Below are 70,671 nucleotides of genomic sequence, written 5' to 3' on the forward strand. Positions count from 1 at the left end.
GGTGTGTCCCCAGACTATGGGATGGAGAGTGGCATCAGTGTAGTGTAGTGTATGGTATTGTGTGTGTCACTGTAGATGCATCGGAATGGAGGAGACTGGGAAACTGAAGTTCTCCATCTCTCTGAAACGATGGTGATTTCTTATGGTGAATAAGATACTGTTTGGCAAGTGGTATTGGTCACCAGAGGTAACCAGGTTGAGGAAAATCGGGAAAAAGACCTAAGGGGGGGGAGATGAGAATGTTTTATTTGAGACAGCGAGTTGTTGTGATCTGGGATGCACTGCCTGAAAGGGCAGGGGGGAGCAGATTCAACAGGAACATTCAAAAGGAGGGGAATTGGAGAGATTTGCAGCGCTGGGGCAGGGAAGTGGACGAATTGGGAAGATCTTTCACAAAGGCAGTACAGGCACAGTGGGAGGAATAACCCTCCACCTTCTGTGTGGTTCTATATGATTTGATTATTTTTGAGAACAAGACATTTTTATACATGTACAACTCTGAACCAGGCCATTTGCTCCATTGGGTTGGTACTAGTGTCTATAGACTCCTTCACTGCAGTTATCTGCTTCCAGCTGATCATCTTGTTTCCTTGTTGGAACAATTGAACTGTTTACCTCTTCCACTTGCTCTGAGAATGGATTCCATGATGTAATGACTCCCTGCCTCTCCCAGCCCTGATGGGGGCATTTGGGAACTTGCTGAGATTTTGGAAGTGAGTACTTTCCGCCTCTAATCCCACCTGCTGGTTGTTAAATCCCAGAAACAGTCAGAATGCTGGTGAAATTCGGCAGGTCTGGCAGCATCAAGAGAGAGAAATAGTTAACATTTTGAGTCCAGCTTTAGGGCTGAACCTATTGAAAAATAGTAGGTTTGTGCTACTATCAGAGGGGTGGAGGAGGATTGAGGGGAACAGATAGAGAGGTGCCCAGAGAGAAAAGATAAAAGGGATTGTTAACTGTAATAGAGGAGTGCCATAGATGAAGAGTAGGTGTTAATAGCAGAAAATAGGTCAGCCCAACTGAGAGCAAACAAGAGACTGGGTTGGGGAGTGTGGAGTCAGAATGAAGGACAGTGATCATGTTGAACTCCGTGTTGAGTCCTGAAGGCTGTAAAGTGTCAAAATGAAAAATGAAGTGGTGTTTGCTCAGCTTGCATTCAGCCTCACTGAAACATAACAGCAAGCCCCAGGGTGGAAACATTTCCATGCAGGAGATGGTGTGCATAAATAACAAGCTACTGGAAGATTTAGGTCATTTCTAAGCACACGGAGGTGTGCTGCAAAGCAGTCACCCAGTCTGAGTTTGGCTTACCCAGTGTATAGGAGTCTGCTTTGTGAGTAATGAATACAGCTGACCAGATTGAAAGAAGTACAACTGAAATGCTGCCTCAGCTGGAAGATGTGTTTGGGGCCTTGGACGGTGAGGGGGTGTAAGTGAACGATCAAGTGTAACACCTTCTGTTATTGGATGGGAAGGTGCCTTTCAATAAGTTCTGAATCCAATTAGCCTCAGAACTTATTGAGAGGCAGTAATCCCTGTGACTTTGAAAGGTATCTTGCTGAACTTGAGTGGAATAATACACTTTGGAGCATTACTGTCATCTGACCCATCCTCTGGCTCACCACGAGCAATGCCATGGAAGATCAATGAGCCTAGGGAAATCAGGACATTGATGGTGAGAGTAGATGTTTCTAATGATTCAAAAGCAGAGGATAGGAGATGTTACAAGCTGTGCGGACAGTGTTAATGGCTATCTCTGAGCTTGTCTGTACTGGTTGGGGGGGGGGGTGATAATGAGGAGTCTGAGTATCTCAGTTGGGAAATGGGCAGAGGCAGGAGACCCATTCTGTCACTGTGTTACAGATTCCCTCGGGGTCTAATTATCTGCTATTTTTATATTTTTCAGATAATTTGCTTTCTTCTTCCTCTCAGCATATCTCTGTAACTGAAGGCAAGTTTAACCCTCTCTACCTTTACTCTCATTTCCCTATAACAGTGTTTATAGGTTTGTAAATTATAAAAATAGAATCTTCAATGTCAGTTTAGCCAGCTTATCACTGAGCCCAGGGCCTAGATTACCATCTGGAGTCAATCGTGAGGTATCTGCCCACTTTTGCCCCACCCTCTCTCCAACCTGTTTCCAGTTGAGGAGGGGGTGGTTAACCCTTGGATTGTGACTCTTGGGGGAGGTGGAGAGATTGACCGTGGAGATCTGGCCTGGAGTTAAGGCCCAGCCATTGAATGCCCTGGGCGAACATGGAGGGATTGACCCCAACGGGTAATGCTGGCCTTTCTTTGGCCTTCCGCATGGGTAACAGCAGCGTGTCTCCTCATTCTGCTTCGTGACAATCCATTTTAGGATCATTTTATTTAATCTTTCTGTTAAAAATGGCCACATTTTCTCTTGAACACTGGATTATTAATTAACCAGGTACCAGCACATCAAACCCAAAAGAGCGAGGTGAGTGGAAAGGCAAATGGGCATGAACACAAGCTGATCATTATCAGTCTATGTTGGTAGACTGCAGCAGTTCAAGAAGGCAGCTCACAACCACCTTCTCAAGAGACATCTAGGGACGGGCAATAAAACTGACCCAGCCAGTGATACCCACATCCCACAAATAAATTTTTTAAAAGTTTCTAAATGCAATCTTTTAATCATACTTTAATGAATCTGCAAATTTATATTGAGACTGTGGCAGTGATTGGGAGTCGGTCCTGAATTGTTATGGTGCAGTGAGACCATTCAGCCCCTCATGTCTGCATCAGCTATCTCAGTATTTTAATTTGATGCCAGTCTCCTCTGTTTTCCTGGTAACCCTGCACATTGCTTCTGTTTAAATAATTGTCTAGCACCCTCTTGAATGGCTTGTCTGAACCAGCTATACTTCCAGGCCCTGACCCAACCACTGTGTCTGAGAAAACGTTCTCTCTTTTCAATTTGCTGCTTTTGCAAATCACTTCCAACCTTATTGTGAAGTGATCAGGATTCAGAAGACAAGGGGGAGCAGTTTATCTCTCTATAGTTTCTGACCAAATTCCTTGTTGTTTTTTGAAAACTTCATCTAGTCTCCTCTTAGTTTTTCTTGCAGAGGAGAAGACAGTCTCCGTTTATCTCCAATCCATCCTCATCATTGAAGTGTCTCATCCCTGAAACCATTCTCCAATCTTTTCTGCTGTCTCTCCAGTGTATTTAGATTCTTCCTATAATGTGGTCCACAGAACCATAAATTCTATCTGAATTCTAACCAGTGTCCTATATAAGTTCACTATAACCTCCCTCAGATCAAATTAAACACTGATCGCGAACCTACGCATGAAAATAATTGTCATTGAGTTTGAGGAGTCAGTTCCTAGACTCCGAATTGCTTGGCTTTATTTTTTTTTGTCTATTGCGATAATTAATAGGGCCCTTTCGAGGGGAATTGTCTTTATCCTGGTGTCTCAATGTAATGTTCTAGCATCTCTGGTTGAGGTGTGGGATTGTGGGAGGGAGTGGGGTTCAGAAGGTGAAGTTAAATGTATTTATTCAGTAGTGACAATGCTCTTTCTAAAGGCAGAAGATTATCCAATAAGACCTATCCTTTTCTCTTTGAGTTGTAGTCTTTATGCCTATTACTGGCTGCAGATGTTGTCATATGTTTATGTTGAGTTTTCTGTTCCCTCTTTGTTTGCCATTTTTCTTCCTAACCACTCCATCTCGTAAGGAGGGGGTTGGTGAGGAGTGCATTTTGCTTGGTGCTGCATTGCTGTTGCTGATTATTTGTGAGGCAAGTCTCCTTCCATGCATGGCTGCTGAGATCGTTTCTGTTACCCTTGCATCCACATAGCATTGCATGCTGTGAGACTGGTTTGTCTGGTTTTTATGGTTTTCTGAATTTCTCTTGCTGTCTGCTCACAGAGAGATTGCAACTCCAAACGCTCCTCTCTGGTCACAGTCTGTCTGCACAACAGCCGAGCTGTGTGAGCGTTTCTGAGTCGATGGGGTCTTTCCAACCTTCTGCCCTTGGCTCTGTTGTGACATCTGACATGCTGTCAGGTCAAGGTGGATCTTCTGCCTTGATCCCTTCGTTGAAGAAGACTGCTCTGTCAGATACTGAGAAGGAATGTTTTGGATCTGCAGTCACTCAGGGAATGAGCAACCTCTATGGGAATGATTCTGTAAATGACACAACCTTCAGGGGCTCTCAGCCTGGAGGAAGTGTCTTCAATAACTACAGTTGGATGAGCCAACCCGAGCTGGTGTTTGGGAAGCAGGAGTCTCAACGAGTATCGGAAGCAGTGGAGGTTTGTCAAATTGAAAGAGTTCACCATGGGACTGGGGCAGTGCATGCTCCAGAGGAGCCAGCAAAAAGTGATCCTTCTTCAATTGATTCTTCACAAGAAGAAGATTCATTGGAAAGAATTAGTCCTGACTCTCCTTTCGAGGTCCTTGCTGAAATGCAAGAGAAGGGACCTTGTGCTGAAGAGACACCAAAGTCATCGTTCATTGTGGATGAGCGCAGAGTGAATCTGAACCTGCCTCAGAAGCCTCTCCCAAACACAGGAGGGATTAAGACTGATCCATTGAGTGAAGCAGTGTCCAAAAACAAAGCCGAAACAGTTGCTGCCATTGAACCAAAGTCTGATTTGAAGACAGGAGACCTTCCACAGGCTTTGCACTGCCCTCGAGTGGGTGACCAGCAGGAGATTCCTGATGGACAAAGCAACATTGCAGAAGGTGTCTTCAGGCCAAATGCCACCACAGGAGGTGGGATGTCCACAGACATAGCTTCCAAAAGCTTTCACCCTTCTGTATGTGGATCAATGAGTAGACCACAGGATTTGATTTCTGGAGACCCAGTGTCTCGGCCGTTTGATAAAAGAAAGGTAGTCTGCGGTCTTGAAATGGACCTGGATCTTTCTGAGAGGATATTTCAGCCAGCACGTGGCCCTGGAACTGATGGACTCTCTCCTTATTCGTTGATCAAGATTACCCCAGATGAGGCTGTGAACCCTTCAGTGCAAATACCTACATCCACCAGTGCAGGCATCAAGATTCTGCCTGATGTTGGACATAGGTGTCCGATTGACCCTGTAAGTAGGAGCAGTGAGCCCTTAGCAGAGGTACCATCCAGAGACCCAATGAATGAGCCACAGCCTTTGAAGAAAGAAGCAAAGGAGATTTTCCCCAGTAAAGAAACTTGCCAACTCCCTGAAGATCCAACTTTAAGCTGGGGCAGCTCGCAATGTCCAACACTTGAAGGAACCACTGCCCTTGACCATGTTCTGTCTGCGAGATTGGAGACTGCAGAGGCAGATAGTTCCGGAGAATCGGATGACACTGTTATTGAAGATGTCAAATCCGGTCCAGTGGGGACCCTACTGTATAGGAAGGAGAAATCGGGTGATATAGGCACCACTGAGAAACTGGTTTGTGCTCCAGTATTAAATGTTAGGGAAAGCAGAGAGCAGGTGCTGAGTGACAGACAGAGAGAGTCTGTGAATCTTCAATCCACAGGCCCTGGAGGAGATAGAACACAGTCTGCAGAAACCAAAGACCATCCAGCAGAAAGTCCAATACTGCCTGGAGCTTCACCTGGGCTTGGTCACAGTGGAGACATTGTGCTGGAGCAAATACCAATAACTTCACAAGAAGTGGTACCTTCAGATACTGGTGTTTCGCCTTTCCCATCTGCAGCTGCCAGTCACCAATTAGATATGCATATGTCTACAGAGGAAGGAACTAGCAAATGTGAGCCAAGATCCAGTTCTCCGATCTTGTCAACCTTATCTCATGTGGACCAATCACACTGGCACCCACCTGGCCTGTCTCCAACTGATCCTGCCACCACTCAGCTGTCAGCAGACTCTCCTGTCTCCGTTGACGGTGCTGATACTGAAGAGCTTTCTATGGTGGAAGGACCTTCTCCTTTACAAGAGATGATCTGGAGATCAGCAATATCGCAAAGGGGCCACGTTCTCGGAGGAATGCAGCCTGCCCCAGTGGCAACAGCTCCACCCCAATCAATCATTGTCAAATCCACACCCATAGTCATTGAAACCCCTTCACTCATTGTCAAATCAACCTCTGGACCAGGAGGGGCCCTGGAGGGAGCGACCGAGGGAACAGAGAGGACCCTGGAGGGAGCGACCGAGGGACCAGCAAAGGCGCCAGAGGGAGTTGCCACAGGAGCAGTGAGGGCCCAGGAGGGAGCAGGTGAGGGAGCAGCCAAGGCTTCAGATTCCATGTCACCATCTTCAGTGGAATTGACTGGAGTCCAACAACCAGCCATGAGGCAGGAAGTCACCAAACCCAGCCCTTCAGGAAGGAGGGACACACAGAATGATCTAAGAGCCAAAGATGGACAGAGCTTATTAGGGTCTGGTGACAGAGCCCAGCCCCAGTTAACCACAACTCCCCAGGCACTGAGCAAACTAACCCCCCAGCAAAACCCTGCCATCAAGAAAACGGGAATAGTCAAAGGCACAGCCCTTTGTCTGGCCCAGCCCCTCGTGGACATGGCCCCTCCCAGTGATTCCAAAGTGAGACCAGAGCTGAAACCACAAACTGTCTTGGAGCCTGTGCAGATGGAAAGGCCTGTTGGTGGGGCAGCTTCTGATAGGCTGAGTAAAATGGCAGGTAAAAGCTTTGCTCTCTGTACCTTCCTCATTTGATTAACTGCACCCATTGTCTTTTAACCCATTTGTCATCACCTTCATAAATCTGACCTACGTGCACTGAGCTGTCTGTCTGCTGAAGTCTGTCTGTGTGAATCCCCATCAACAGCCTCAAGGTGTGTGAGATCCTGTTAGTTTATTTGTTTAGATTCTCACCCCATGTTCAAATCCCTCTGCGGCCCTGACCCTCCCTATCTCTCTCACTTACTACAATACCCCACACTCCTCCCTATCTCTATGACCTCCGCCAGCCCCTATATATTCTCCCTATCTCTGTGTCCTCCTCCAGCCCCTACAACCCCTTCCGATCTCTGTCACTACCTCCGGTTCTTGCCTCTCCAGCATCCCCCAGTTCCCATTGCTCCACCATTGGAGGTTGTGTCTTCAGGCACCTGGAGCCCAAACTTGGGAATTCCCTCCCTAAACCTCTCTGCATCTCTCCCTCCCCCTCCTGGTCTCCTGGAGATTAGAAGGCTGAGAGGTTCTCGTTCTCCCTACTCCCAGTCCTCGCTTTTGATGATGGCATAACTCGTGGTGAGTTGGTGGTGGGAAGGTCATTTGGTTGTGGGTGGTAACACTCCTAGATATTAAAAACAAGAATGAGAGGTGATCTCATTAAAAGGTAAAAGAGGCTGGAGGGTTTGGACAGGCTGAATATCTAGAGGATAGGCTGGAACTGATAGGAGGGGTGATGGGCTGGAGGAGGTTACAGAGATAGGGAGGAGTGTGGAGGCCAGAGGAAGTTTGAGGGAAAGGACACTCTCATTGAGGACAGATGTGGACAAATGTCCTGTGTCAGAGGGTGATTAGTGTTCTGCAGGAGGTAGTGGTGACTGGGTCATTGGATTTATCTGGAGTTGAGTTAGATTTTGGATGGGAAATGTTTGTAAACCGGTTGACCATTCCTGTTCTGAGTGACTGATGGAGCAGAATACACTTTGGTTCTGCTATTGGCCAGTTCTAGTTTCGTTGATTTTACCTCCCTCATTCAGTGCCCTCTGCACCATTTATTTAATTCAATCTCCAACATCCGCAATGGCAGGATTCAAACCCAAGTCTCTGGGATATTGCCCGACACTCTGGGTTAATAGCTTAGTTATAAAACCACCTAGGTCATTGCTTCCCCTTATTGTTTATGTTGCTGCAAAGTAGAGGCTCACTAGATGGGTGCATCTCTGGCTAGGCCAGCATTTAATGCCCATCCCTAATTGTCCAGTGGGTAATTATGTCACCCACGTTGTTGTGGATCTGGAGTCACATATAGGCCAGACCAGGTAAGAATGGCAGATTCCTTTCACTGAAGGATATTAGTGACCCAGATGGTTATTCTGACAATCAACAATAGTTTCCGTGGTCATCAGTAGACTCTTAATTCTCGATTCTTTATTCAGTTCAAATCCCAGCATCTGCCATAATGGGATTTGAATCCAGGTTCCAAATGCATTAACTGAGTTTCTGGATTAATGATATCACTAAACCATTGCCTCCGAAGTAGTGCACAGCAAGATCCCAGACACAGCATACGAGACTGGTCAGATCATCAATTTGAGTGATGTTGAGTGAGGATTAAATATTAACTCCAACCAGAACTGTCCTGCTCTTCTGTCAATAACACTTTGGACTCTGAATGGCAGTGTCTCTGTAGCCAGCGTAGCACTGCCACAGCACTGCGCTGGGAGTGTTAGCCTGGAAGATGCAGTCAAGTTTTTTGGTGAGACTGGGATCGACCTGCTCCCATGTCAGGTGAGAGGATCTTTTGCAAGTTGTGGGGAAAGGAGAGGTGTTGAAGGGGTTATGTTCCCCCGTTCCTCAAACAAGATCCTCAAAATATGTTTCTTCTACAGTAGAACTGAAGAAGAGTCAGACCAGAATCGAAATCTGAACTATTTCTCTCTCCATTGATGAAGTCAGACCTGCCGAGTTTCTCCAACATTCTGTTTGTTTCTGCTACCGCCCACACTCCTCTGCACTTTGCAGTCACCCCTATTGCTTCACCCCGGCCCTCAAATTTGTTATAGAATGGGGGCAAGGGGCTAATTTTTAAAATGTTCTTTAGTAAGTTTTCTGCATGTTGTTCACAGACATTCCATGAATAGAAGAGCTCTTTATTCCTTGTCTGCGATGCCTGAGACTTACTCAACTTTGCTGCCTGCTGGCTATAGACTTCCGCTACCCCGTGACAGGGAATGGTTTACATGCTTCTATTTTGAATGTTTATATTGGCAGATCGAATGCTTAAACATTCAGAAAGTGTTACTGAGGATTATGACAGTGGGACATGCAGAATAATCAGTGTCCCATGTGGTGAGTTGTTGAGGCCAAATTTAAACACAATCCTTGTCATCATAGAATCTCTGCAGCGTGGAAACAGGCCCTTTGGCCCAACAAGTCCACACTGAGCCTCTGAAGAGAAACCCACTCAGACCCATTCCCCTACCCTATATTTACCCCTGACTAATGCACCTAACCTACACATCTATGAACACTTAGGGAAATTTAGCATGGTCAATTCACCTAACCTGCACGTCTTTGGATTGTGGGAAGAAATTGGAGCACCCGGAGGAAACACGCAGACACCGGGAGAATGTGCAAACTCCACACAGAGTCGCTTGAGGCTGGAATCAAACCGGGTCCATGGCACTGTGTGGCAGCAGTGCTAACCAGTGTGCTGCCCACACTGAGTTGCAATGAGAGAGTGGAGGAAAACTGGACCAGGAACTGGGGATGTTATTAACTCCAGACTTGATCCTGAGTTTTAAACGAGTAGGTTCAATGTTCACATTAGTAGCAGAAACGTCCTCCTGTAAACATGTTATGTTGTAATTACATCTCCTCCCTTATTGGTTGTTCAATGGTTGTTCTCCCACCCCACTCCCAAACTGGAATACAAAAAATAAAGACCAGGAGTAGGCCATTCTGCCCCTTAGGCCTGTTCTATCATTCAACCAGATCATGAATAACCTTCCACCTCAACACCATATTTCTGTCCTACCCCATTTGCTTTGGTGTCTTTGTCATTTAGAAATCTGTGAATTCGTGAACCTGCCCAGTGATAGAGTATCCAAAGCCTCTGGGGTATAGAAATCCACAAAGATTCACCATCCTCTGAGTGAAGGGATTCCTCCTTATCTCTGTCCTGAATGGTCTGCCCTTTCCCTGAAATCGTCCCAGCTTCTAGCTGCTGCTCCCTCCTCCCAGGCTGGGGAAAACAGATGTTTGGAGGGTAGACTCAATGAGCCGCATGGCCTTTTTCTGTACTGTAGGGATTCCAAGGTCCTGTCTACTTCCAATTTGTTGAGCCCTTTAAGAGTTGTGCATGTTACAATGAGATTACCTCTCGTTCTTCGAAACTCTGGAGAATCCAGACCTAGTCTCCTCGTGGGATAGTCTCGTCAGGTAGGGATTGAGTCATTACAGTGTGTCTGTTGACAGTTGTTATAAATGAACAGGCAGGAATTTATAATGGAGGTGGGGTGTATTGTATATGTGCAGTATACTGTAAAACTAACTGCTTGATGAAAGATGAGGTCATGAGGGTGTCTCTGTTCTTTGTGACTGTATCATGCTATGGGTTTAGTGGTTAATTTCAGAGTGGAATTTTCATGCAGTGATTTATCCTAGTGAATCAAGATGAATGAAGAATGTTTACTCAGTGGAATTTAGAAGAATGGAGAGTGGGGTGTTGGAAATCTTATAGAAACATATAAAATTATGAAGGGAATAGATAAGCAGGGAGGTTGTTCCCACTGGTGGGTGAAACTAGAACTAGGGGGCATAGCCTCAAAATACAGGGGAACAGATTTCTGACTGAGTTGAGGAGGAACCTCTTCACCCAAAGTGTTGTGAATCTATGGAATTCCCTGCCCAGTGAAGCAGTTGAGGCTACCTCATTTAAATGTTTTTAAAGCAAAGTTAGATTTTTGAACAGTAAAGGAATGAAGAGTTATGGTAAGAGGGCAGGTAAGTGGAGCTGAGTCCACAAAGAAATCAGCCATGATCTTATTGAATGGCGGAGCAGGCTCGACGGGCCATATCGCCTACTCCTGCTCCGAGTTCTTGTGTTGTCCTTACCCTAGCTTATTCCCAAGCCTGGACTTTGCATATGCATTGTGGATTCCTCTGGGGCATTCTCCCCTGTGCACCCCCATAAATATCCCATAATTGCTGTCGTTAATCTGACGACCCCACCCACCCCCTTCTCACACCCCACACACACACAGTACTATCACTGCTGGGGGAAAGTGACTGAATGGTGCTAAAGACTGAGAAATCCACCCCCCCCCCCCCCCCAGACCTGTTTGGATGCAGCCCAGCATATTAAAGAATACTAAAACCTTTTTATTCTAAAAGATGAAAGAGACAGCCGAAGTAACTTGCTCATTACCTTAACTTCTGTCATTGGGAAAACATTAGACTGTATTCTAAAGGAGGTAATAGTGCACAGTGTTCCTACAAACTTTATTTTCTTTTGTGACAATCTCTGAGATCTGACTCAGATACCAATGCTGCGAATGGTGTCAACACAACAAGGTAAAAACAATGACTGCAGATGCTGGAAACCAGATTCTGGATTAGAGTGGTGCTGGAAGAGCACAGCAGTTCAGGCAGCATCCGAGGAGCAGTAAAACCGATATTTCAGGCAAAAGCCCTTCATCAGGAAAAGCCCTTCTTCAACACAACAATCCCTGGGCATGGAAGGTCAGAGTCAGGGTCTAGAAAGAATGTTCACAGCAGAGCATTTGGAAATGGGTAATGTGATAGAGCAAAGACAGCATGACTTCATGAGGGGGAAACCATGTCTGACAAGTTTGCTATCTGTTCAAAGAACTGTAATAATCAGGATAGATAAAGGGGAAGCAGTAAATGAAATATGTTGGACTTCCAAAAGGCATCTGATAAGGATTTAGTTTTAATTCATTCATGGGATGTGGATGTCACTGGCAGACCAGCGTTTATTGTCCATCCCTAATTGCCCAGAGGGCAGTTAAGAGTTAAACACATTGCTGTGTGTTTGGAGTGACATGTAGACCAGATCGGGTAAGGATGGCAGTTTCCTTCCCTAAATGACATTAGTGAACCAGATGGGGTTTTTTCAATACTGGATCCATGGCCACCTTTAGATCCTAATTCCAGATATTTTTATTGAATTCAAATTCCACCATCTGCCTTGGCAGGATTCAAACCCGGGTCTCCAGTACATGACCTGGGTCTCTGGATTAACAGTCCAGCGATAATGCCATTAGTCCATCACCTCCCCCTGAGGTACTGCACATACAGCGATCTAATAAGACAAGAGCCCATGAGGGTAGTGTTTAGCATGGATAGAGGATTAGCTAATGAAGACTAAGTGTTGGAATGTGGCATCCATTTTCAGGATTTCAACCTGTAACTAGTAGAGCTGAGGCCGTAATTATTGACAATATCTGTTGATGACTTTGAAGAAACGGAATATGCTGTAATTGAGCTTGTGGATGACAAAAATAGATGGGAAGTCAAGTGCTGAGGATGACACCAAGTCTGCAGAGGGATACAGACTGGTTGAGTGAGTGGTAAAACTTGACAGATGGAATATAATGTGGGAAGCTGTGAGGTTCTGCACTTTGGCAGGAAGAATACAAAAGCTGAGTATTATTTAAATGGAAAAAAACTGCAGCAAGCAGCAGAACAGAGGGATGTGGGGAGTCTTCATTCATGAATCACAAAAAGTGAGTATCCAAGTTCATTGGGTAATAGAGAAGGCAAATGTTGGCATTTATTTCAAATGGAACGTAAAATTAGGGAGTTTTTGCTTAAACTATACAAGGCACTAGTCAGGTCTCAGCTGGAATATTGTGAACAGTTTTCATCCCCTTATAATAAGAAAGATACGCTAGTATTGGAGACAGTCCACAGAAGGTTCACTTGGCTGATCCCGGGTGTGGAAGGAGACTGAATGGTTTGTGTGTACTCACTGAAGTTATAAGAATTAAAGATATTCAGGATTCTTAGAAGACTTGATAATGTAGCTGCAAAGAGGTTGTTTCCCCTTTTGGATGGGTTTACAATCTGAGTAAGAGGTCACCCTTTTAAGACCAAGCTTCTTTGAGGCTAGCAATCTGTGGAATTGTTCACTGCAGAGGGCTGCCGTGTAAGTATATCAGGGTTGAGAGAGACAGATTTTTAATTAGTAAGGGAATGAAGGGTTATGGGGAAAAGGCAGGAAAGTGGCATTGAGGATTATCAGATCACATTCAGTGGGGGAGCGGACTTGATGGGCTGAATGGTCTACAGTTTGCCCTTGAGGCATGGTTTCTTATTTTCACTGGCTCTGATTTGAAGAAGGTTATGTTGGGGACTGATTTGGATTGTGTCAGTAATCTTGTTTGTACAATCTGTGTGAATGAGTTGTTTGTGTACAAAGAGTAGATTAGGTCATTGCTCTGTAATCCAGTCAGCTGCTTCACTCTCTCAGCTCTGAATCAGTAACAGCTTTGATGCATTCTGACGACTCTCCTTATTTTCCCTCTGTCTCCTGCTCCTCTATTCCCCAGGTGTGACTGTGGCAGTATGGGATATGATGTTAATGCCTTCAATAAATAAGTATTCATTTTTACAGGGATTACCAGAGAGGGGAAGGATGGATGATATTGGCTGCGTGGCTGAACAGCTCATGGGGACTCCCTAGGCTGCTGGTCATTTGTATGTGTGTGTGTCTCTCGCTCTTTTTTTTCTCATCCTCTATTTCTCAACCTCTCTTTCTGTTTGCCCCGCTCTCTCTCACCCCACACCTTCGCCCTCTCCTTCCGCCCCCCTTGCCCTCTCCTTTTTCCCCCCCCCCTCCTTTTTTTTTCTCTTTCTCTTGCTCTCACTTGTGCCCTCCCTCTAGCCACTGAAAGTGTTTGATTGTCCCAATACCTGTATTGTGGCTGCCAGGTCTCTGACACACAACAAGGGATGAACTCGGATTTCACCAGTTTCCTCATTTCCCCTCCCCCCACCCTGTCTCAGTCAAATCCATCAAATTCAGCACCGCCTTCCTAACCTGCAATCTTCTTCCTGACCTCTCCGCCCCCACCCCAGTCTGACCTATCACCCTCACCTTGACCTCGCTCCACCTATCGCAATTCCAACGCCCCTCCCCGAAGTCCCTCCTCCCTACCTTTTATCTTAGCCTGCTGGACAAACTTTCCTCATTCCTGAAGAAGGGCTTATGCCCGAAACGTCGATTCTCCTGTTCCCTGGATGCTGCCTGACCTGCTGCGCTTTTCTAGCAACACATTTCCAGCTCTGACACACAACTCATTGTGTTTATTGCCTATCTGTCCACGTGCTGGTGATGACAGTACTGCTGCTTGCAGCCTCACTTAGTGTTCACACCGAATGTAGCTCCCACATGTTATCTATGGCCCCTGGAGACTCACTGTTCTACCTGCACCAGCATATTCCCATTGAGAGAGGTCACCTCATCCCAATGATCACTGGGGTGGGGACAGGGCCGTCACTTGAGTACCTGGCTTCAGCGTCAGGTTGGTTCAGTCCTTTATCAGGGGGTGTCCCAAGCTTAATGGTGTGTGGATGGATGAGACTGTGGGGTGTCTCCCACTTTGATTTGGGCGAGTAAATGCTTCATAGGGAGGTGCGTAGGGCTAGGCAGGGTGTGAGTGGGGCAAGAGACTGAGTGCTTTTAGATTAATTGACACATCCAAGGTTGTTCATTTCACACCCATGCACCACCTTCCACTCCTTCCACAGCAGCTCTAGGTGTGCCTTGGGGAGAGACCAAGGGTGCACTAGGAATGTACCTGCCATGGTTCCTGATGAATATAGTTTTTCTCTCTCTCCCTCTACAGTGAAGGATTTGATCTACTGGCGTGATCCTAAGAAGACAGGGGTTGTGTTTGGATCCATTCTGACCTTGTTGGTCTCGCTGGCAGTGTTTAGTGTGGTCAGTGTGTTGGCCTATCTTGTGCTGGCTTTGTTGTCCGTCACCATCAGTTTCCGCATCTACAAGTCCGTGGTACAGGCTGTGCAGAAAACCAACGATGGAAATCCCTTCAAGTAAGATTGCTGAAATGGTTTTTGGAGCGTGAATGTCTATTTGATCATTTCCACTGCCTATCCCCCTCCAGTTCCTCCCCTGAGGTTGGGGTTGCGGTTGAGGGTGGGGTGGGGAATAGCATGTGTGGAAGATTCACAAATATTTCATAGTCTTTGGGCAGTGTGTGGTTCCATCCAGAGACATCGTCTTGCAGATTGTATGGAGGACTCAGAGAGGCATCCCTGTCTTGTTTGATGGTTCAGGGTGCTGGAGCCGGATTACATTGATTTTCTTCCCCCCCCCCCACCGTGCCCCCGCAACTGGCCTGCTCTTCAGAACAGCCAGTGATTAAACGGAACTGTCTGAATTGGATGGGGAACAGCAGGTCGAATTTGTCTTGAAACTGAGGCTGTGCCAGTGACAGGATCTGTCTTCATTCTGTTCAGGCCTTATCTGGAACAGGATATCACCTTGTCTTCGGAAACATTCCATAAATACTGCACCATTGGCTTCACCCACTTGAACAGAGTGCTGAAATATCTGCTGCAGCTCTTCCTGGTCCAGGATCTAGTGGATTCACTGAAGGTTGGTGACTGAACTGTAATGTTTGGGCTCTGATTTTAATTACAGGCCATGATGAATTTGCAATAAAACCTGGCTTCTCCCTCTTTCTCTTCCCCTCTCCCTCCAACCTGCTCCCTTTTCTCCCCCCCCCCCCCCCCCCCCCACTTTATTCTCTCTGCCCCTTCTCTCTCTCTCTCTCTCTCCCCTCTCTCGCTCTGTCTCCCCTGTCAATCCCTCTTGCCCCTTCCCTGGTGTGGGTGCAGGTTTTCTGGGGTTGGGACTGAGCTGGGTCTAGGAAGCTTGCACTCCATCATCTTATGCCTGACATTTGCCTGTTCTGTCCGCAGCTTGCAGTTCTCATGTGGCTGATGACCTACGTTGGAGCTGTCTTCAATGGGTTGACTCTCCTGATTCTGGGTATGTTATAGCCTCAGGCTGTTTGATTGTTGTGAATCTGAACAAAGTCATTTCCTGTGGAAGAGAAACCCGGGGCTGGAGAATTGTTGTGGAGGAGGGGTGAGACCGTGTGCAGGGATTGGGGGTGATTTGGGGTGGGCCATGTTCTGGATATGGGTGGGGTGGAACATTGGGTAGGTGAGGTTTGGGTAAGGGGGTGCATATTCAGGATGTGGATTGGGAGAGAGCCAGTTTGGGTGGGTAGGGGAGGGAGATCTCATGGTGGCAGGAGGAGCTTAGACCCTTTGTGTGGGTGGGGGAAGACTTGGTGTTTGCCTGGGGCTGGGTGGGATCTGGTATGGGATGAGATGGGAGAGACTGGAACTGGTGCATTGCGTCGGATAGCTGTCAGCATTGTGTGTATTTGTAGCTTGTTCTAACTGTGGTTATTTCTCTCCTTTGCTCTGTCTAGCTGTACTGTTGACCTTCAGCGTCCCGATCATCTATCAAGCTTACCAGGTAGGTTCTTGATGGGCGGAGGCGGGGTGCTGCTGTAGGCAGTGTGTGCGCCCTGGGGTTATTCCCTCGCACACTGTTGTGTGTGTCCTGTTGAATAGCGGGACAGGTGGGGAATCAGTTAGCTCTGTTGGCTGGATGGCTGGCAATACAGGGAAATGCCAAAAGCTTGGGTTCAATTCCTGCCCCCACCAGCTCAAATGACCATTAAGGAACAACCACCTGAAACCCACTCACCATCTCTGTCTGATGAAAGAGCAGCCTTGTGGTGTAGTAGCACTATGGCAATTTTACCTGTAATGGGACAAGGTGGGCTGAATCTTTCAGGGTCTCAATCAGGATCTCAAGGTGCATGTGACTTGGGGGCTGAGTGAGTGCGAGGATTCTGTTGTGTTTGGGTTGCTGGCTTCAGACTGTGGGGCTCACTAGGATCTGTCTGTGGTCACTGCCCCTGAGATCAGCAGAGATGTGATTTGGAAAGTTATTTCAGGAGGAACTGTAACTCCTTTGTTTTTTTTTAATACAGACACAGATTGATCATTACATTGAACTAGTTCAGAAGCAGGCAACCTGTGCTTTTGGGAAGTAAGTATTTTTTAAATTCTCTGAAATGCTTCTTATGGGGGGACTTGTTCAAGCTGGGGATATAGGAAAGTACCAGCAGTGGGTGGAGATGAATGATTACTCCTCCACTCCGTCCCTAGAATCTGACTTATGGGGAGGACTGAGGGGACAAAGCCAAATGTGTTCCTAGTCAAGCCTGACTCTCTGGTATCTGGTTCTGTTCAATATGTGGGATCACTGTGCGTGGCTGTATTAGAGTGAAGTCCAGGCAAAGAATCTGAATCCCTTCTCTAACAACTACAGCTCTCTTCCCTTGAAGAGATGTCACTGTCTCAGTTTTGAGGCTGTGGTCTCTGCCTTCACCCCAACTCTTGGCACAGAATATTCAGCATTTCTCTTTTTTTTAAATTGAAAGCCCTCACCCAATCTGTCGCTATATCTCAGTGGCACAGCGGTTGGCACTGAGAGATCCGGGTTTGATTCCACCCTCGGGTGACTATCTCTGTGGAGTTTGCATATTCTCTCTTGTGAATGTATGGGTTTCTACCAGATGCTCCGGGTTCCTCCCACAGTCCAAAGTTTTGCAGGTTAGATTGGATTTGCCAGCTAAATTGTCCATAGTGTGGGTTAGCTATGGGAAATGCAGGGTTACAGGGATAGCGTAAGGGGGTGGGTCTGAGTGGGATGCTATTTGGAGGTTCGGTGTGAACTCGCTGGGCCAAATGGCCTGCTTCCACACTGTAGGGATTCTGTGATATGCACATTATTCCAAAGAACAAATCTGTTCTTGCAAAATCAGCCCTCCGCTTTGTATGTTGTTCATTCAGATAATTTTGTGTTTTCAGTCCCCAGATAGTGCATTTGTGCTTTTGGTTCTGACGAATTTTCCAGATAATGCTAACCTGTGAATGTGTGTGTCTCTCTCTTTCTCTATACTCAGGATCCAAGAGAAGCTTCCAGGCGCAAAACGAAAGAGCGAGTAACAGCAGGGGAGACCCTGCTCAGCACCCTCCATTGCCACTCCTCCCTTTGTCCTCGCTACTAAACTAAAACTCTGTATTGGAACTAAATGCTTGCTGTCTGTCTGCTTGGGCCTGTGTGCCACCATTCCTGCTGTTGTGGACTGCTTCCAGGAATTTGCTACTTGTTCTTGCCTCCCCCACACCCTCACCCTCTACCCCCAGGTCGATCTCAGCCAGCAAGGGGGTCACTAGTATGTTGTGTGTGTCTGTTGATCACTGGCTTAAGACACATTCCTTTCTGCTGCTTCTGTTTCAATGAGATTATAAATATATATATTTTCTGTTTTGCCCTTCTCTGAAAGACACTGTCTGTAAACTGCTGTAGAAATTACTGAGCAACAACAGGGTGGAGATCAAGAGAGAATCAATCTCCTTCCCCCAATTGTGTATATAATTGAGGGTGCATGTGAAAATATTTGTCATTGTAACTGAACAGTCTTTGAGAAACTGGGGGAGGAGTAGGAAATAGGCAAGTGACGGATGAATTTCTGAATTGTAAGTGATGTATGTCTGTAGTTAGTGTGTGTGTGTATATACGCCAATCTGCCCCATTCCCCCTACCAGGTTTCAGTACTGGCTTTGCAAAAGTAACTGTCCTTCCCCCTCCCACCCCCTGACCTTGAGTCCTGTTTGAAAAGGACACTACGCTCTGTGGTGCTGTTCTCATTTCAATCCCCCACTTGCCTGCTTGGTCCATTGTGTGAGATAACCACAGATTGACATTCATTAAGAGATATTCCTGCAGCAAACTTCATCAAGGGATGGCATGGCAATCTCAACAAAATGGTTAACCTCAAGGTACACTAGCTATTGATCAGAAGGACGGGTGGGTGTTTAGGGGAGGAGCTATGATCTTTGGAATATGCCCCATTAGGAGGGCAGGGCAGATAACAGCAGGACTAAGCCCATGTCCTCCTCTTTCTGACTCTGTGTACTCGCACAGTTGTAACTCTGTATAGAACACTGGAGGGCGAAGTGGTGTGGGACTGCATGGTGTGCGATTGTCCTCTCCCTACCTAATAAAGGCCTGCCCTATATTGGGGGCTTGCGTGGACATAGTAGAACCTGCAACCTTTTTAAAAAAAAACAGAATTCCTATTGCTTTGATTGTACTTAAACAAGCTCCTAGACATTGAACTGGTTGTTTTTAATTTTAATTGCTTAACTTTGTAGTTTATGATTCACTTCCCTCCCTTACTGTGCTGCACCAAGAGCGCACATCACAAAGGCATAACACCTTCATTGTTGGCCCAAAACTCTGAATTAATCCACTTCCATGTCAGGATTCAGCTTTTGACCAAGTGAAAAGTTGAAATTGGCTTCTGAGGTATGTAAATCATGAGTCGAGGGGTTTGGCCACTGTGTTGGCAAACCTATAGCCCATTATTGAGAGCTATAGCACTCTTCACTGAGCTTAGGTTTATCCATACAAATACTTAAGGGTGAGGTTAGCCACCCCATCTGTTGGCTAAAGCCCTTCATGAATTCATGTCAGGACATTGCTGTAGCTACACACAGCCTGAGATAACATTATAACTGCAGTTATACCTTCCCTCTGTCTTTCCATTCTCTAACTTCCCACCCACCGCAGGACTGTTTGGGCAGTTGAAACCTGATGTTTTAATGTTTGTCTAGTGTTACCATAAGGTCGGGTTTTTTAGAGCCAATTGTGTTTTTGAGGGAGCGAATTGAACAGGGGAAGTATAACTGAGTGCTCGGAAATCTGTGTATGTTAGGATTAGATGGAACTGTTGAGAATCAGACAATTCCTGCAAAAATGTTATTGTGAAGTTGATAATTAAATTACATCCTTATTGTTTACATGGTCTCCTGTCTATGTGTAAAAGATTTCTTTTGAATTTTACTTAGTGATTTCTGACAAATCGAGGTATATTCCTCTAAGTGCAAATGCTGCAGTCTCTCAGCCGGGGGTGGCGCAGATAGTTCCAGCAGGGGTTTCTGAATTGTCTTGGCAAGTCATATTGTAAGTAGTAACCAAACTAACTGGATGTTAAGTAGACGCTGGACCAATCCCACTCTGTATAACTCCACTCCAGTTTGCTTATGCACCTTCTGCTGCTCCTTATTTATATGCTGTTCCTACCATGTTCACCCCTTAATTCTAATCCGGAACCATTGTGGCCAAACCAGCCCCCACACACCATCACTATCATTCAATCTGCACCTTCCAAATCCGCAACCACTACCATCTAGTGAGCTGCCTTCTTGAAATGCTGTGGTTCATTTAGAGGTAGATCCACAAAGCTCTGAGGGAGTTCTAGCATTTTGACCCATTGACACTGAGAAAATGCTAATGTATTTCCACATAAGGATGGTATGGGGCTCTAAGAGAAACTTGCAGGGGTGGTGTTCCTCTGCTGCCTTTGTCCTTCAAGAAAGTAGCACTCCTGGGTTTGGAAAGTGCTGTCTCAGGAGCCTCTTTGGTGCGCCTTGTGGGTAGGACACACTGCCATTACCGGAGATTTGGATGGAGTGAACATTGAAAGTGGTAGATTGGGTGCCAAAATGGGGATTGCTTTGATCTGGATGGTATTAAGCTTTTTGAGTGTTGTCAATGCTGTACCCATCTAGGCACATGGAGCGTATTTCATCACCATTCCTGACTTGTGCCCTGTAGATGGTAGACAGTTCAGTCTCAGGTCAATGGTAAGCCCCAAGATGTTGGCAGTGGGGAATTCGGTGATCATGTCATTGAATGTAAAGGGATGATGTTTAGATTATCCTATTGCAGTTAGTCATTGTCTGGTAGTAGTGTGGTGCAAATGTAACTTGCCACTTGTCAACTCAAACATGGATATTGTCCAGGTCTTGTTGCATTTAGATATGGACTCCTCAATATCTGAGGAGTTGTAAATGGTGCTGAATGTTGTGCAATCATAGGGAAATATCCAACTTCTGACCTGATGATGGAGGGAAGGTCATTGATGAAGCATCTGAAGTTGGTTGAGCAGAGGGCACTACCCTGAGATGGCTGAATTCCACCAACCACAATCGCCTTCCTTTTGTGTCAGGTATGGTTCTAACAAATGGAGAACCTTTCCCCAGATTCCCCTTTAACTCCAGTGTTGTTAGGTCTCCTTGATGCCATACTTGTTCAAGTGTGGCATTACTGTAAAGGGCTGACATTCTCATCTCACCTCAAGAATTCAGTTCTTTTATCCATTTTTGAACCAAAGCTGTAATGAAATCAGGAACTAACTGACCCTGGTGGAACCCAAACTGGGCATCACTAAGCAGGTTATTATTGAGCAAGTGCTGCTTGATCGCACTGTTGATGACACCTTCCAACACTGATGATCAAGAGTAGACTGGTCGAGTTGGATTTGTCTTGCTTTGTGTGTACAGGATATACTTAGGCAATTTTCCATGTGGGATAAATGCTAGCGTTGTACCTGTACAGGAACAGCTTGGCCAAAAGTGCATTGCAAAACCTTTTATAGCAAGTGAAACATGGAAGCCACAGGAAAAATCCTGCCCAACAAAAGAATTCCCACAAACTCCAATTCAACTTCTGAGGTTTGCCTTAATGGCAATGAAACTCTGATTGAACTGTCCATCATTGTTTCCTGTTCAAATTGGCTCTCATTATGTCAATAGTTAGGCTTTATGGTCAGGGAGAGTGATCCTGTCAGTTCATGAATTCCGTTCAATCCTGCACTGTCCTTGTCATGGGGACTTGTCTGGAGGGAGCTTTGATCCGTATCTAACTCCAAATTGTCCTGGCCCTAGGAGTTTTTGATGGGGACGCTGTAGAGGGAGCTTTACTTTCAGTTTAAAAGATCTTTTGGTTTTAAGTACAGAGCTTTACTCTGTACTTAACCCTGTGTTATCCCTGTCCTGGGAATATTTGATAGGGTCAGTGTCTAGAAAGCCTTACTTTGTTTACTTTTAGATCAATAGAGACACCACTGCCCCTATCCTGAGAACGTTTGGGGACAGTATGGAAGTAGCTTGACTTTAAGTTTAAAGGAGTAGAGAGAGCTTTACTCTGTTTCTAACCCTGTGCTGTACTTGTTCTGTGTGTATTTGATGGAGGTGAAGGGCTTATGCCAGAAACATCGATTCTCCTGCTCCTTGGATGCTGCCTGACCTGCTGCGCTTTTCCAGCAACACATTTTTCAGCTCTGATCTCCAGCATCTGCAGTCCTCACTTTCTCCTCCATATTTGATGGGGACAGTGTAGGAATCATAATGTTGTGATGAACAAGAAGGATGTTTTAACATTTTAATTTTGAGATTTGTTTGAATAATAAATTTACAGTATAGAGAGAGGCCACTGGTCAATTGACTCTACAGCTGAAATTCGAGCTACCCAGGGTAATCCCACTTCCCAACATTTGGTCCGTAGAGCTGCAGGGAATATTTAATGTTCAGGTCCTCATACTTTCTCAATAAGTCAATGGTTTCTGTCTTTACTCTCCCTTCCAGACTGGGTATTCCAGACCCTTACTGCCATCTGGGTGGAAAAAAATCTTTCCTTGTCTCCACTCCACTCCTTCAACACATTGCTTTAAATATGGGTCACTGCCGCTTCACTTTCGATGTATACAAGTCATAAAGGAGTGGAAATGTATGGTTCACTGCAGTCAGGCAGAATCCTAAGTCACAGGCAGGAACGTTCAGACCCCATTGGGTGTTCTGAAGGGCTGATTGCCTTCTTGTTGGGTGAGAGTCAACCGAGGGTCCATTTCTGTTGGGTGTGTGATCTCCTTGGGTTGGGGATCATGACATAAGACCACATCTCCGCTCTGTACTGCACCCACAGCAACAAAGTGAGCTATTCAACTGACGTGAGATTCACAGGTGTGCTGTATCCTAGCCAAGCCCAAGAACTTTGCAGCAAAATGTTGCAGGGTTTGGTTGGGGAATAGGTGTTGGTAGTATGAGGACAAGACTGGATCCAGATGTGACTGCTAGTGTTTAACCATTTCCTACCCCATTCTAGAGTCTTAAAAATAAAATTGAGAGGCATGGATAGTGAGGAGAATTTTTTTCTCAAGGCAGCAATGTCAATTACTAGGAAGATAGGTTTAAGGTAAAAGGGGTTAACTTTAAAGGGGATGGGAAAGGCAAGTTTTATTTTTACACATATGGTGGTAACTACCTGGAAAGTGCTGCCACAGCAGGAGGTGAAGGCGTGTACAACAGCAATGTTTAAGTGGTATCTTGACAGATATATGAATAGGCAGGGAATAGAGGGATATGGATAGCATAGAGACAAAAGTTAGTTTAAAAGGTCATCAAGGGTTGGCATAGTCTTGGTGGGCTGAAGGGTCCGTTCCTTTTAGAGTCATGGAGTCATAGAGATGTACAGCATGGAAACAGACTTTTCGGTCCAACCCATCCAAGCCAACCGGATAGCTAATCCAATCTAGTCCCACCTGCAAGCACCCGCCCCATATCCCTCCAAACCCTTCCTTTTCTTATACCCATCAAATGCCTCTTAAATGTTGCAATTGTACCAGCCTCCACCACTTCCTCTGGCAGCTTATTCTATACCTGTACCACCCTCTGTGTGGAAAAGTTGCCCCTTAGGTCTCTTATATTTTGTTGTACTTTTCTCTGAATTAGCTCCATGCTGACTCGACTGAGTAACATCATCCACGCCAGAGACTCAAAAGTAGTTGCACACCAACTTGTTTTACTCTTCAATCCAAGGGTGGCACCATGAAGTGATATACATATTTGCTCCTGGTTATTTTTTTGGCCCTTTGACCCATGTCCCAGTCACTCCCTGAGAAATCAGTTTCTCAAATCTTTTGACTCTCTGCCGTCCGTTAAGGGAAGGGGGTGTCGCAGCCCAGACAGTCCCAGCTCCCTGCCCCAATCCCTCCCACAGCTCACCTTAGTCTACCTGCAGCAGGTGGGCAGGAGTGGCTGAAACTTTCTCCTTGGAGCACAGAGGCTACCTTCAGCCACTCTTGACCTCAGAATTGGTGCAAAATAGGGTGGTCCTGGGGTGTTTCCTGATGGATACCTCCTGCCCCACTCCTGCTAGTTGTGGGTGTGAGCATTTAACTGAAAACAGCTTTTGGGAGGGGTGATACTGTCAGGCATTAAAGCCAATGTTAACTGCCTCCTCCCCCAGTCCTGTATTTGCACAGACCCTACAGGATGTGTGCATGGGTGTCAAAAATTAATGCTGGGCACAGATCATTCCTCCTGGTTTCCTGGGAGGACTCCTGTTCCTACTGGTGGACAGTTGCCAGAAGTCCATCTTAGCAACAGTGGCGATTTTCTTGTTCCACTCATCCACAACCATCACCTTCTCGGCCAGTGTGTAATCCATGGTGTCCTGGTGTTTCTGTAGAATGTGCCTCTTGATGGTACTGAGCTTGAGGGTGGCCAGGGCACTGCCACACACCATGCAGACCAGGCCATGTCGCCACTGGTCATAGTCCATCAGGTACTCGAGTCGCCAGCGCTCCTGATAGTTCCTCCAATGGTCCCTCCCTCGGCCTCGGCCCCGGCCCCTGACTGTCTGTGCCGGTAAGCTCAGATCTGGCTCCTCCACGCACACTTCAATTTCCACAGGGCTCGTTTCCCCACCCCAACCTGGGGACACGTCCTTTGCAAACTCCACGACTGGATTTTCCTCTACAATGCAAAAACAGGACAGTAACAATTTGCATTTTAATACCACCTACAGCACACTAAAACATCCATAAGACGTAGGAGCAGAAATTAGACCATTCAACCTATCGAGTCTGCTCTGCCATTCATTCATGGCTGATAAGGTTCTCAACCCCATTCCCCTGCTTTTTCCCCATAACCCTTGATCCCCTTGACACGCAAGAGCCTATCTATTGCAGTCTTAAATATAATGAAAGATCTGGCCTCCATGCCTTCTGTGGCAATGAATTACATAGATTCACCAATCTCTGGCTGAAGAAGTTTCTCCTTCTATCCGTTCTGAAAGGTCTTCCCTTTACTCTAAGGCTGTATGCTTGGGTCCTAATCTCTCTTGCCAATGGAAACATTTTCCCAATATCTACTCTGTCCAGGACATTCAGTATTCTATAAGTTTCAATTAGATGGTGTGCGTTGCCAGATAACCCCGAGAAATGTTCGGATAACCGGCACTCAGAAATTACTGTTTGTCTATGATCAGGTTGTTTATCGGAATGATCAATTATCTGAAAAAAATGGTCCCCGTCCATCTCGTTGGGATAGTCAAGGTTTTACTGTACTCCAAATGTGGTCTGACCAGAGCCTCAAGTACATCCCTGCTTTTATCTTCAAGTCCTCCCAAAATAAATGTCATAATTGCATTTGCCGCCTTAACTACTGACTCAACCTACAAGTTTACCTTGAGAGACTCCAAGACTAGAACTCCCAAGTCTCATTGCACTTCAGACTTCTGAATTTCTGCCCATTTAGAAAATAGTCCATGCCTCTATTCTTCCTACCAAAGTGCATGACCTCACACTTTCCCACACTGTACCCATCTGCCACTTGCCCAGTCTTCCAACCTGTCCAAATCCTTCTGCAGCCTTCCTGCCTCCTCAATGCTCCCTGTCCCTCTACCTATCTTTGTATCATCTGCAAACGTAACCAGAATGCTCTCAGTGCCTTCATCTAGATCGTTAATGTATAAAGTGAAAAGTTGTAGTCCCAACACTGACCCTTGTGGAACACCACTTGTCACCAGCTGCCATTCTGAGAAGGACCCTTTTATTCCCACTCTGCTCTCTGCCAGAGAGCCAAGCTTCTATCCATGCTAGCGCCTTGCCTCTAACACCATGGATCCTTATCTTACTCAGTAGCCTCCTGTGTGTACCTTGTCAAAGGTCTTTAAGTCCTGGTAGATAATATCCATCAACGTGGATCTAACATCCATCCATCACAGAACACTTCACAGAAGTGTTATTCAGGTTGCATTTGAAGAGTAGCCATGTAAGAAAGAAACAGGGACTTGCAACGAAATGAGGTCAGAGCAATCTGTTTTAAGGAGCGTTTCACAGGATGAAGACATCAGTTATAGAGTGGATTCCAGAGCTTAGGACCACAGACATCCAATGACACACTGCCAGGGATGGAGCAATGGGATTTGCGGTAAACTCAAAAGATCAGAATTGGAGGATGTTAGACAGGAAGAGTTGTAGGCACTGGAGGTGACAGCTGGGGGAGGGGTGTGAAGGTCACAAAGGGATTGAAATCAATGAAGAGAGTTTAGAAGTGGAACCATTGATGGATCAGGTTCTGAGAACACAGAATAATGGGTAAACTAGGATTTCCCCATGATTGCCATCTGTGATGTGTCATCAAATCACACACACCAACATTCACTCATGGCTCTGATACTGCTCTGGATATACTTGGAAACCTGAACCCAGAACATTAATGCATGTCAATCAGGCTCTGGGTCATGTCTTGCCCTGTACTCGCTCCCCTCTAATGCACCTCTCCTTTGAGACTCAACATCCAATTGAGCTCAGTGCTGACTCTCAACACCAGCCCCTTCTTGGTATAATTTACCAAGTTGTTACAGTAGGTAACCGACGATTTCTCTATCAGGCCCAAGCCTGTTCTTGCGCTATTCTGGATATGAGACATGTTGGATCAGCCATGAGTCTATTGAATGGCGGAGCAGGCTTGAGGGGCCGAACAGCCTGCTCCTGTTCCAAGTTCTTATAGTTTTATGGAAGTTGCATGATGATGGGTCTACACAGCTACAAGATGTAGGAAGCTGTAATGACAGCGTGACATTTTGATATGGTCAGTTTTCCTTGGAGAAACTTCTTGTGGATAACTGCCTCAGAATTATAGATTGGAGGTGTGTGAACTCTTTTGATAGTCAAGAGATCTGATAGCAATGACTTTACCTGTAACTGCAGACTGTATCCTAAGGGCTGACAATTCCTCTTCCCGCGATTCGATCACTGCACTCTCCTGCAGAGATATAGTTTTCTTCCAGACATCCAGAACGTTCTTCCTCTCGGCCTGGTTGAAGTTAAGGGAGTGCGGGTGGTTCTGAAGGATGTGCCGTTTGATGGTGCAGAGGGCTACAGTAGCCAACGATTTTCCACACACCATGCAGACGAGGGTGTGCCACCACTGGTCATAGTCCATCAGGTACTCGAACCGCCAGTGCTCTTGGTAGTGACAGCGTGGCTTCTTACCGGCTGACCAGTTAGAACCTGTCCCGGGCATCACCAGTTGCACCGCTGTGCAGTCGCGCTGCAAAGCCCTCTCATTCCAGGCTTCCAGAATGTTCTCCTTCTCGGCCTGGTTGAAGTGCAGCGAGTGCGGATGGTTTTGGAGGATGTGTCGTTTGATGGTGCTGAGGGTGAGAGTAGCCAGGGATTTGCCACACACCATGCAGACTAGGCCATGCCGCCACCAGTCATAGTCCATCAGGTGTTCAAACCTCCAGCGTTCCTGGTAGTAACGACGGATACCTTTACTGGGCAACGGAGCCAGGGGGTTGTGCTGTGGCACCACCCGGTTATTATCAACAGGGAGTTGTGATTGATCCAGCAACACAGGAAAACCCACCACCTCGACAACTGAGCCAACATGAAGAGGATCCAAACGGACTTCGGTCCCTTCAGGAACAAGGGAAAACGTAACAAATTCACCAGCAGATAGTGACACACTCGCTCCTCCTCACCCACACGTTGGCTCCGCAGCCCCCACCAATGCATTACCCATGTGGCTGGGAGAGGGGAAAAGGAGTTGGCCTCAGGACCAGGCGGTTGGGTGCACGCGGAGGGAGTTGGCCTCAGGACCAGGCGGTTGGGTGCGCGCGGAGGGAGTTGGCCTCAGGACCAGGCGGAGGGAGTTGGCCTCAGGACCAGGCGGTTGGGTGCGCGCGGAGGGAGTTGGCCTCAGGACCTGGCGGTTGGGTGCGCGCGGAGGGAGTTGGCCTCAGGACCTGGCGGTTGGGTGCGCGCGGAGGGAGTTGGCCTCAGGACCAGGCGGTTGGGTGAGACCGGAGGGAGTTGGCCTCAGGACCAGGCGGAGGGAGTTGGCCTCAGGACCAGGCGGTTGGGTGCGCGCGGAGGGAGTTGGCCTCAGGACCAGGCGGAGGGAGTTGGCCTCAGGACCAGGCAGTTGGGTGCGCGCGGAGGGAGTTGGCCTCAGGACCTGGCGGTTGGGTGCGCGCGGAGGGAGTTGGCCTCAGGACCTGGCGGTTGGGTGCGCGCGGAGGGAGTTGGCCTCAGGACCAGGCGGTTGGGTGCGCGCGGAGGGAGTTGGCCTCAGGACCTGGCGGTTGGGTGCGCGCGGAGGGAGTTGGCCTCAGGACCAGGCGGTTGGGTGAGACCGGAGGCAGTTGGCCTCAGGACCAGGCGGTTGGGTGCGCGCGGAGGGAGTTGGCCTCAGGACCTGGCAGTTGGGTGCGCGAGGAGGGAGTTGGCCTCAGGACCTGGCGGTTGGGTGCGCGCGGAGGGAGTTGGCCTCAGGACCTGGCGGTTGGGTGCGCGCGGAGGGAGTTGGCCTCAGGACCAGGCGGTTGGGTGAGACCGGAGGGAGTTGGCCTCAGGACCAGGCGGAGGGAGTTGGCCTCAGGACCAGGCGGTTGGGTGCGCGCGGAGGGAGTTGGCCTCAGGACCAGGCGGAGGGAGTTGGCCTCAGGACCAGGCAGTTGGGTGCGCGCGGAGGGAGTTGGCCTCAGGACCTGGCGGTTGGGTGCGCGCGGAGGGAGTTGGCCTCAGGACCTGGCGGTTGGGTGCGCGCGGAGGGAGTTGGCCTCAGGACCAGGCGGTTGGGTGCGCGCGGAGGGAGTTGGCCTCAGGACCTGGCGGTTGGGTGCGCGCGGAGGGAGTTGGCCTCAGGACCAGGCGGTTGGGTGAGACCGGAGGCAGTTGGCCTCAGGACCAGGCGGTTGGGTGCGCGCGGAGGGAGTTGGCCTCAGGACCTGGCAGTTGGGTGCGCGAGGAGGGAGTTGGCCTCAGGACCTGGCGGTTGGGTGCGCGCGGAGGGAGTTGGCCTCAGGACCTGGCGGTTGGGTGCGCGCGGAGGGAGTTGGCCTCAGGACCAGGCGGTTGGGTGCGCGCGGAGGGAGTTGGCCTCAGGACCTGGCGGTTGGGTGCGCGCGGAGGGAGTTGGCCTCAGGACCTGGCGGTTGGGTGCGCGCGGAGGGAGTTGGCCTCAGGACCTGGCGGTTGGGTGCGCGCGGAGGGAGTTGGCCTCAGGACCTGGCGGTTGGGTGCCCGCGGAGGGAGTTGGCCTCAGGACCTGGCGGTTGGGTGCGCGCGGTGGGAGTTGGCCTCAGGACCAGGCGGTTGGGTGCGCGCAGAGGGAGTTGGCCTCAGGACCAGGTGGTTGGGTGCGCGCGGAGGGAGTTGGCCTCAGGACCAGGCGGTTGGGTGCGCGCGGAGGGAGTTGGCCTCAGGACCTGGCGGTTGGGTACGCGCGGAGGTGGTTAGCCTCAGGACCTGGCGGTTGGGTGCGCGCGGAGGTGGTTGGCCTCAGGACCTGGCGGTTGGGTGCGCGCGGAGGGAGTTGGCCTCAGGACCTGGCGGTTGGGTGCGCGCGGAGGGAGTTGGCCTCAGGACCTGGCGGTTGGGTGCGCGCGAAGGGAGTTGGCCTCAGGACCAGGCGGTTGGGTGCGCGCGAAGGGAGTTGGCCTCAGGACCTGGCGGTTGGGTGCGCGCGGAGGGAGTTGGCCTCAGGACCAGGCGGTTGGGTGCGCGCGGATGGAGTTGGCCTCAGGACCAGGCCGTTGGGTGCGCGCGGAGGGAGTTGGCCTCAGGACCAGGCGGTTGGGTGAGCGCGGAGGGAGTTGGCCTCAGGACCAGGCGGAGGGAGTTGGCCTCAGGACCAGGCGGTTGGGTGCGCGCGGAGGGAGTTGGCCTCAGGACCAGGCGGTTGGGTGCGCGCGGAGGGAGTTGGCCTCAGGACCAGGCGGTTGGGTGCGCGCGGATGGAGTTGGCCTCAGGACCTGGCGGAGGGAGTTGGCCTCAGGACCAGGCGGTTGGGTGCGCGCGGAGGGAGTTGGCCTCAGGACCTGGCGGAGGGAGTTGGCCTCAGGACCAGGTGGTTGGGTGCGCGCGGAGGGAGTTGGCCTCAGGACCTGGCGGTTTGGTGCGCGCGGAGGGAGTTGGCCTCAGGACCTGGCGGTTGGGTGCGCGCGGAGGTGGTTGGCCTCAGGACCTGGCGGTTGGGTGCGCGCGGAGGGAGTTGGCCTCAGGACCAGGCGGTTGGGTGCGCGCGGAGGGAGTTGGCCTCAGGACTTGGTTGAGCTGCTCTGTACCTGTCAGTGTCTCTGGCTCCACCCCTGGCTGCCGGTCACTGGTCTCTGATTGGTGACGCTCGTGCCGCCCCTCCCCTATACAGCAGTCCGAATGGAATCGATGTGACACATTTCCTGGCACCTGTCGCACTTGGTCGACGCTCGATTGGTCAACGACGCTGTCCATCATAGAGGTTGGCCTCCCTGGAACTGATTGGTCTTGCAGCATAGTACCCTCCCCTGGCACCTGCGGTAACTGACCGTCGCCGTGGGATAGAGCGGGAAACCGGGTCCCGTGCAATTCGAGGCCCGATTGGTGGGAAACGGCGGGAGCCGTGTTATCGACCGCTGATTGGTCTGTGTGAGGGAGGAGGCGGTGCCTTAGGTGTCCCGCTTCTGTTAAGGGGGGCTGTGTTTGGTGCAGGAGCCGATCCATCCAAGTGGCCATTACGACGCGTCGCTGACGGGCAGTCAGACTGAGTGAGGCCTGGTGCCTTTGGAGGATGTGCCGCTTTATGGTGCTCAGCTTGAGAGTGGCCAGGCCGCTGCCGCACACCATACACACCAGGCCATGTCGCACGCCATCGTAATCCATCAGGTACTCCGTCCGCCAGCGCTCCTGGTAGTACCGCCTCACAGGCCGCCGGCTCAGCGCCCCCTTTGCCGGGTCCGGCCTTGGCGGAGACATCCTACCCGGAGCGGCCTCAGCCGACCTTTGATCCGCGGCCGGAGGTATCCCTGTGGGAGGGGAAAAAAATGGCACATCCGTTGGACGTCTCTTGATTTTTTTTCCCCAAAATTCAATCTGGCTCCACCCCCATAGGAAGCCATTCTGCCCCTCGAGCCTGTTATCCCATTCCTCATGTCCACTTTCCTTGATTCCCTGACTGATCAGAATCTATTTATTGAAACCTTACAAGGACTTTGCCCCCACAGCGCTCTGTGGCAAAGGGTTTCAAAGATTCACAACACTCTTGAGAGAAAATAAATTCCTCATTTACCTCAGTTTTCAGTTGGTGCTCATTTATTCCTTGACTCTTCCATGAGGGGAAACATCTGCTCAGCATTTACTCTGTCGAGATCCTTAGGAATCCCAGATGTCTCTATAAGATCACCTTTCATTCTTCTCAACTCCAGTGAGTAGAGTCGTAAAGATCTCAGCATGAAAACAGGCCCTTCGGTCCATGTGGACTAGGTATCCTAAATTAATCCAGTCACATTTGCCAGCATTTGGCCCATTTATATACCCATGGGTATATAAATAGGCCCTTCCTATTTACATACCCATCCAGATGCCTTTTAAATGTTGCAATTGTACCAGCTTCCATCATTTCCTCTGGCAGCTCATTCCATACACGCATCACCTTCTACATGAAAACATTGCCCCTTAGGTTTAGACTCTCCTAAGCTGGGGAAAAAGACTTTGGCTATTCACTCCATCCATACCCTTCATGATTTTATAAACCTCAACCTCCAATGCTCCAGGTTAAATGGTAGAGTCCCAACAGGTTAGCCTTTGTTCATAACACAATTCCTCCATATTGGGGATCAGTCTAGCGAACCTTCTCTGTACAGCCTCCAATGAAATTATATGTTTCCTTAAATAAGAAAATAAATACTGCTGTCAGTACTCCAGATGTGGTCTCACCAGCACCTTGGACAGTTGTGGTGAGACTTCCTACTCTTACACTCCAATCTCCTTGAAATAACATTAGCCTTCCTGATTACCTCAAGATTACTGTATCGGCGCTGCCTCGTGCTCCCACGAGGAGTTTGAACAGTTCATCCACTTTACCAACACCTTCCGCCCCGACCTCAAATTCACCTGGACCATCTCAGACTCCTCCCTCCCCTTCCTAGACCTTTCCATTTCTATCTCGGGTGACCGAATCGACACAGACATCTACTATAAACCGACCGACTCCCACAGCTATCTAGACTACACCTCCTCCCACCCTGCCCCCTGTAAAAACACCATCCCATATTCCCAATTCCTTCGTCTCCGCCGCATCTGCTCCCAGGAGGACCAGTTCCAAAACCGTACAACCCAGATGGACTCCTTCAAGGACCGCAATTTCCCACCAGACGTAGTCGACGATACCCTCCTCTGCATCTCTTCCACTTCCCGCTCCTCTGCCCTTGAGCCCCGCCCCTCCAACCGTCACCAGGACAGAACCCCACTGGTCCTCACCTACCACCCCACCGACCTCCATGTACAACGCATCATCCGCCGTCATTTCCGCCACCTCCAAACGGACCCCACCACCAAGGATATATTTCCCTCCCCTCCCCTATCAACGTTCCGAAAAGACCACTCCCTCCGTGACTCCCTCGTCAGGTCCACACCCCCCACCAACCCAACCTCCACTCCCGGCACCTTCCCCTGCCACCGCAAGAAATGCAAAACTTGCGCCCACACCTCCCCCCTTACTTCCCTCCAAGGCCCCAAGGGACACTTCCGTATCCGCCACAAATTCACTTGCACCTCCACACACATCATCTATTGCATCCGCTGCACCCGATGTGGCCGCCTCTATATTGGGGAGACAGGCCGCCTACTTGCGGAACGTTTCCGAGAACACCTCTGGGACACCTGGACCAACCACCCCGTAGCCCAACACTTTAACTCCCCCTCCCACTCCACCAAGGACATGCAGGTCCTTGGACTTCTCTATTGCCAGACCATGGCAACACGACGGTTGGAGGAAGAGCGCCTCATCTTCTGCCTGGGAACCCTCCAACCACAAGGGATGAACTTAGATTTCTCCAGTTTCCTCATTTCCCCTCCCCCCACCTTGTCTCAGTCAAATCCCTCGAACTCAGCACCGCCTTCCTAACCTGCAATCTTCTTCCTGACCTCTCCGCCCCCACCCCAGTCTGACCTATCACCCTCACCTTGACCTCGCTCCACCTATCGCAATTCCAACGCCCCTCCCCCAAGTCCCTCCTCCCTACCTTTTATCTTAGCCTGCTGGACACACTTTCCTCATGCCTGAAGAAGGGCTTATGCCCGAAACATCGATTCTCCTGTTCCCTGGATGCTGTCTGACCTGCTGCGCTTTTCCAGCAACACATTTTCAGCTCTGATTACCTCAAGATCCTATATGCTGCAGTTTCTCTCCATTTAAATAATAATGTTCTTTTGTTCTCCCATTTCAAAAGAAACAACAACACATCTTTGCACACATCCTATACTCCAGTTGCCAACTTTGTGTCCAATATATAGTAAACATTTGCAATCCCAGCACTGATCCCTGTGGAACCCCACTGGTTACAGATTGCAAATCTTAAAAAGAACCTCTTTTCCTCACTCACTGTTTCTTGTCCACTTGTGTTGCTAGTGGTTTAAAACTCTCGAGGGCAATAAATTCTCGTTTGCTCTGTGATCAAAGTAGTAATGTGCTGCAATGCTGAACAGCCACACTCAAATGGGAAACCGATTACTTTCAAAGCCAGAGGAAAGATAGAAAGATCCCACAAGGAACAAATGCAGGGAAATGACCAGGTGATCTTGTTTTTATTCATTTCTGTCTATTGCAGCTAGGTCAGAATTATCTGCCTATCTCTGTGCCATTCAGAAGATGGTGCGCTGCCTTCCTGAACTGCCCTCATTTCCCCCATGTGTTATAGGGACATCTCATACAGTGCTGTATTTAAAAGGTTGGTCTGCCTTGTAGATAGAGTTAATGGTAGTTGTCTTTTCCCTAGGATGGGCGATTTCAAGAATAGGAGGCACATTTTTAAGATGGGAGGAGAGAGATTTAAAAAAGACATGAAGGGCAATTGTTCCAAACAGGGTGCTTCATGTGTGGAATAAACGTCCTGAGGAAGTGGTGATGTGGTTACAATTACAACATTTAAAAGATACTTGGGTAAGTATACGAATAGGAAAGGTTTGGAGGGATATGGGCCAGGTGCAGGTAGGTGGGACTAGTTTAGTTTGGTATTATAGTTGGCATGTACTGGTTGGACCAAAGGGTCTGTTTCCGTGTTGTATGACTCTATGATTAGCCAATTCTTTATCCACAATAATATACTATGTCCAACACCAATGGCTTTTATTTTATGACTTGACCTTTTGAGGTACTTTGAATTTTTTCCAGAAGTTCAAAAACAACACATCTGGTTCTCCACTCTGAGACTTCCTTGAAAATAAATTAATCATGTGATTTTCGTTTCATGAGGCAACAGCTCGTAACCTTCACGTAAAGCTTGGAAAGAGACCCTTCAGCCCATTATGTCTCACTGGCGTCCGAAATGAGCATTGTTTGTTTTTTACAGAATCTGTTACGACGCAGGAGGAAGTTATTGGCCCAGCCTGAAATACAGTTTATCATACACAACAGAGAAATGCCCAATACTCTCAACATCAACCATGGGATGAATGTATGGATACTCAAGTCCCACTATTCCACTAATTATACATTAGTATAAAAACGTGTAGTATCAATTAACAAAATGTCCAATTGTTTCTCTTTAGTACAACTAAAGAAAATGAAAGAAACAAACATGAGACTTCTTTAATAACTTTAAATCATCTGTTCATTATGAACAAACCTTATTAAAACCAGAACTGGCTTGAAGGTAGAAGACAGAGGGTGGTGAAGAGTTGCCTTTCAGACTGGAAGCCTGTGACCAGTGGAGTGCCTCAAGGATTGGTGCTGGGTCTATTATATTTCGTCATTTATATAAATTATTTGGATGTTAACATAGTTGGTATAGTTAGTACGTTTGCAGATGACACCAAAATTGGAGGTGTAGTGGATAGCAAAGAAGGTTACCTCAGAGTACAACAGGATCTTGATCAGACAGGTCAATGGGCTGAGGAGTAGCAGATGGAGTTTAATTTAGATAAATGTGAGGTGCTGCATTTTGGAAAAGCAAATCTTAGCCAGACTTATGCACTTAATGGTAAGTTCCTAGGGAGTGTTGCTGAACAAAGAGAGCTTAGAGTGCAGGTTCATAGTTCCATGAAACTGGTCACAGGTAGTTAAGATTATGAATAAGGCACTTGGTATGCTCTTCTTTATTGGTCAGAGTATTGAGTATAGGTGTTAGGAGGTCATGTTGCAGCTGTACGGGACACTGGTTGGGCCACTTTTGGACTGTAGCATGCAATTCTGGCTCCCTTCTATTGGGAGGATGTTATGAAACTTGAAAGGATTCAGAAAAGATTTACAAGGATGTTGCCAGGATTGTAGGATTTGAGCTATAGGGAGAGGCTGAATAGGCTGGGGCTATTTTCACTGGACCGTCAGAGGCTGAGGAGTGATCTTATATAGGTTTATGAAATCATGAGGGCCATGAATATGATAAACAGACAAAGTATTTTCCCTGGGGTGGAGGAGTGCAGACTAGAGGGCATAGGATTAGGGTGAGAGGAGAAAGATATAAAAGGGACCTAAGGAGCAACTTTTTCTCTCAGAGGATGGTGCGTATATGGAATGAGCTGCCAGAGCAAGTGGTGGAGGCTGGTATAATGACAACATTTAAAAGGCATTTAATCTGGATGAGTATATGAATAGGAAAGGTTAGAGGGATATGGGCCAAATGTTGGCAAACAGGACTAGATTAGGAAAGGATATCTGGTTCGCATGTTCGACTTGGACCGAGAGGTCTGTTTCCATGCTGTACATCTATGACTCTCAGTGGGAAAAACAAATTAACATCTAAGCTACAATCTGAATTAAAGCTGTGGATCCTCAATGCCACATACAGATATACACAACAGAAAAAGACAAGTCTCTTCAGAGGTAATGGTTTTAAAAAGAAACAGAAGGGGATAGACCATGCCAGGGGAGTACAGTCTGGAAGGAAAAGAGTAAAATATAATGATTTTTTACATCCACTAAATTTCTTATCAATGAAGCTGAATTATTAACAGCTGTAAATTGATGGTAGATTCACAGTTCTACAAACATAAAAACTTCAAAATCAGTATCAGAAGTAGGTTGTTCCATTCTTCCAGCCTGCCCAGTCATTTAATAAGATCATGGCTGATCTGTTGGTATTTTGAACTCTGTTTCGAGTTAACTTGGACTCAAGTTGCAAGAAAATGATCAGGGACCACTCGTTCGGGTTTTACCAGGTATACAAAAGTACTGATATTTGCATACTACCAACAGGTTCCTAGAAACATCTCCTCCCCTCTCCTCTCTTGTCTGCCTTCTGCAGGGACTGTTCCCTGTTCACTCCCAGCAACCACAGCCCCACGGCACCTACCCCTGCAACTGCCAAAAGGTGTAACACCTGCCCATTTACCTTTTCCCTCCTCAGTATTCAAGGGCCCAAACATACCTTCCAGGTGAAGCAGCACTTTACCCGCATTTCTCACAATCTAGTCTATTGCATTCGCTGTTCACAATGTGGTTTCCTCTACACTGGGGAAACGAAGCATAGACTGGGTGACTGCTTCACAGAATATCTACGTTCTTTCTGCAAAAAAGACCCTGAGCTCCTAGTTGCTTGCCTCTTTACCACATGACCCTTCTCCCTGGCTAACATCTGTCTCAGGCTTGTTGTAGTGCTCCAGCAAAGCTTAGTGCAGGCTGGAAGAACAACAGCTTATCTTCCACTTGGGAACCCTGCAGCCCTCCAGACTCAATTTGGAGTTCAATAATTTTAGGGCCTGAACTTCCCCATGTCCTAGCCCCCTACCACATATACCAGCCCTTGTCTGCCATTACATCCTACCTATTGTTAGCCACGAACAGTCTCCATTAACAGCTATTTACCGTACCAGTCAGATCATTATCAATTATTTTGTCTGTCCAACTGTTCTCCTCTCTCTTTGGGCTATATCCCTATCATTTACTCTTTATGTGCTCCCCCCACCCTATCGTCTGCATATAAACCAATCATATTTTCCTAGATACCATCAGTTCTGAGGAAAGGTCACCGTTCCTGAAACATTAACTTTGATTTCTCTTCACAGATGCCGAAAGACCTAAGCTCTTTCAGCAACTTCTGTTTTTATTTCTGATTTACAGCATTTGCAGTTCTTCCGGTTTTTTTCCCAGAAACTTTTACTGAAAATAGGATTTCAGGAGAGAGTTGGACAGCTTCAGTGGTGTCTTCTTTACATTGATTCAGTGACTTGCAGAGCAGAACCTGAAGACCAGCATAGGTTGTTCGGTAACTCTTAGCATATAGGTCCCCAATTCTCTCAAAGCAAGTTTTTTTTTTAAGTAATGAAAGCAGTAACTCCCCATCTCTTATCTGCTTGGAAGCTTTGCTCAGCTGTTTCTCCAAAGTCATTTTATGGTAAAAAGTAGGCAGCTTTTGGAAACAAACTGGAAAAGTTGAAGTTTGGGCTGCTTGCCGCAGAGAATGAACTGGGTTTTTAAACATACAGGTGTCCCCCCTGTATCTGTGGATGATACGTTCCAAGACCTACCACAGATGCCTGAAACCACAAATGGTAGCAAACCCTATCATTTAAATGGGAAACCTACTTCCCCAGAAGCCCCCTGGAATTTTTTCTGGAATGTGCCATGTAATATTTTCAGGCCACGGTGTACTGCGGATAACTGAAACCCAGAAACCAAATCTGCAGATACGGGGGTTCTACTGTATAACTCAAAGGAAAGTTGAACAATGTAATCACTTATTGACTGACTGTTAGGTGACAGATCCCCCCCCACTTCCTCGTTTTCTTTTCCCTCCTGAATCACTGAACTATTTACCTTTTTTTTTTAAATTGCCTTTTCTCTTATACAGAAGTGACCTGCACAAGAGGGTTGGGTTATACATGAACTGGAGAGGGACCAATATCCTGATGGGGAGATTTGCTTGTGCTATTTGGGAGGCTTTAAACTAATATAGAAAGAGAGTGGGGTATTCTAAATGTCTTTAAATATATTATCCAGACATCCAATAAAAATGATAAAGATACCAAAGTCCACCTCTGATTAGAGAGAACTGACTGGTGGTGGTTTATCCGGAGGGTCACTGCACCTTGGGCGAGGAGAGAGGCTAAGGTAGTCTTTGTGGTAACCTCAGCAGGTGTAGGAATTGAACCCTCACTATTGGCATCATTCTGTATCATAAGCCAGCAGTCCAGCCATCCACCACTCTCAGAACTCATAAATGAAACAAGCTTCTTCCACCATAGCCTACACTAATATAGAAATACAAACCGAACAAAGCTATACATGAATTTTTTAAAAACATAAAAGTAGAAACTCAACAGGTCTGGCAACATCTATAGAAAGAGTTAACATTTCAAGTACAGTATGATATTGAATTTGAATGGTTAACTCTGTTTCTATATCTACAGAGCCTGTCAGATCTCATGAGTTTCGCTAGCACTTTGTTTTTATTTCAGATTTCAGGCATCCACAGAACTTTACTTTTAATACGGCTATACATGGCTGTGTCCATTTGAGAATCCAAAATTCCAAATAACAATGATAAAATATTTTGAACCTTCATCATAGATGTAGAATCCCTCCAGAAAGAGGGGGCCATTTGTCCCATCTAGTCTACACTGACCTTTCAAAGGGTTCAAAGCTCTTCAAAGGCTATTCTCTGAATAGAAACCTCCATAGCTGATACACCTGCCCTGCAACTCCCTTGGATACTTTGGGGCAATTTATCATGGTCAATCCACCAACTTAAAAAGGGGGGAGAATGTATAAGGAGTTGGTTGCAGCTTCACATAACTGGGACAGCAATGGTTAGCACTGCTGCCTCACAGCACCAATGACCCAGGATCAATCCCAGCTTTAGGTGGGATGCTGTTTGGAGAGTGGTGCAGATGAGATGGACTAAATGGTCTCATTCCACAGAGTAGGGATTCCATGAAGTGTTATGTTGTAAGCAGCAGCCATTTGGCACATTGTATCCACACTGGCTTAAGAAAAAAATAAGAAGTGAAGCTGACAAATGCATGAGAGATAATTTTCTTTTTTGTGGACATTAAAGCCAGATAAATGGGCACTATTTGTTGTGGGTTCAGAAGAATTCAGTATAAACCAACTCAGATTGGTCAGATCTCAATTCAACACAAATCCTATGAAGGGAGTGAAATAGAGAAGCAAAAAGACCTCTAGAAGTTAGCTGCATAAATTTATGCAACACGGATCTTGTAAATTTACCTACATAAATCTATCCCCTTTCTCCTTAAAGTTGCTCTCTCTAATTTTCTGTTAAAAGAAGAGAAACTACATTTGGAGATGCTGAAAAAATGTTCTAAAACCTGAAAACAAGAAGAAACACCCTGAGTCCAACCAAGCAACCAGTGAACTTGAGACTAATCATCATTGTGCAGATAACATCAGGACATCATCAAAGAAAGGAAAAGGATTGTGAAACCAACTATTTGGTTTTGTGACTTGGACTGGTGATAGAGAACTATGTTCTACTGACTACTATTTTTTCCTGTGTGCTCATGTGAATTTTTAAAAGGGCTAAAATTTAAGGTATATAAATTAGAATACTTTCACTGTTCTTGTTAAAGTTAAGAAAATTGCAATCAGTGGAAGTTTTATTGCTGAGAAAACCTGGTTTGGTTTGCTTTGATCATGGGCAGCAGTCATTCAAGCAAACGAAGATTTTTGGTACTTTCATTAAATCTTAACATTTGTAGCGACTCTGGGTTAATGAGACTAAAGGGAGACAGTGAGACACATGAAGAGAAAGTAAAAGACATGTACACACAAAGACAGTGTGAAACCCACTTGGAAAGAAGGAATGAGACACAAAGAAAGAGATATTTGTGTGGAGAGAAAAAATACAAACAGATGAGAGAAACATACACAGAGGCAGATACAGAGACTTAAGTAGATAGAAGGAGACACGAGCGCAGAGAGAGACACACACACTTAGATAGACCCAATTGCAGATACAGACATACACATATAGAGATGCAAATGTCATAGATAATGAGACAGACACAAATAGAAAAGCATACAGATTAAAAAAAAATACAGTGAGGCTGTACTGTAACGATAATGTCACTGGACTAGTATCCAAAACCCCAGGTTAAGGTCTTGGGGACACAGGTTCATATCCAATCATACCAGATGGTGAAATTTGAATCCAATATAAAAAAAAATGGTGACCATGTAACCATTGATGATTGGTGTAATATAAAGATCTGGATGACTAGATCTGCCTCTGGGTGGCACAGCGGTTCAGTGGTTAATACTGCTCCTCACAGAACCAGGGACCTGGGTTAGATTCCACCCTCGGGCAACTGTCTGTGTGGAGTTTACAGGTTCTTCCCATGTCTGTGTGGGTTTCCTCCCACGGTCCAAAGATGTGCAAGTCACATGGATTATGGTGCTGGAAAGGCACAGCAGGTGAGGCAGCATCTGAGAAGCAGGAAAATCAACGTTTTGAGCAAAAGCCCTTCATCAACAAACTTGTAAGGAGATCTCAGCTATCTGTAAGAATAATAGGGTAGTTATGGTAGGGGATTTTAACTTTCCAAGCATTGACTGAGATTGCCATTGTGTTAAAGGTTTAGATGGAGAGGAATTTCTTAAGTGTGTGCAAGACAATTTTCTGATTCAGTATGTGGATGTACCTACTAGAGAAGGTGCAAAACTTGACCTACTCTTGGGAAATAAGGCAGGGCAGGTGACTGAGGTGTCAGTGGGGGAGCACTTTGGGGCCAGCGACCATAATTCTATTTGTTTTAAAATAGTGATGGAAAAGGATAGACCAGGTCTAAAAGTTGAAGTTCTAAATTGGAGAAAGGCCAATTTTGACAGTATTAGGCAAGAACTTTCGAAAGCTGATTGGAGGCAGATGTTTGCAGGTAAAAGGACGGCTGGAAAGTGGGAAGCCTTCAGAAATGAGATAACGAGAGCCCAGCGAAAGTATATTCCTGTCAGGGTGAAAGGGAAGGCTGGTAGGTATAGGGAATGCTGGATGACTAAAGAAATTGAGAGTTTGGTTAAGAAAAAGAAGGAAGCATATGTCAGGTACAGACAGGATAGATCGAGTGAATCCTTAGAAGACTACAAAGAAAGTAGGAGTATACTTAAGAGGGAAATCAGGAGGGCAAAAAGGGGACAAGAGATAGCTTTGGCAAATAGAATTACGGAAAATCCAAAGGGTTTATACAAATATATTAAGGACAAAAAGGTAACTAGGGAGAGAATAGGGCACCACAAAGATCAGCAAGGCAGCCTTTGTGTGGAGCCACAGAAAATGGGGGAGATACTAAATTAATACTTTGCATCAGTATTTACTGTGGAAAAGGATATGGAAGATATAGACTGTAGGGAAATAGATGGTGACATCTTGCAAAATGTCCAGATTACAGAGGAGGAAGTGCTGGATGTCTTGAAACGGTTAAAAGTAGATAAATCCCCAGGACCTAATCAAGTGTACCCGAGAACTCTGTGGGAAGCTAGAGAAGTGATTGCTGGGCCTCTTGCTGAGATATTTGTATCATCGATAGTCACAGGTGAGGTGCCGGAAGACTGGAAGTTGGCAAACGTGGTGCCACTGTTTAAGAAGGGCGGTAAAGACAAGCCAGGGAACTATAGACCGGTAAGCCTGACTTCGGTGGTGGGCAAGTTGTTGGAGGGAATCCTGAGGGGCAGGATGTACATGTATTTGGAAAGGCAAGGACTGATTCGGGATAGTCAACATGGCTTTGTGCGTGGGAAATCATGTCTCACAAACTTGATTGAGTTTTTTGAAGTAACAAAAAAGATTGATGAGGGCAGAGCAGTAGATGTGATCTATATGGACTTCAGTAAGGCATTCGACCAGGTTCCACATGGGACACTGGTCAGCAAGGTTATATCTCATGGAATACAGGGAGAACTAGCCATTTGGTTACAGAACTGGCTCAAAGGTAAAAGACAGAGGGTGGTGGTGGAGGGTTGTTTTTCAGACTACAGGCCTGTGACCAGTGGAGTGCCACAAGGATCGGTGCTCGCCCCTCTACTTTTTGACATTTACATAAATGATTTGGATGTGAGCATAAGAGGTACAGTTAGTAAGTTTGCAGATTACACCAAAATTGGAGGTGTAGTGGACAGTGAAGAGGGTTACTTCAGATTACAACAGGATCTGGACCAGATGGGCCAATGGGCTGAGGAGTGGCAGATGGAGTTTAATTCAGATAAATGCGAGGTGCTGCATTTTTAGGAAAGCAAATCTTAGCAGGACTTATACACTTAATGGTAAGGTCCTAGGGAGTGTTGCTGAACAAAGAGACCTTGGAGTGCAGGTTTATAGCTCCTTGAAAGTGGAGTCGCAGGTAGATAGGATAGTGAAGAAGGCGTTTGGTATGCTTTCCTTTATTGGTCAGAGTATTGGGTACAGGAGTTGGGAGGTCATGTTGCGGCTGTACAGGATATTGGTTAGGCCACTGTTGGAATATTGCGTGCAATTCTGGTCTCCTTCCTAACGGAAAGATGTTGTGAAACTTGAAAGGGTTCAGAAAAGATTTACAAGGATGTTGCCAGGGTTGGAGGATCTAAGCTACAGGGAGAGGCTGAACAGGCTGGGGCTGTTTTCCCTGGAGCGTCAGAGGCTGAGGGGTGACCTTATAGAGGTTTACAAAATTATGAGGAGCATGGATAGGATAAATGGACAAAGCCGTTTCCTTAGAGTCGGGGAGTCCATAACTAGAGGGCATAGGTTTAGGGTGAGAGGGGAAATATATAAAATTGTCCTAAGTGGCAACTTTTTCACGCAGAGGATGGTATGTGTATGGAATGAGCTGCCAGAGGATGTGGTGGAGGCTGGTACAATTGCAACATTTAAGAGGCATTTGGATAGGTATATGAATAGGAAGGGTTTGGAGCGATATGGGGCGGGTGCTGGCAGGTGGGACTAGATTGGGTTGGGATATCTGGTCGGCATGGACGGGTTGGATCAAAGGGTCTGTTTCCATGCTGTCCATCTCTATGACTCTATCAGGCTTTTGCCTGCAACATTGCTTTTGCCGCGCCACATATGCTGCCTGACCTGTTGTGCCTTTCCAGCATCTGCAGAACTCATTTTCACCAAGTTACATGGATTGGTCATGCAAACCCCTAGACACTATGGGTAATTTAGCATGCTAGGTGAATTAACCACTAGAAGTGTGGGGTTACAGGGTTCTTCGGAAGATCGGCGCAGACTTGATGGACCGAACGACCTGTTCCCACACTATAGGGATTCTATTTTAAAAATTAAGTCCTTTAAGGAAGGAATTTTCTTATTCCTTATTCAGTTTGGTTGACTCTTAACTGCCCTCTGGGTAATTAGGGATGGGCAATAAATGCTGGCCTGGGCACCATCATCACATCCTATAAACAAAAAAAACGCAGTAAATGAGACAGGCACAGAGTCAAACTCACAAAAGAGAGAGACCCTAGTGCACGTAGAATCCCTACAATGTGGAAGCCAGCCATTTGGCCCATCAAGAGCTTGACACCCCTGAGATATAGACAGGCAGATAGAGAATGAGAAATATACATGGTAAGAGATATGCACAGATAAAAATATTATAGAGAACAAGAAACTCAGCAACCAAATACACACAGGCAGCGGTAATGTAAGACACACAAAAGAAACAGCCTCACAGAGGGGGATTTAGACCCACAGAGATGAACAAGAAAGACACTAGACAGGTGGAGAAAGAGACATGGATAGTTTCATGACTCAACGATAATAGTGCACTGAAAATCAAGTCCCACTATTCCAAGAGTTGTCAAAATGAATGAAGCTACTGAATTGTCCAATTCAGGTTGAAATAATATATACACCAAAATTTTCTTTCCTCCCTTTGACTAGTAAATAACTTCACTGCAAATAAATTGTTTTTAACCAATGGCAAAAAAGAAATAAACTGTTAACTATAACTTGCTCTGTACCCCTTCTTAAAATTTCCATGTACAGACCGATACATAGGGACGAGACACAGGTATTATGGGTAGGAAAGGAAAGTTAGTGGAGCACATTTTTGGCACCAGTATAGATCATGGAGATCAATGAGTTGTTCCTTTCAGATCCTTTTGATTCCTGCTGACTCTTTTCTGATGACTCAAGATTGAGGATACACTGCTTCTCAGTCTTCCATTCACTGTTTGAGGATTTGTCTTTTCCATAAGGTGTAGTAGCAGAACTCGGTCATTTGGCATTCAATAAAACCATAGGTGATCTGAAATTCCTCAACTCCACTTTTCTGCCTTCTATCTAACCTTTGATTCCCTCACTGATAAAAAGAAATATATCTTAGCCTTGAACCCCAAGGTGACAGCAGAGAAGGACAGTCCTGCCGGAGCTCCTCAGTTTTTCTTCTCTCCATTTAGCACTGGAGGTAAATAGTGCCAGCAGCAAGTCCACAGAGCAGCGTGCCCTGTTACAGCATGTGGATTGCAAGCCCCAGAAGAGCGCACAGGCACGTGTCTTGGATGGAGATTGGTGTGTGGGGAGGCAGTGCTGGCACTTACCTTGGAGCAGTTCAGCGCTGCACTGAGCAGACGAGCTTGGAGCAGAGGGGGGATGGCTGCTAGATTGGGATCTGGCGGTCAGACCACATGCAGAGGTCCCGCACAGAGCTGCTACACTAATGTGTATTTGAAATTTCCTACCTTTCTGCAATGTCAACCCTTTAATGATGTTCTATTTTAAAATTTATTTTCAACTCTGTAAACAATGCAATTACTTTTATTCCTGTGTTGTATCCAAGAATTGTACCTAAGTGGTTGTCATAAGAAAGCAGACATTGTAAGCACTTTTCCCTGTACTCCTACAATGGAGTACATGTGACAATAAAGGGATATTCCATATTCTGTACTTAAGGACCCAAGTACTACAGTCCTCTGCAGTAATAAGATTCCAGATTCACTATCCTCATTCTTCCTTACCTCTGTCTTAAATGGCTATGCTTTACTCTGAGATTAAGCCTTCTGGTCCTAGACTCCTCTACATGGGGAAGCAACCTCTCTGCATCTACTCTGTCAAGACCCAAAGAATATTCGAGAAATTCAACATTTCTTGCAGCATCTGTGGAGCATTGACTTCAGTTAACCTTCTTCAGAATGGTTCTGAAGGGTCACTGGACTTAAAACATTAACTATGCTTTCCCTCCATATATAGTGGCAGATCTGTTGAGTTTGTCCAGCAGTTTCTGATTTTGTTTCAGATCTTCTTCATTTGCAGTTCATTGTTTTATTTTATTCCTCTAGGAATCTTATATGTTTCAATAAGGTCACTTCTCATTCCTCTGAACTCAGATTAATATAGTCTCAACCTATCATCTAAGAAATTGTATGAAATTGTAAAACACAGTATTTATAGCAAAAATTTACAGTGTGATATTACTGTAAACTTTTGCTATAAATTCTGTGTCTCACAATCTTATATTCCACAACCACCTGATGAAGGAGCAGCAGCACTCTGAAAGCTAGTACTTCCAATTAAACCTGCTGGACTATAACCTGGTGTGTGTGATTTTAAACTTTATACACCCGAGTCCAACACCAGCATCTCCAAATCATTGGCTGTCAAGTAACTGAATATCAAGAGAAGCTAGTCAGGTCAGGAGAGAAATCAGCAGGTCTGCAGCAGCCAAAAAACTCAGTTCCCTGCATTAAGCCACTATAAATCTGAAAAAAAAGCTGCTCTTTCCCTTCAGCAAATGCTGCAAATTGTGATTTTGAATCAGAATTCAGAGAAACAGCCACTCTGTACCTCTGGCGAATAAATGGAAGTACTTGGAATAAATGGAAGCATTGAAGAGAAACCTTCAGATCAGCAAGAACCAACTCAACATTTTGATCAGTTTCCCTCTGCTTGTGATTTTTTTTTGTGTGTGTGACTATCTGTGTTTGTGAGAAAGACAGGGTGACTGGGGGGGGGGGGGGGTGGAGTTTGTAAATGATTCCGTTTCAATTTGTAAAAAGGTTGTTGGATTTAGTTTAATTGTTTACCTCCAGCTCAAATCTAATTATTTCTAATAAATAATCTTATTAAATACAGGAACCTGATCTCTGCTTTCTATCAACCTAGGTCTGAAAATCAGGTGGTTTGGGGATTTTGCATATTTACTTACAAAATTTTAATTTACCCAGAGTTGTGACAAGACCTTTATGTTGTTAATAGATGGGACAGGGTCAACATGGAGAAGAGATTTCTCTTAGTACAGAAGACCAGAACTAGGGGCCATCAAGAGAAGACAGTCATTAATAAATCCAATCGAAGGAATAAAAGGATCAGGTGAGGGGAGATGAAGAGGAGGCTTGAGTGGAGTAGAAACACAAGCTAATGGGCCGTTTGTATAATTTCAAAATTCATTCATGGAATGTGGGCATCAACGGATGTACCAGCATTTACTGCCCATCCTGAAGTGCCCTGGTAAAGAGGTGGCATTCTTGAATTGCTTCAGTCCTTGGGATGTAAGGCACCCATACTGCATCTGTAACAAATACATGGTGACCATATAAGTGGTGGGAGATTGTGAAGAAGAAACTGATTAGGCACTGTTGAATTGAAAAGAAGCAACCCGAGGGTTTAAATGGCCATCTCAAGTTCCCAGGCTGAGAAGGCAGGTTGGAGAGCGAGCAACAACAGAAACAAGAGTTGCTGGGATTATAGGTCTCCTGGATTGAATAGTTTGATACATACCTGGGGCAGGATTGATCTGCACTGTTCTAGCCTCAGCTCCTAGCATATCAGACTTCTCCTGGTGGTGACTGTGACTCAGGAGGTGCTCAACCCAGGTTGCAATGACAACCTCCTTCTCAGCACGAGTCAGGAGCATAGTATCCTGGTGTTTCTGGAGGATGTGTCGCTTGATAGTACTGAGTTTGAGGGTGGCCAGGGCACTGCCACACACCATGCAGACTAGGCCATGTCGCAGGCAGTCATAGTCCATCAGGTACTCCATCTTCCAGTGTTCCTGGTAGTATCTCCGGTGGTCCCTGCCAGGATGCCGGCTCCTGCGTTTCTGCCATTTCATTAGCTCCCTGGGTTCTGCTGGAGTCAGTGATGCAGTTTCAACGGTGGCTCCAGAGACATCGGAAGCTTGGCAATTTGGAAAGGCTTCATATCCTACAGCAAGGAAGGTAGCACAATATCATCATTTGCAATCTGAACAGGGCCCTCAGCATTCTCCCGTCAAACAGAATGCTGGACATCTGCAGCAGCTCTGTTGGCGTGTGTGAGAAGACACCTATTTCCACTCAAACCCGTGACCTTGTATCAATATTCTATTGGTACTGTACCCTCAAACTTTCCCCCTTCCTTCTCCCTCAAGCACTTCCTCTGTAGTGTCAGCACTCCCAGGACATAGACAGCACAGGGTTAGATACAGAATAAAGTTCCCTCTATACTGTCCCCATCAAACATTGCCAGGGCAAGAACAGCACAGGGTTTATTTACAGAATGAAGCTCCCTCTGCACTGTTCCCACCAAACACTCCCAGGACAGGGTAGGCACAGGGTTTATTTACACAATAAAGTTGCCCCTGCACTGTGCCCATTAAACACTCCTAGGACAAGGACAGCATGGAGTTAGAGCCAGAGAAAAGCTCCTATACACTGTCCCCATCCAGTTAATGAGACATTGCTAGTCTCTGTATAATTGAGAGGGTGAATGTGCATTGATCACAGGCCTCATCTGGTTCAAGCTGTGGAGTTAGCAGCTCATATTTCAGGAGGAAAGGCGAGGGACAGAGAGAGAGACACGGGTTGTCGTGACGGTGGGCAGGGATTGGGAATAACTAATGGGGATGTGGCTCTTGGTGGTACAGGCCTGTATTGGCAGGCACTGTGTGTATGAGAGAGAGTCAGAGCGTTCCTGTCCCTCTGTATCCTGCTGGCTAGGGCCATCCTTGACCAGTTCTGGTCAAATCCGTCAGATGGAGCTGTGTGCCGCAATCTCCGACCTCTCTCATACGACAACTGGCCTTTGTCTGGGTTCTGGAGCGGGGAGGGGAATCCTAGAGGGAAACCCCCTCCGCTTCTCTGTCTGCGATCGCTCAGGACTGAGCTTCCCCTTCCCCAGTCTTACCTGGTGCAGGGCTCTCCCCTTTAACCATGACTGCAGAGACTTGCTGTGAGGCAGCCAGCTGCAGCTCCGGGCTGCGCTTTATCAAACCTGGGGGCCCCTCTGCTGCATCAAGCTCCATTTTCGGCATCCTGAGTTTGTACTCCATGCTGAGAGGGAGGGTGGTCAGCAGCACCACCAGAGATACAGAGAGGAAAGAGAGAGCTAGGAGCCTGCTGTTTCCACCCTCTCCTAACCCAAAACTGCTCCTGACCCTGGTGCAAACATCAGCCCCTGTACAAACTGCAGCCAATGAGCTCTGGAGCCCCACCTAAGGGCCCCTGAGGCTCCTTTAAGGGCTCCGGGGAAGATTTAAAGGGGAAGTCACACATTCTAAATATATGTTTTACACGAGAAACAAGAGGAGGAGGAGGCCTGCACGAACATTTTATTTCAGGTCTCCAGCACCCCCAGTACTTTGCTTTTGCTCAGAAAGATCATGGTTGTTCTGATTGGAGTCCTGATTCCTGTATAACAAAAGCACAACATTGTGGTTGCTGGAGGTCTGAAATGACAAAAACTACACAATAAGTACAGAATGCTGGAGAAACGCAGCTGGTCTGCCAGCACAGGTGGAGGAGAAACACAGACAACAGGGGTTTAAGAAAGCTGCTCACCATCATATTCTCAATCAAGGGCAACTAGGGAAAGACAATAAATGCTGACCCAGTCAGTGAAATCCATATCTCATGAGTGATTGTTAAAAAAAATTCTGAGGGTCACTGAACTCGAAACTTTAACTCTGATTTCTGTCCACAGATGCTGCCAACCTGCTGAGCTTTCCCAGACATTTCTATTGTTGTAAATAAAAGTTAGTCTTTTGAGTCTAGTATGACATCTTCATTTCAGTGCCTTTCTTGTGTAAAGCATATTTCAGGTTGATTTATTTATTTTATATTCACATTTATGTGTGACTTCCTCTTTAAATCTTTGTAGGAGCCCCTGAAGGAGTTTTGCAGGCCCTCAGCTTGGGGCTCCATAACAGTTCTGAGAAGTGTGATACTGGACTTGAAACATTAACTCTATTTCTCTCTCCACTGATGCTGCCATACCTGCTGTGTTTCTTCAACACTTTCTGCTTTTATTTCACATTTCCAGCTTCTGCGGGATTTTACTTTCCTAACAAAAAAACTCTACAAGTCTAGATGCATCTGAAGGCCTGAGTCGGCACTTTGAGTTCAAAACAACCTCAAATCCAGAGAATAGTCACATTGGAGTGGAAACATTTGCTCTCTTACCATCTTGACTGCTGCTGCAGACCTGCTAATCTCCACTTTCCTATCTGCCCTTCATGACTCTTAAATCCCTTATTGATCAAAATTGTCCATCTTCAATCAGTTCAATGGGTCAACCCTCAAGCAGGGTGATAATGAGACAAGTAAAAGAGAAGCAAAAGATGAATCTGGAGGTGGTGTAAATGGCAACAGCAGAATCATGAACATAACCCCCTGAAAAAGTATATAGAAGTCCCAGCAAAGGTCATTCAGCTCAACTTGTCATCTATACTCCACAAACTTCCAACCACATTCCTGCTCTCAAATACCATTTTTCTCAATGATTGATCCAGTTGCATTGCAGGTAGTTACATCATTCAATCAACAAGCAAATGGTATCCACAGTGTTAACCATTTGTGTGCGTGTAACCTTCGCTCTCAGAGTCCTTTTGACATTTTGACATAGTGTTAGGTTCAGGGGTAAATGTAGGGGAATGGGTCTGGGTGGGTTGCTTTTCGAGGATTGGTGTGGACTTGTTGGGCCAAAGGGCCTGTTTCCACACTGTAGGGAATCTAATCTTTCATCCTGGGCACAGAGGGCTACTCAATTGGTGAGGTGTGTGTTTCTTAATTAATATAATGCTGTGGTGTACCATGAGCACCAAAACGTAGACACATGTGACTACAGATTTTCTTTAACAATGGAACATAAGTTTATTTTGCAAGAGGAAATCAAAAGAAATTTATAAAATTATGAGAGGCATAGATAGTGTTGTAAGAATGTCTTATACTAGGGGCCATGCATTTAAGGAAAGAGGGAGAAAATTCAAAGGAGAAATGAGGGACAAGTTTTTTACACAGACCGGGTAGGTGCCTGGAATGTGCTGCCGGGATGGTGGTAGTAGCAGATACAATATGCGCATTTAAGGGTCTTTTAGATAACCACATGAACATACTAGAAATGGAGGGATATGGACCAAGGGCAACCAGCAGGGATTAGATTAATTTGGTGTCATGGTCGGCACAATATTGTGGGCCGAAGGGCCTGTTCTATGTTCTATATTCTAATAAAATAAAACAACCCAAGCTATCTAAATGTAGAATAGAGTAAGAAAGATCTTAAAACACACAGGAAAACAAATATTTCATCTATTTCCTGACATTAACAGTTCACAGCATCAAGTCCAGAGATTTTACCCCCTCTATTACAATTCTTCAAATTCAACGTAACTAATTGTGTCCTGCTCTATCTGTGCACTGTGAAGCCTAACACGCAAAACTGAAAGCTTAGATTCCCTCAGCTTTGTAATAATCTGCCGATGTCTTACCAAACTCTCCTGGTCTGGAAGTTACTGAAACTAACTTTCTACAAAGATATCATGCTGTGATTCTGACTCGAGTCAGGTCTCCTGCAAAACTGCTCAAAAACTTCTGATTTTTGGGTTTCCTGAGCCAATATCAATTATTAATCATCCTAATGCAGGAAAAAGCTTTTGCACTCAATGTTTCCATTCATAGTCATAAAACAAGCACAAAACTACCAATCTTCTATTAACACTGCAGGGGTTCTCTGGTCTCTGACGAGGTTCCAGAAAGACTTACTGACCGAGATTTTAAAAAGTTTTTGCAAAAGGTTTTGGGGTGGCATTGTGGCTTGGTGGCTCAGTGGCTCAGAAGTTAGCACTGCTACCTCACAGCAACAGAAACATGGGTTCAATTCCAGCCTTGGGTGACTGTCTGTGTGGACAAAGTTAGAAGTCACGCAACACCAAGTTATTGTCCAATACCTTGATTTGAAATCATGCGACTTCTGACTTTGTTCACCCCTGTCCAACACCAGCACCTCCACATCATATCTGTGTGGAGTTTGCACTTTCTCCCTGTGTCTGTGTGGGTTTCCGCTGGGTGCTCCAGTTTCCTGCCACAGTCCAAAGATGTGCATCCTCAGTGGCTAGGCCATGCTAAATTGTTCCATAGTATCCAGGGAAGTGCAGGCCAGGTCGATTAGCCATGGAAAATGCAAGGCTATGGGGATAGGATGGGATGTTGTTTGGAAGGTCAGTATAGATTTGATGGGCCGAATGGCCTCCTTCTGCACTGTAGAGATTCTATATAAAAAAGTAATCAACACTTATATATCACTAGTTTGAATTGATACGTTTCTTTACCCTTCATTGCTATAACATTATAATGATAATACCAGTAGCTCTGGTTTGGTCCTGGTTCTGTTCTAGCTGAGGTGGATCTGGGACCTACATCCTTGACATGCCCCCCAGAGTGGAAAGAAGTGGCAAAAACTATTACTAATGAAGCCTCAGCAAGAAACGACCCAAAGACCTGCCTTCAGGGAGAGTCCATGTGAACGAATGAATCTTTTAGACTCATGTGCATGGACCCTCATGTTTTTTTCATGGATGGAAACATTTCTGGCAAGGTCAATATGTACTACCCATGTATAATTTCCCCTGCACTGAGGGACTTACTCGGCCATGTCAGAGGGCAGCTGAGGGTCAAACACATTGGGTCTGAAATCACATGTAGACCAGACTGGATCAAGACAGCAGGACAATTGATTGATTGATTGGTTTATTTATTGTCACATGTACTGAGATTCAGTGAAGTGTTGTTTTGAGTGCTATACAGGCAGATTATCCCATACAAAGTGCATTAGAGTAGCAGAACACAGCGCAAACTACAATGTTACAGAGAAGGTGCAGAGAGAGAGATCAGAATTAACGTTTGAGAGGTCCATTCGAAAGTCTGATAACAGCCAGAACCTATTCATACGTGTATTCAAGCTTTTATATCTTCTTCCCAATAAAAGAGGATGGAGGAGAGTATAACAGCCCGGGTGGGAGGGTCCTTTGATTATGTTAGTTGCTTTCCTGAGGCAGTAGGAAGTATAGATGGAGTCAATGGATGGAAGGCTGGTTGGTGTGATGGACTGGGCTGTGTTCATGACACTGTAGTTTCTTACAGTGATGGAAGACCAGTTGCCATACCAAGCTGTGATGCAGCCAGATAGGATGCTTTCTATGGTGCATCTATAAAAATTGGTAGGAGTCCTTGTGGGCATACCAAATTTCCTTAGCCACCTGAAGAAGTAGAGATGTTGTTGTACTTTCTTGATCGTTGCTTGAACATGTGTGGACCAGGACAGATTGCTGGTTGTCGCAGGCTCCTGGCTGCTAAAACACAGATAGATTGCTAACTTGGCCAGAAGATGATTTTAATTATGATTGGCACGTGTACTCAAAATTGAAAAGTGTATAATGTTGCCACACATGCTGCTTACTTAGGTACCAAGTAGTAAGAGAAACAAGAGTTAAAAAGTTAAGCATTATTTCATAGAATAGTCAAAAAATAAAGAAATAGGTAATGGTTTACATTAAGTCTTTCGTAGTTTAAACAAGGGAAATAAAGGAATAAGCTAAAGGTTCATCAGCAAGGGATGTTGGGTACATTGGCCAAATAAAACAATGAAATCGCAAAAGCCCTCAAAGCAGGGACTGTGCAAACACAGTAGCTAGGTGCTAATTACATTTGTATAATATAAATAGCAATGGTTACCCTGGATAATCAGACCCTCAATAGTCAGAACTGGTCCTGTCACACAAAGAAACTAACAGTAGCATGCCATCCAAATGTTTGCCTTTATTAAGTGTAACTCCCTGGTAGGCCAAAACTATAGAAAATTCCAGAAAACCATCTATAAGGCATAAAAACAGGATTCACCTGCAGACTTCTCTCTTGAAATCTTCTGTAGGTTCTCCAAGAAGACCAGCATGGCAAGAGGCAAAGACCAGCTGACCATCTGGAGAGAGAGAGAGAGAGAGAGAGAGAGAGAGAGAAGAAAGCAGCTTCGGTGAACCAGAGACAGAGTCAGAAAGAGAGAGAGAGGAAAATCTACAAGAGACTTGGGAAGTATTGTAACCTTAAAGGGCCAAAAAGGATTAGAGATGTTTATTATTAAAGGTTATTGTAAATTTGTTCCTAATAGGATTGGGACTGTTTTGCATTGGAATCAGATTGTGTTTATATTGATTTGACCGTTTTGGTATTATGGGACATCTGGGCAAATCCATTCATAATGCTCTGGTTGGAGTTGTCTAACTTGTTTAACGAGGAACTAGACAACATGGTGATCATCAGTACCAGCAACTTGACACTCTTGACCATCTCTATCTCAACACCATTTACACAGACAGGGGCTTGCCCTCCATCCTGCATCCTGAAGTCAATGACTAGCTCCTTCACTTTGCTGGTGTTGATGGAGAGATTGTTGTCTTTCCTGTATTTTATCTCACTGTTGCCTGGCATGTTAGCTCAATGGTTAGCACTACTACCTAAGAATGTTAGGGACCTTGGTTCAATTCCAGCTTTGGGTGACTGTCTGGGTGGAGTTTTCATGTTCTCCCTGTGTCTGTATGGGTTTCATAGAGGTACTCCTGCAATAACAAAGATGTGCAGGTTAGGTAAATTCGCTATGCCATATTGTCCAGTGTTCAGGTAGGTGTATTAGTCAGGGGTAAATGTAGGATAATGGGTCTGGGTGGGTTACTCTTTGGAGGGTTGGTGTGACTTGTTGGGCTGAAGAGCCTGTTTCCAAAGTGTAGGATTTCTATTCTATTAACACTGGTTGTATTGTCAGCAAACTTATAAATAGAATTTACAATGAATGATACAAATAATGAAGTAGATGAGGGTTTATGAGAATTGAGGATAGTTTCATGATCACCATCACTGAGACAAGCTTTCAGTTCCAGGTTTACTGAATTAATCTAAATTCCACTAACTGCTGTAGTGGGATTCAAACCTGTATTCCAAGAGCATTAACCTGTGTGCCTGGATTACTCATTCAGTGACATGAGCACAATAACAATATCTCCCCCACTCCTGCTCCTGTACCTTCCCATCCACTCCTCTCTCTGACCCTTCCATAATCTTTCATAATCGCATTTCTTTCATTGCCCTGTCTTTGCTGTTGCAGTGAGACAGCATACACAAATTCTAGTAAAAACAAGGACTGCAGATGCTAGAAACCAGAGTCTAGATTAGAGTGGTGCTGGAAAAGCACAGCAGGTCAGGCTGCATCCGAGGAGCAGGAAAATTGACGTTTCAGGCAAAAGCCCTTCATCAGGAATAGAACTCCTCTATTCCTGATGAAGGGCTTTTGCCCAAAACCTCGGTTTTCCTGCTCCTTGGATGCTGCCTGACGTGCTGTGCTTTTCCAGCACCACTCTAATCTACACAAATTCTAGGCTGAATGCCTCTTCCAATCTGTGATTCCATACTGCCCTGGAGGTAGAACGACAGCCATTGGCTGATCATATTGCTGGAGATTCTATGCCACTGGCATCTGCCTGTCTTGAATCTGCTTCTCACCCTTGATATTTTTATAATTAATAAGCAGAAATTTAACAAGGAAAAGTGAACTCAAACAAAATGTCACTTTCTCTCATGATGTTTTGGCTTGGAGTTTGCTTTTACTAGAAGAATGCTGTTTAATCTTTGGGTTTAAAGGACAGTGCTAGGGAGATGCTAACCCCATTTGCAATTGATTAGAACAGAAAAGACCCCAACTGATGGTAAGTCTTTGTCATGGACTTGTTACTGAGTGGCCACACAAGTAGATAGGATGCTGTAGAAGGCAGAGAACATGCTTGCCTTTGTTGGTCAGGAATTGAGTACAAGGGTCAGGATGTTATGTTGCAGCTTTATAAGACTTTGGTTAGGCCACACTTTATTGTATTGTATTCAGTTCTGGTTGCCACACCACAGGAAGATTGTGGAGGTCTTGGAGAGTGCGCAGAAGAGGATGCTGCCTGAATTAGAAGGTATGAGCTTTAAGGAGGGGCTAGAAAAATTTGGGTTGTTTTCTCTGGAGAGGTGGAGGCTGAGGGAAGACTTGATAGAAGTTCATAAAATTATGAGATGCATAGATAGGGTTGACGGTCAGAATCTTCTTCCCAGAGCTGAAATGTCTAAAATGAGGGGGCATGCATTTAAGGTGAGAGGGGAAAGTTCAAAGAAGATGTGAGGGGTAAGTTTTTTACAGAGTGATGGGAGTCTAGAACATGCTGCCAGGGGTGGTGGTGGAGGCAGATACGATAGGGGCGTTTAAGTTACTTTTAAGTAAGCACATGGATATGCAAGGAATGGAAGGATATGGATCAAGGGCAGGCAGAAGCGATTTGTTTAATTTGGTGTCATGTTCGGCACAGCATCGTGGGCCGAACGGCTCGTCCCTGCGCTGTATTCTTTAATGTTCTATGTTAGAATTACTGATCTCTTTACTGATGGCTAAGATGGGGTTAATTGAGATGTCTCAGATTAGGGAAGGGTCTTGAGAGATTAAATAAAGAGAAAAGCTGATTCTAGTGGTGGGAGGATCAATAACTCAAAGACAGATTGAACAGGATGGCAAAAGAATCAGGTGGCGATATGAGGCAAAGCTTTTTTAGCTATCCAACAGTCTTTAGGAGAAGGATGTGATTGCTGACAGATACAGAGCTGGGAGTAGCCTCTCCCAACAGGAGCTAGGATCGGAGACAAAAATATCAATGGGGAATGAGTAATAAGTGGGATTGACTCTTCAAACAGGCCAGCACAGGTAGGACGGACTGAATGGCCTCCAATTGTGCTCTTTATTCACTGACAGCTGATGATCCAACATCACTAGGAATTGAAGGCCGTCCCAACACCCGATTCACATTGATCTATCATTGGCGATGTTGCCATCAGCTACCTTACAGCAGCCCTAGCTCCCTCCCTAAACCTTTCTGTTTCTCTGCCCTCTGGCACATTTCAAAGGAGGGTCTGTAGGGTCTGTGTTCACAGGTTGTTCAAGGAAGAAGAACTTGCTGCAAACCGTAAATATTGTACATGCATGAGTTCAGAAGGGCGAAAGTGATGCTGGACTTTTGTAAAGCTCTGGTTAGGCCTTAACCAGGGATTGCATCCAGTCCTAGTCCCCACACTTTAGAAAGGATGTCAGGGCCCTTGAGAGGCTGTGGAGGAGATTTACTGGAATAGGGCCAGGGATGAAGGAGTTTAGTTACAAGATTCTGTTGGAGCCATTGGGATTGTTACGTGGGGTTAAAGAATGAATAAATAAAATTGTTCCCATTTTTGAAAGGACATGGGTTTGGAGAAGATACACGGGTGTATGAGAGGAAAAGCTGAGCAAATGTGATTGGGTGGGCACTAGGCAGACACTTTGAGTTTGAAAACAAGAGTTCTTGAATAAATGGGGATGTTTGAGCAGTGGTCTAACTTGTGTTGACGTCCAGGTGTAACTGTTGTGCTGGAGCGTTGCATTCGAAATATTGTTGCATGGAAGCCAACCCAGGATGTTGTTGCTGCTGGAGTCACTCACAATTGCTGTCAATTTAAGGTTGCAGTTGAGTCACAGGATCTCTTTCCTTGCCTCCTCTGCAGCTCAGTCCCTCTGTAATTCAGACTCTGTATAGATCAGACCCTCTGTAATTGTCCCTTTAAGATTAGATTAGATTAGATTAGATTACAGTGTGGAAACAGGCCCTTTGGCCCAACAAGTCCACACCGCCCCGCCGAAGTGAAACCCACCCATACCCCTACATTTACCCCTTACCTAACACTACAGGCAATTTAGTTTGGCCAATTCACCCTGACCTGCACATCTTTGGATGGATTCTACCAAAACTGTCTCTTTAAGAATTGGAGGTGCTGGTGTTGGACTGGGATGGACAAAGTTAAAAATCACACAACACCACCTAATGAAGGGGCAGTGGTCCGAAAGCTAGTGCATCCAAATAAACCTGTTGGACTATAACCTGGTATCGTGTGAGTTTTTAACTCACAGTCGGGCGCCTACTTGTCCCATGGTCGCCCCCTGCTGGCCTGCCTCTTTAAAGACAAATCTCAGTCTCTGGCTGCACCAGGGTTGCGCTCCCTGCCGGTTTTTGCTATGATTTTCAAGCGGTCTCTTGCAACCGGCTCCATAGCTCAGTGGTTAGAGCACTGGTCTTGTAAACCAGGGGTCGCGAGTTCGATCCTCGCTGGGGCCTCGGGGTTAACCTTTAGTTATTTTTGTGTTAAATTTATGAAATGGAACAACAAAACACGCACAAGTACAATTTCAACGCCCCCCCCACCCCCCTTTAATTTTCATTCCTCACAGTCCTCAGACTGAAATGTAAGGGAAATGTCTATAGTGAAGAATTTCTGCTACAGAACCTCAAGGACGCTTTGTTTAGTTGCAAAACTTTGGCACCTTTCGAGGTGCTCCAGAAAGACTAAGATTTTATCGAAAGGAAAATATTTTTGTTGAAGGAGTTGCAAGACCAAGGAATGAAGAAGAACACAAAGGGGCTCTTGAATTTGAATAAAACTGAATTCTGCCTGCCAACTACATTTAAAAATGTCAGTCAGGATTTAGTTTCAACAGCCCAGATTTTAATGTAAGTATTTGTGTTTACCTCCAGAATTTTGCAGCATGGAAAGCGAGCCTTCAGCCCATTATTGTCCAATTCAGTCATGAAACGTCTAACACCATTTCCCAGCACTTGGTCTGTAACTCTATTGTGCTGTGGTGCGTCAATGTTGATCTAAAAACTTAGAATCAGGACTTTGGTGAAGTCACTTTTGGAATACTGTATTCAGCTCTGGTCCCCCTCCGATTTGAAAGGATTGTGAAACTTGAAAGGATTCAGAAAAGATTTACAAAGATGTTGCCGGGGTCGGAGGGTTTGAGCTACAGGGAGAGGCTGAATAAGCTGGGGCTGTTTTCCTTGGAGTGTCTGAGGCTGAGGATGACCTTGTAGAGGTTTATAAAATCATGAGGGGTATGGGTAGAATAAATAGACAAGGTATTTTCCCCAGGGTCGTGGAGACCAAACTGGAGAGCATAAGTTTAGGCTGAGAGACGAAAAATGTAAAAGAGACCAATAGGGCAACGTTTTCACTCAGAGGATGGTGCGTGTATGGAATGAGCTGCTAAGGAAGTGGTGGAGGCTGGTACAATTACAACATTTAAAAGGCAGTGGATGGTACATGAATAGGAAGGGTTTATAGGGCTATGCGCCAGGTGCTGGCAAATGGGACTGGATTAACTTAGGATATCTGGTCGACATGGATGAGTTGGACCAAAGTGTATGTTTCCATGCTGTACAGATCTATGACTCTGTGACTGGGCCTTTATTCACTAGAGTTTAGAAGGATGTAAGAAAAATGATTGAAATGTAGAAAAATCTAATACAGCTGGATAGACTAGACGCAGGGAGGATGTTTTCCCTGATTGTGGAGTCCAGAACCAGGGGACACAGGATACAGGATTTAGGACTGAGATGAAGAAACCCTTCAGTCTGAGAGTAGTGAAAGTTCTGGATGTCAAGATAAAAGCAAATTACTGCGGATGCTGGATTCTGAAACCAAAAGAGAAAATGCTGGAAAATCTCAGCAAGTCTGGCAGCATCTGTAAGGAGAGAAAAGAGCTGACGTTTCGAGTTTAACTGACCCTTTGTCAAAGCTTTGGACAGCTTTGACAAAGGGTCAGTTAGACTCGAAACTCAGCTCTTTTCTCTCCTTAAAGATGCTGCCAGACCTGCTGAGATTTTCCAGCATTTTCTCTCTTTGGGTTCTGGACATCAAGTCACTGCAAGAAAGAGAAGGATAAATGGTACATTTTAAAGGCATCGAAGAGTATGGTAGAAGGTGGGAACATGATGTTGAGATTGAGGATCAGCCATGGACATATTGAATGGTGTAGCAACTCTATGGGCCGAAAGAGCTTCTCCTGCTCCTAGTTCATCTGTTTGGACAGTGGAGATAGAGAGATTCAGGGACAGGTGACAGACAGCCTGAGGGTGGGGGAGTGGAGGGTGCTCAGTTGAGGAAACAGATATCCTGGACAGTGAAGGCAAAGAACTCCAAGACAGAGTTGGACAATAATACTGAGCTGAGCCTTATACCCAAAACATCGACTCTCCTGCAGTTCAGATGTTGCCTGACCTGCTTTTCTTTTCCAGCACCACAATTTCGACTCTGATCTCCAGCATCTGCAGTCCTCACTTCCTCCAAGACAATAATGTCCATATATAACGAAACAATTAAATAAAAAGGAAGAGGTGAACTCCAAGGTAGGACAGACAGAGGGATCCAGGGTAGGACAGACACGGGGCCTCAGGGTAGGACAGGCGGGGTGGTCCAGTCTAGGAAAGACAGGGGGCTCCATTGTAGGACAGGGTGCCCCTGGATAGGACTGACTGAGGGCCCCAGGGTAGACCATACAAAGGAGGTGCAGGGCTCCAGACAGAGGAGGTTGAGGGCTAGGTCTAGACAGAAGGAGGCTGAAAGCTCCTGGGAAATGCTGCTGACTCTGAACCTGTTTGATTTTCAGGGAATGAGGCCTCTGCGGGCTCCGGGAGACTGAGTTGATTCTTTCCCGAGGGGTTGCAGATGTCTTTATCAAAGCCCAGACATCTGGCAGAGGCAGTGAGAGAGCACAGATCCCTGGTGACGTGAGCTCATCAGCACTGCAGCAAAACACTGCTCACAGCAATGTACAAGGTCAGGCAAACAACAGAGGCCAGGCCCCACAATGACAGATCGCCTTCCCTCCCTCGCTGACTCTCAGTCCCTCCCTCATTCACTCTTCCTCCCTCCCTTCCTTCCTCACTCATTCTCCTTCACTCTCACTCTCTCTTTCACACTCAGTCACTCCCCCTCCCTCCCTCACTCACTCATTATCCCTCACTCCGTCTTTCCCCCTCAATCACTCTGACTCGTTCACTCACCGTCACTGTCTGTCCGTCACTGACTGTCCCTTACTCCTCCTCTCTTCCTCACTGACTCTCACTTGCTCGTACTCACTCTCTCTTCCCCTCACTGACTTTCCCTTAGACTCCCTCTCCCCCTCACTGACTCTCCCTCATTCATTCTCTGTCTCCCTCACTGACTCTCACTCAATGTCTCACTCTCCCTAACTGACTCGCACTCACTCACTCCCTCACTCACTCTGTCTCTGTCCTGTGCGGCTGTACAGGACATTGGTTAGGCCACTGTTGGAATATTGTGTGCAATTCTGGTCTCCTTCCTATCGGAAAGATGTTGTGAAACTTGAAAGGGTTCAGATAAGATTTACAAGGATGTTGCCAGGGTTGGAGGATCTGAGCTACAGGGAGAGGCTGAACAGGCTGGGGCTGTTTTCTCTGGAGCATCGGAGGCTGAGGGGTGACCTTATAGAGGTTTACAAAATTATGAGGGGGATGGATAGGATAAATAGACAAAGACTTTTCCCTGGGGTTGGGGAGTCCAGAACTAGAGGGCATAGGTTTAGGGTGAGAGGGGAAAGATATAAAAGAGACCTAAGGGGCAATTTTTTCACTCAGAGGGTGGTATGTATATGGAATGAGCTGCCCGAGGAAGTGGTGGAGGCTGGTACAATTGCAACATTTAAAAGGCATTTGGATGGGTATATGAATAGGAAGATTTGGAGTGATATGGGGTGGGTGTTGGCAGGTGGGACTAGATTGGATTGGGATATCTGGTCGGCATGGACGGGTTGGACCAATGGGTCTGTTTCCATGCTGTACATCTCTATGACTCTAAGTCTGCTCTGCCATTCAATCATAGCTGATATGTGTTTCAACCCAATCTCCTGCTTTCTCCCTGTAACCTTTGAAACCCTTGAAACTCAAGAACCTATCTATCTCTGACTTAAACATACTGAATGATCTGACCTCTGCAGCCTTCTGTGTCATTGAATTCCATAGATTCACCACTTGCTGGCTGAAGACGTTTCTCTTCATCTCCAATGTAAAGGGGCTTCCTTTTACTCTAAGGCTGTGCCGTTAGGTCCTAGTCTTTCCTACCAATGGAAACATTTTCTTAACGTCCACTCTGTCAAGGCTATTCAGCATTCTGTATGTTTCAATTAGATCCCTGCTCATCCTTCTAAATTTCAGGGAGTATAGAGCCAGAATCTTCAAATGTTCCTCATATGTTAAGCTTTTCATTCCTGGGACTGTTCTCGTGAACCTCCTCTGGACCCACTCCAGGGCCAGTATATCCTTCCTGAGGTATGGGGCCCAAAACTGTTCACAATACTCTAAATATTATCAATATTTAACACTGTTACTTCCCCTTGCGCTCCCCCACCCCCACCTTGAGCATTAGGAAATGGGAGGTCCAGAAAAAGGCAAATTCCCGAACGAGTGTTTAAAAATGGAATTTTAATAAATCAGCAAGATGGAGACTTCACACCAAAACTGTACAAATAAATAAATACATAGGACAACAGATTAACACAGAGACAGATACACGACCTACAGGCGAAGGTCATGGTTTCACCTTTGACCTCCAGTGTGAGGTAAATGATTGGGAGCAGCTTCACTTTGTGACTTGATGCCTAAGTGGGGAAGAGGAGGTAGATCATGGCATTGGTGGGCGGTGTCACTCAGACCCGGGCTCCATGACATTGTGCTCACTCAGCCTGGGTCACACATCATCTGAGTTAAATTCACTCAATGACAAGCATCCCACTCGACACTAGCAGCTCAGACCCATGGCGGAGTTACAATAACTGCATTTGTGATGAACCCCAGCAGTCTGGTTCCACTCAGTCAGAAGAATAATGGCAACTAGTGCAAAGTACTGCCTCAAAAACTCCCAGGACAGGGAGTTCACAGGATTAGATACAGTGTAAAGCTCCCTCTACAATATCCCGCATCAAACACTCCCAGGACAGGGACAGCATGGGGTTAGATACAGAGTAAAGCTCTCTCTACACTGTTCCCCCCGCCCCACCATCAAACACTCCCAGGACAGGGACAGCATGGGGTTAGATACAGAGTAAAGCTCTCTCTACACTGTTCCCCCCGCCCCACCATCAAACACTCCCAGGACAGGGACAGCATGGGGTTCGATACAGAGTGAAGCTCCCTCTACACTGTCCCCCATCACGCACTCCCAGGAGAAACAGACCCTTGATCTTGATAGAATCTGTGTATTGGCTGAAAATGAAATGTACTGTAGAAATTTCAACTAAAGAGAATCCACTTGCCAACCAATCAGTTTCCTACATTTCATACAGTATAAATCATTGTTCCGGTTGACATTTGGCATTCTTGCAATTGTGTCCTGATGATTGCAAGATAAAATGCTTCAACAGCTTGTCTGTTTTTACTATGTCTCCTGGAACAGGAATCATCCGGAGATGTCTGCAATGATTCCTTGTACCCAATGGTAATGGTTGAGGTGCTGTTTGTGCTGACAGACAGCCCTGGGTCTGAGGATGGAGTGAGAGCCAGGTAATCTGTCTGTTCACAGGAAGCTCAGTGTGAAAAAGAAATGAACAGAATCTCACGAGGATATTACTGTTACTGCAATATACACAACATATAAGGCCAAACCCCTGCTATGTCTCAGTCCTGAATCACTGCATAGTGATGTGGGGTGACAGAGAACATCAGACAGAAGCTGAGGGCAGAGATGCTCAGGACTACTGGCTGTGGCAATTTGATTCCCCCCCCCACAACTCACCCTCCACTACATTGTCCTGAGCATGGGAGGCTTCCAATTCCTCACTGGTGAGGGTCCCAGTGCACCACTGGTGACAGACCCACTCCCCCAGTGGTCACATTTCCATTCCCCCATTGTCAGGGTCTCAGTTCCACCAATGGTAAGGGTCCCTCTCTCCCCGTTGTCAGGGTCCCACTTCCCCACTAGTGAGGGCCCCTCTCCCCCATTGTCAGGGTCTCAGTTTCCCCATTGTCAAGGTCCCAGATCCACCACTGATCATGATCCCACTCCCCCAGTGTCAGGGTCCAATTCCCCAATTGTGAGGGTCCCACTCCCACACTGATAGGGGTCCAAGTCACATTAGTCCACAGTGAGGTTTACTGCTTGCTGATATGGGGGTCTTGTTAGGGCATGTGTATTGGAGCTTCAGAAAAATATTATTTGGAGAGAGCCTAGCACCAGGGCAGCGGTCGAGGGAGTAACTTCAGGGATGAGTAGGGGCACCAGTGGCACATCACCCTGGGGAAGACAAAGGAAGGCAGTGCAGGTTACAGACATCTGGTTGCAATGCCACTGTATCCTATCCAGCAGGCAATGTCCACACATACAGGCGCACCTCTGGGGAAGACATTGGATCAGTTTGATCAGTTTCACAGTAATTGTCTCAATAGAAAGATCCCATTCCAAACCCTCACCTTCCCACCCATAACTCCAACAAAACCCTATCCCACAGTCAAGTCCAAAGGAACCCCATATGAAATAAAATGACTCTTTCACTCAACCAGCTCCCAATTAATCAAATCCAGCCAGGAGTTCTCCCTTGACCAGCTGGAGCTCAGATGATTAATTCTCAGATTCTGATCGCAGTGTCGCGGCTGGAACAGGAGACGGAGAAGGAGTTTCCTTTGAAATGGGAGGTGGTTGGTTATCCATGTTGGAGAGAGAGTGAGGGAGAGACAGTTTTGCCTCCAGTTAAGATTCATTGCTCAGCCCCGGAATTTGTTGGGGTCTACGGTGGGGATGTTGTGGGGGATACCTACACCTCGGTCTCGAGTCCACTAAGTTTTGGCGTGAGAATCCGGGGCGTGAGACCCTTGTTCAGGTCCATTTCAAACTCCAGCAGTTGCCCCATGAAGTTGAGGTTGGGAGAGATGATGGGTCGTTTGCCCTTTACATATTTGTAGGCATCTGTCATGGTCATCATCGTGTGCTTCATCAGGTAGGCAATGACCAGAGTGGCAGAACGGGAGACTCCTGCCTGGCAGTGGATTAGAACCCCCTTGCCACATTGGTGGGCTTCCTCTAAAAACAAAAAAAAACACAGCAACAGGCCCAATCACAACCAGCTTGAGAAATATCACAATGCAACCCTCAGCCAATAAAGGACCTTATCTAGACTGTACAAAATGTGGAGGCCAGTGGGACAGTGTGCAGCGAGACAGTGTGCAGTGTGACAGAGCGCAGCGGGACTGTGCGATGGGGCAGTGTGCAGTGTGACAGAGCACACTGAGACAGTGTGTGGTGGGACAGTGTGCAGTGTGACAGAGCACAGTGAGACAGAGCACAGTGAGACAGAGCACAGTGAGACAGAGTGCATCAGGACTGTGTGATGGGTCAGTGTGCAATGTGGCAGGGTGCAGTAAGACTGTGTGCAGTATGGCAGAGTGCAGTAGGACTGTGTGATGGGACAGTGTGCAGTGTGACAGAGCACAGTGAGACAGTGAGCGATGGGACAGTGTGTCATGTGACAGAGCACAGTGAGACAGTGAGCAATGGGACAGTGTGTCATGTGACAGAGCACAGTGAGACAGTGAGCGATGGGACAGTGTATCATGTGACAGAGCACAGTGAGACAGTGTGCAGTGTGACAGAGCACAGTGAGACAGAGCACAGTGGGACAATGAGACCATGTGCAGTGGGACAGAGCGCAGTGGGACAGAGCGCAGTGGGACAGAGCGCAGTGGGACACTGAGCGGAGGGACAGTGTGCAGTGTGACAGATCGCAGTGAGACATAGCGCAGTGGGGCAGTGAGCGAAGGGACAGTGAGCGATGGGACAGTGTGTCATGTGACAGAGCACTGTGAGACAGTGTGCAGTGGGTGGCAGAGCGCAGTGGGACAGAGCGCAGTGGGACAGAGCGCAGTGGGACAGAGCGCAGTGGGACAGAGCGCAGTGGGACAGAGCGCAGTGGGACAGAGCGCAGTGGGACAGAGAGCTGTGTATTGCCTTCTGCACTCACCGATGAATTCGAAAGCCTCCTCGAAGTACTGGCGGAGGTTCTGTTTGCTGTTGTCAGTTGCTGGCAGCCTCTTGTAGTGTACACTGCCAGTCTGTGCATGGTACAGGGGAAGATGGGTGGTGACATTGATGACATATCCCACATTTAACTGGCGCAGCCTGACCAGGTCCTGGGCATCACGCTCATTCCCTAGGTACAGGAACGGCAGGATGGGGCTCAGCTCGGCATTTTCAATGTCAGGGGTCAAGGGGAGTGTGCCTTCACATTCTCCATATGACCCTTCGAACACCTCCTTCCCTTCATCCCGTGGCCTCATTGATGCAGAGCTGGGCGCTGTAACCTTCTTCTCATACCCAGGTTCTGGAAAAGCAGAGTAGAGAGAAGATCACAATGCATATCCCTCATAATCAAAATCTCTCATCACTTACCCTCAGAATCTTTTCCTGATCATCCTCAATCTGTGTCCACTGGGTTACAGATCCCTCTGCTGCTAAAAACAGAAGGAAGAATGGACGACTGTTTATTGAGTAGTGGTACCACCTAGATATTGTAGAGTGCTTCTCATGAAATTCCAAAGTCAGAAGATGAAGGAATATGGAAAACGCTGGCATTAATAACCAGGTATTTTATTTGTTCAGAACTTCATAAAGATTTGGTCCTTTCTGTAAACCCTGTGGTAGGAAATCACTCAGCATGTAATTAAATCAGCTCCTTTGAGAGCCAAACCAGTTTTGAGTGAGCATTCAGTCAGCTGTGAGTACATAGAACATAAAGTCATAGAGATGTACAGCATGGAAACAGACCCTTCAGTCCAACCCGCCCATACCGACCAGATATCCAAATCTAATCTAGTCCCACCTGCCAGCACCCGGCCCATATTCTTCCAAACCCTTCCTATTCATATACCCATCCAAATGCCCATCTTAAATGTTGCAATTGTACCAGCCTCCACCACTTCCTCTGGCAGCTCATTCCATACACGTACCAACCTCTGCGTGAAAAAGTTGCCCCTTAGGTCTCTTTTATATCTTTGCCCTCTCACCCTAAACCTATGCCCTCTAGTTCTGGACTCCCTGACCCAGGGAAAAGACTTTGCCTTTTACCCTATCTATGCCCCTCATCATTTTGTAAACCTCTATAAGATCACCCCTCAGCCTCCAACCCTTCAGGGAAAACAGCCTGTTCAGCCTCTCCCTATAGCTTAAATCCTCCAACCCTGGCAACATCCTTGTAAATCTTTTCTGAACCCTTTCAAGTTTCACAACATCTTTCCGATAGGAAGGAGACCAGAATTGCATGCAATATTCCAACAGTGGCCTAACCAATGTCCTGTACAGCCGCAACATGACCTCCCAACTCCTGTACTCAATACTCTGCCCAATAAAGGAAAGCATACCAAACACCTTCTTCACTATCCTATCTACCTGCGACTCCACTTTCAAGGAGCTATGAACCTGCACTCCAAGGTCTCAATACACCGCAGAATAGGCCCTTCAGCTCTTGATGTTGTGCCGACCTGTGAAATAATCAAACCCATCTAATCTAATCTCTCTCACCCTACACTATCCAATCATCACCCATGTGCTTATCCAAGGACTGTTTAAATGCCCTAATGTGGCTGTGTTAACTACATTGGAAGGCAAGGCATTCCACGCCCTTACCACTCTCTGAGTAAAGAACCTGCCTCTGACATCTGTCTTAAATCTATCACCCCTCAATTTGCAATAATTAGTTTAGATTCCCTACAGTGTAGAAACAGGCCATTTGGCCCAACTAGCCCACATTGACCTTCCGAAGCGTAACCCACCCAGACCCATTTCCTTCTGACAAATGCACCTAACACTATGGGCAATTTAGAATGGCCAATTCACCTGACCTGCAGGTCTTTGGACTGAGGGAGGAAACCGGAGCACCCAGAGGAAACTCACGCAGACACAGGGAGAATGTGCAAATTCCAAACAGACAGTTGTCCGAGGCTGAAATCGAACCTGGGACCCTGGTGCTGTGAGGCAGCAGTGCTAACCAATTTGATGTTCCCAACCTACATGAAGATTAAGTGCTGCCTTTGTTACAGGCCCTCATTATTTCCTGATTTATTCTCTCGTCTGCAGCATAGCTACTTTCAGGGGGATTACAGACTACGCCCATGAGGGTTTTCTTCCCCTCTTTATTTCTTACCTCAACCATTATTGATTTTACATTTCTGATTCAAGATAATTTCTTGCTAATGTACTGATTCCATCTTATATTAACAAACCAGTCCACTACCCTTCCCTTCCTGCCTGTTTTTCTGAAAAATCCAAAAGCATGGGGGAGAATGGGATAGTAGATAGTGGAGGGCAGTCTCAGGAGGGCTCAGGAATGGTTGAGGAGGGGAAAGGTGTCCTCAATATGGTTCTGGCATCGGTCTCACATATTTACAACATTCAGAATTGAGAAGGAGGCTGGGTTTGGAGCATAGGCCCACCAGGGATTTGCTCCAGTATCCAGATGGCAATTTCTCTTATCCTGATGTTGGGAATGGATGGTCCCCCCTTACTTCCCTCCAAGGGACCCTTCCATATCCGCCATAAATTCACCTGCACCTCCACACACATCAATTACTGCATCCGCTGCACCTGATGTGGCCTCCTCTATATTGGGGAGATAGGCTGCCTACTTGCGGAACGTTTCAGAGAATACCTCTGGGACATCCGGACCAACCAACTCAACCACCCCGTGGCTCAACACTTCAACTCCCCCTCCCCCTCCCACTCCACCAAGGACATGCAGATCCTTGGACTCCTCCATCGCCAGACCATAGCAACACGACGGCTGGAGGAAAAGTGTCTCATCTTTCGCCTCGGAACCCTCCAACCACAAGGGATGAACTCAGACTTCTCCAGTTTCCTCATTTCCCCTCCCCCCACCTTGTCTCAGTCCCAATCCTCAAACTCAGCACCACCTTCCTAACCTGCAATCTTCTTCCTGACCTCTCCACCCCTACCCCCACTCCGGCCTATCACCCTCACCTTAATCTCCTTCCACCTATCGCATTTCCAACGCCCCTCCCCCAAGTCCCTCCTCCCTACCTTTTATCTTAGCCTGCTTGGCACACTTTCCTCATGCCTGAAGAAGGGCTCATGCCCGAAACGTCGATTCTCCTGCTCCTTGGATGCTGCCTGACCTGCTGCGCTTTTCCAGCAACACATTTTCAGCTCTTATGAAATAAGAACCAAGTACGAGGTCTGCTAATCCCTGATGTGTTCTTTAATCACCCACCGGGGAGAAAGGGGTGATGGATTCATGTCCTTGTTGTCTGGGATGGGCAGTTGGAGTGGACTGCAATCTGTCCTGAGCTGTAGCAGAGCCCTGCCACCCCATACACAGTATCTCTCTCTCTCTCACACACATATACATACACACACTCTTACAAACGCATACACATACACACACATTCACACATGTAAACACACATGCACAAACACACGCACAAACACTCATCAAGCACACGCTCTCTCTCACACACACATATGCATACATACATACATACACACATACAATCTAACACAATATACATTCACACATACATAGTTACATACGCACATACATACATAGTCATAGACACACACACACAGTTAAATACACAAAAACATAAAAAATAGCAGCAGGGTTAGGCCATTTGGCCATTAGCCAACTCCACCATTCAATAAGATCATGGCTGATCTTCGTGTGGACTCAGGTCTCCACTTACCCACCCCTCGCCACAACCCTTAATTCCTTTAGAGTCATAGACATATACAGAACAGAAACAGACCCTTCGGTCCAACTCATCCATGTTGACCAGATATCCTATATAAATCTAGTCCCATTTGCCAGCATTTGGCTCATATCCCTCTAAATCCTTCCTGTTCGTGATACCATCTGGATACCTTTTAAATGTTGTTATCACACCAGCCTCCACCTCTTCCTCTGTCAGCATATTCCATACATGCACCACCCTCTGCGTGAAAAAGTTGCCCCTTTGGTCCTTTTTAAATCTTTCCCCTCTCACATTAAACCTATGCCCTTTAGTTTTGGACTCTCCCATCCAGGGGAAAAGATCTTGCCTATTTACCTTATCCATGGCCCTCATGGTTTTATAAACCTCTGTAAGGTCACACCTCAGCCTCTGACACTCCAGGGAAAATAGACCTAGCCTATTCAGCCTTTCCCTATACCTCAAACCTTCCAGTCCTGGCAACATCCTTGTAAATCTTTTCTGAACTCTCTCAGGTTTCACAACATCCTTCCTTTCGGAGGGAGACAAGAATTGCATGCAACATTCCAAACGTGGCCAAACCAATGTCCTGTACATGACCTCCCAACTCCTATACTCAATGCACTAACCAATAAAGGTAAGCATACCAAATGCCTTCTTCACTATCACCTGCAACCCCACTTTCAAGGAACTATGAACCTGCACCCAACGGTCTCTGTTCAGCACCACTCCCCAGGACCTTACCATTAAGTGTATAAGTACTGCTCTGATTTCCTTTTCAAAATGCCGCACCTCACATTCATCTAAACTAAACTCCATCTGCCACTCCTTGGCCCATTGGCCCATCTGATCAAGATCGTGTTGTACTCTGAGGTTACCTTCTTGGCTGTCCACTACACCTCCAATTTTTCAATTTACTGTTCAAAAATCTATTTCACTTGAAAAACATTCAACGAGGTAGCCTCTACTGCTTCACTGGAATTCCATAGATTCATAACCCTTTGGATGAAGACGTTCCTCATTAATTCAATTTGAAATCTGCTCTGCTTTATTTTGAGGCTATGCCCCTAGGTCTAGTTCACCTGCCAGTAGAAACAACCTCCCTGCTTCTATCGTATCTATTCCCTTCAAAATTTTATATGTTTCTATAAGATCCCCCCCCCCGCATTCTTCTAAATTCCAATAAGTATAGTCCCAGTCTACTTAATCTGTCCTCATAAGCCAACCCTTACAATTCCAGAATTAATCTAGCAACCCTCCTCCAGTCCCAGTACTGTACATCCTTTCTCAAGTAAGGAGACTGAAACTGTACACAGTACTCCAGGTGTGGCCTCACCCCCAGCACCCTACACAGCTGCAACATAACTTTCCTGTTTTTAAACTTCATCCCTCTAGCAATGAAGGACACTATTCTATTTGCCTTCTTAATAACATGAAGGCGTACGTGTACATACACACACACACACTCTCTCACACACACACACACACACACACACTCTCACACACACACACACACACACACACACACTCACACACACTTCCCCTCCATCCAACAAGGCAGTGCAGAACATTTCATAAACATACACAAGAACTCCGTAGAAATTAAGACTGACTGGACAATCCTTACCTCGCCCGTCCCGGTCCTCCCTGTGGATTGAATCCAGGATCAAGTGGAGAGACTGTGGAGTGAGGGTTCTGCTGGGATTCCGGACTCTTGGCTTGGAGCTGCTGGCCTGCTGGTGCCAGGCTGTTCCACACGGCGGCTTGGCCTCTTGGTTCTTGGAGAGGAGATCAAAAACGGTCAGCCCCCCATGGTCGGGCACACCCCTCCCTGGGCCCTCTGACCAGCCGATCCTCATGGCACCCTGCAGTTGGCTCTTCGTGAATTCCACCAGATTGCGACAGTCCAGGATAACAGCTGATTGCTGCTGGACTTTGGTGCTGCCCATCTTCTTGGCCAGCTCCTCTGGCCAGATGGTGTGGGCATTGTAGTCATCCTCCTCCTTCTTGTCATCTGCCTCCTCCACCTTGCTGGCCT

General features: G+C 46.5%; 3 protein-coding genes and 1 non-coding gene across 4 annotated transcripts in view; 2 read left to right on the plus strand and 2 right to left on the minus strand.

The window, feature by feature from the left end:
- Nucleotides 1-3,886: 3,886 nt before the first annotated feature.
- On the plus strand, nucleotides 3,887-19,560 carry LOC122543777 (uncharacterized). The gene is made up of 7 exons (XM_043682529.2): nucleotides 3,887-6,622; nucleotides 14,490-14,697; nucleotides 15,124-15,262; nucleotides 15,589-15,658; nucleotides 16,110-16,156; nucleotides 16,680-16,738; nucleotides 17,658-19,560. Exons 1-7 carry the CDS (start codon nucleotides 3,982-3,984, stop codon nucleotides 17,698-17,700), a joined length of 3,207 nt encoding a protein of 1,068 aa, XP_043538464.2. The 5' UTR covers nucleotides 3,887-3,981; the 3' UTR covers nucleotides 17,701-19,560.
- A 2,319-nt stretch (nucleotides 19,561-21,879) lies between these two features.
- LOC122543970 (zinc finger translocation-associated protein-like) lies at nucleotides 21,880-48,168 on the minus strand. The gene is made up of 5 exons (XM_087983687.1): nucleotides 47,906-48,168; nucleotides 46,520-46,945; nucleotides 29,960-30,676; nucleotides 26,586-27,308; nucleotides 21,880-24,357 (listed from the first exon to the last, which is right to left on the minus strand). Exons 1-5 carry the CDS (start codon nucleotides 48,048-48,050, stop codon nucleotides 23,897-23,899), a joined length of 2,472 nt encoding a protein of 823 aa, XP_087839813.1. The 5' UTR covers nucleotides 48,051-48,168; the 3' UTR covers nucleotides 21,880-23,896.
- Nucleotides 48,169-57,130: 8,962 nt separating this feature from the next.
- On the plus strand, nucleotides 57,131-57,203 carry trnat-ugu (transfer RNA threonine (anticodon UGU)). Its single transcript has one exon. It is a non-coding gene; the product is annotated as a tRNA-Thr (tRNA).
- Nucleotides 57,204-61,359: 4,156 nt separating this feature from the next.
- LOC122543971 (dual specificity protein phosphatase 10-like) overlaps nucleotides 61,360-70,671 on the minus strand; it is a 10,006-nt gene continuing 694 nt past the window's right edge. Inside the window, exons 1-3 of the mRNA XM_043682980.2 lie at nucleotides 70,261-70,671; nucleotides 64,895-65,254; nucleotides 61,360-63,957 (exon numbers count right to left, since the gene is read on the minus strand). The exon at nucleotides 70,261-70,671 is cut by the window's right edge and continues 694 nt beyond it. Of these exons, the coding sequence (XP_043538915.2) occupies nucleotides 63,692-63,957; nucleotides 64,895-65,254; nucleotides 70,261-70,671 (1,037 nt within the window). The 3' untranslated portion in view covers nucleotides 61,360-63,691. The remainder of the gene's footprint in view (nucleotides 63,958-64,894; nucleotides 65,255-70,260) is intronic.

The sequence above is a fragment of the Chiloscyllium plagiosum genome, unplaced genomic scaffold, assembly GCF_037043375.1.
Source record: "Chiloscyllium plagiosum isolate Xiang-an unplaced genomic scaffold, Cpla_swu_hap1 HiC_scaffold_46, whole genome shotgun sequence".
NCBI lineage: Eukaryota > Metazoa > Chordata > Chondrichthyes > Orectolobiformes > Hemiscylliidae > Chiloscyllium > Chiloscyllium plagiosum.

What these genes read in the sequence shown, in the direction of transcription:
- LOC122543777 (XM_043682529.2), top strand. Translation starts at nt 3,982, where the DNA reads ATGGGGTCTTTCCAACCTTCTGCCCTTGGCTCTGTTGTGACATCTGAC. An exon ending in GTTGACTCTCCTGATTCTGG is followed by an intron (nt 15,659 to 16,109) that starts GTATGTTATAGC and finishes TGCTCTGTCTAG; the next exon opens with CTGTACTGTTGACCTTCAGC. An exon ending in GCAACCTGTGCTTTTGGGAA is followed by an intron (nt 16,739 to 17,657) that starts GTAAGTATTTTT and finishes CTCTATACTCAG; the next exon opens with GATCCAAGAGAAGCTTCCAG.
- LOC122543970 (XM_087983687.1), bottom strand. Translation starts at nt 48,050, where the DNA reads ATGGAGTACAAACTCAGGATGCCGAAAATGGAGCTTGATGCAGCAGAG. An exon ending in GGAGCCAGAGACACTGACAG is followed by an intron (nt 27,309 to 29,959) that starts GTACAGAGCAGC and finishes TTGTTCCTGAAG; the next exon opens with GGACCGAAGTCCGTTTGGAT. An exon ending in GATACAGTCTGCAGTTACAG is followed by an intron (nt 24,358 to 26,585) that starts GTAAAGTCATTG and finishes TTTGCATTGTAG; the next exon opens with AGGAAAATCCAGTCGTGGAG.